Raw genomic sequence first — 52,502 nt, forward strand, 5'->3', positions numbered from 1 at the left:
CTCCAGTCCTCACCACACTCCTGATGACCCTTCACAAAACTGAAGGGGAATCTTCCGACGCTGCCTCTGCATTTATAACACTCTTCTTCAAATCAGGAAGAGCTTGAGTTGACTGTAATTCTAAAGGATGAATGGATGCTGATGGTGTTTCCTAGCAACAACTGGAAAGAAACCAAGATTAAATGATACAGTGCCATGAGTAGAAGCAAAAGATCCACTGAAACAGAGTCAGAAGTAACACAGGCTTAAGGATGGACCGTCAGACCAAAACTGGCAATTGCACGCCGCTCCCATTAGGATGCTGCACAGATGAGGCAACAGCAAGAGACAAGGCAGGCTAAAGGAGGCCTCGTGAAAATGACCCCGATCACAGTGCTCGAAACCCAGGTTTGGCGCGACAGCCTTAGCCAGAGAAAACCATTTCATCCATAGAAAACTGAAGGTCATACAAGGCTGTCAAATAAATCCCTTTGATCTGATTACAATGACATTTATTTCTATAAAGCCATGTAGTATTAAATAAGACACTAACAATCACATTTCAGAAGAATAAAAACATCTCTCTTCACTACTGTATTAGTAAATCTGACTGATTGTTAACCAAGTACCAGCTGAAGAATACTAGTATATCCTACTGCGTTTGTCAGACGTATTTTTACTGCCAATACAAGAAATGCAGCTTGAACTTCACTTGAGCAAAAAGAGGATTTGGGGGAAGGAGGAAGTCGTAGAATCAAAGAAGACATCCAGGAATCAGGGCAGCGCAGAGGAACCGGAAACCAGGGATTTAACGCACCTGGGACTCTATCTGCTCTGCTGACTTCTTTACTTCCCTGGGCTTTTCTCTGAGGCTACAACATGGCTGGTAACAACACTGGAGCAGTGTATAGTTCTGTGGTCCCAGGAGGAAAGAGCACTTTCCTTACTAGTTCCACTTAGGAAAAATCCCAGGGTCGGATGTGTTACCCCACGCTGGGCTGCGTGTCTTCTGGGCTGTTCACTAGGGTCGGGAAGAAGGTGCGAGCATGGGTCAGGCCTGGGTCACCTGCTCACGCCTGGTGTCGGGACAGGAGGTAGGATACACTGGTTAGCAGGGCTGGGATGGGAAGAAGTCCCACAAAGAAAGGGATGCTATTTTCCAAAAGAGAAAAACCTGGCACCGAGCAGAAAAGAACACATGTCCATCACATTTCTTGAATTGGTGAGGAGAGGGATTTTCATAACCCACTACTATCCTTAGCTTGTCTAAGTTGTCTTGGCAAAAGGCAAATCATTACAGAATCCACAGCTGTCTGGAATGTATTGTGGATTTGGTTTAACCTTGAAAAATTTCAATTAGCCACGGCAGGAAGTGGGATTTTAGTTGTTCATCTCTGAAAATATCAAATCCCATTTTCTCCATAAATAAAAAGATGATAAAGATAACATCTAATGTAATAGCTACATTCTGAACTCTGTTTCCAAATAGAATAGTTACATTTGTTAAAGACTTTTTAGTCAGTAAAATAATGCAAAATTGAATTTTTATTAACATTTAGAGGAATATTACACACAATAGTTTTTTAAAATTACTCATTCCTATACAGTGATCAGGTTTCCTGGTAGCTCAGCTGGTAAAGAATTCACCTGGATGCAGGAGACCCTGGCTCAATTCCTGGGTCAGGAAGTTCCCCTGGAGAAGGGATAGGCTATCCACTCCAGTATTCCTGCCTGGAGAATCCCTCTGGACAGAGGAGCCTGATGGGCTACAGTCCATAGGGTGACAAATATTGATATTTTAATATAAGATTTAGTTGAACTAGTTAATATTTACAATTCTATTTATTTAAAATAAGCAACAGTAAAAAGGCCTAACGTTGATTAAGAGTTCAAGAACTATAAATCAATAAATTATTACTATGTAAAATTTGTTAGGTTTTGCCTCTTTTGCCTATGGTTCTACCAAGATAATTAAGGTATGATGATAATAGTGCTAATGTTTAGCATATGTCAGATGCTTTACTTGAGAATTCTGTAAGGAAGTTTTGATTATCTCTACTACAGATGAGGAAACTGAGGTCCTGTAAGTTGTTAGCTACCCAAAGCTGAAGTAGTTGGCTAAAAGTCAACTCTAGAGTCAATTATGTCTCCAGTCTACCAGGCTGCTCCCCTGATTCAGCACAGCTGGAAAAAAGAACAAAACTGTGGGATATTTGTTAATAAACTAGGAGCGTAACAATTGAGTGGGCTTCCCAGGTGGCTCTGTGGGTAAAGAATCTGCCTATAATGCAGGAGACACAGGAGACAGGGGTTTGACTCCTGGATCGGGAAGATCCCCTGGAGGAGGGCATGGCAACCCACTCCAGGATTCTTGCCTGGAGAATCCCATGGAGAGGAGCCTGGTGGGCTACAGTCTGTAGGGTCACAAAGCGTCGGACATGACTGAAGCGATTGAGAACGCACATACACCAATTGTCTCAAACAATTATTGAATCATAAATTGCATAAATGTGTCTCATATTTGGGCAAAGAAGCTAATCTCTTAGATTTCAAAATATTCTCCCAAAACAAGAGAAGACACATTTGCAGTGTGCAAAATGAAACAGTTGCTAATTCTAAGTGAGTGAAGTGAAAATTATGTTGGACTTTATGTGAACCCATGGACTCTAGCCCGCCAGGCTCTTCAATCAATGGGATTTTCCAGGCAAGAATACTGGAGTGGGTTGCCATTTCCTTCTCCTGCTAATTCTAAGACCCTAAGAGAAATCTCAACATCAAATTTGATGTGAGAAACCACCGATCAACAAAAAACGAAGGCAAGAAAGTTGTCATCCAGTCAAAAATCAAGGAACAACTGTGCCCCGAAAGACCACAAGAGAAAATGTGAGAATAAGATCTTAGCTCTTCTTCACCAATGGGAAACTAGATAAGGGGGTTTTTAAGTTAGGGTGTGAGGACAGTTAGGGAGCTTGGGCAAGCACAGTTACATGACAAATATTAACGGCCATCTCAATTCTCAAACTGGAAAATTCAGGTCAGTTTGTATAGGGGAAGCTGTCTCCAAATGCAACAGCCTTGTTTGAGTTTCACTGGTAAAGCCTACCTAAGCAAGGGAAGTCATCTGAGCTCACAGAGAAGTACAGGATTCAGAACAAAGAGATGTTTGTCAATAGGGTACATACTTGTGGTTGCCAAGGTGAGGGGGTCGTGGGGAGGGAAGGATTGGGAGTTTGGAATAGATGCCAACCAGTATGTATAGGATGCATAAACAACAAGGTCCTACTGAATAGCACAGAGGACTATATTCAGTATCTTGTGATAAACCATAATGGGAAAGAAAATGAAAAAGAATATACATATATGTAAAACTGAATCACTTTGCCCTACAATAGCACTTGTTTTAAAGTCGCTAAGTCATGAATGATTCTTTTGCGACCCCATGGACTGTAGCCCTCCAGGATCCTCTGTCCATGGGATTTCCCAGACAAGAATACTAGAGTGGGTTGCCATTTCCTTCTCCAGGGAATCTTCCCGAGTGAGGGATCGAACTCATGTCTCCTGCATCGGCAGGTGGATTCTTTACCACTGAGCCACCTGGGACAAGCCTGCGGTAGAAATTAATACATTGTAAATCAACTATACTTCAATAAATTTAGAAAAAAGAAGAGATGTTTGTTAAAACATCCCTACATTTTTGGACAAAGTTCCAGCAGACTGGTAGTTTTCCCAGTGGACAAGGCAACTTTTCTCCACCGGGAATATTAATCACAATACAGTAAGAACTGGTCGGACACCACCAAGCTTGGAGTAGGATTTGCCATGACATCATTAATGCCAACCAGGAGTTATTCCTCCAGCTTTTGTTAACAGAATCTTAGTTTTGCTTACCCTTCATGTCTTTCAACAAGGCTGAGTCCTGGTCCAGCCCCTGGGGATGACCATTGATTAATAAACCAAATATGGGCATCTCATGAGCCTTGCCAGGTGACTAGTTTAGACATGGGCATGAGGTGCAATTCTGCTGAAAGTTTCTGGGAAGATTTTCATGCTTTCAAAAAGGGACATAAGACAGGGGCATCCCCCTTTCCTGACTCTAGATATTGTCCTCTGCGTGTGATGCCCAGAACTGCAGTAGCTATTTTATGAAAGGAGCCAGACTAAGAGAAAAAATCCCCATATTGAGGATGGCAGAGTGGAGAGATGGGAAAACCCAGAATCCTTGAGAATGTTATTGGGCCATTGAACTTAGAAACTACAAACTACTTAAGTTACTTAAATCTTAACTACAGATTCTTTATAGGTTTGTTATTAGTGTATTGAAGGCACTTTTGAATTGGTTTTCTTTCTAAGCCAAAGCTTCTTGAAGCTCTACCCCAGCCAGAGGCATCAAAATCCAATTTCAGGACATGACGGTCAGGCCAGCCTTCCAAGCCTCCTCTACTTGCTGCCCAACTTTGTGTGTGAGCTTTTAACATTCAAAAACTTGGCATCCCCATCCTCCTTTACCTCCCCTCTCTTTCTTTCCATCCCCTCAACCCCCCACCAGACCTTTACTTTAAACCTTAACCACCCTCAAGTCACACTGCACTTAACTGCAGGTAATGGAATTTTTAGGAGTCTCAACTCAGTCTATATTAAGCCCAATTGCAAAAAGGTGGAATAATCATATGGTGCTTGCCCAAGGATGGGGTAGTTTTTAAATGGTAGTAGGGTGACTGTCACTTTCTTTTATGCTGAGGATACAGTATATAACCCATTAGAATTGAGTTTTTAAATCATTTTTTAAAAATTGAGACAAAAGTCACTAGCACAAAATTCACCTTATAAACCATACTGAAATGTGTAATTCAATAGTTTTTAGTATATTTACAATATAGTGTACCCACTATCACTATCTCATTCTAGAATGCTATCTGATCCCATCATTCCTCCCCCCAAAAATGCCAGGCCTGTTAGCGCGCGTGTGCATGCTAAGTCTCTTCAGTCATGTCTGACTCTGTGAAACCCTATGGACTGTAGGCCGCCAGGCTCCTCTGCCCATGGGATTTTCCAGGCAAGAATACTGGTGTGGGTTGCCATTTCCTTCTCCAGGGTATCTTCCTGACCCGGGGATTGAACCCATGTCTCTGACGCCTCCTGCATTGGCAGGCAGGTTCTTTACCACTAGTGCCACCTGGGAAGCCCAGGCCTATCAGTGAAAGCGAAAGTCACTCAATCGTGTCCAACTCTTTGCGATCCCATAGACTATAGTGTCCATGGAATTCTCCAGGCCAGAATATTGGAGTGGGTAAGTTCTTCAGGGGATTGTTCCAACCCAGGAAGTGAACCAGGTCTCCCGCATTGCAAGCGGATTCTTTACCAGCTGAGCCACCAGGAAAGCCTATTAGTTGTAAACGTACGTCTTAATAGATTTTCACTGATTTTGTTTCTTGTAGTTTGTATTACAAAAATAATACGGTGGATTGTTTTTATTCACTTTTCCAATGCAAAATTATGTTTTACGACTTCCCTGGTGGTCCAGGGAAGAATCTGCCTGCCAATGCAGGGGACGTGAGTTTGATCCCTGGTCTCAGTGCAGGGGACGTGAGTTTGATCCCTGGTCTGGGAAGAACGCGCATGCTGTGGGGCAGCTGAGCCTGGGCGCCACAGCTGCTGAAGCCCGAGCGCCTACAGCCCATGCTCTGCGACGAGAGAAGCCGCTGCAGTGAGAAGCCCACACTGCAACTAGAGCAGCTCCCCACCTCCACCATCCCAGCAAGTGGAGAAAGCCTGCACACAGGAACGAGGACCAAGGCACCCAAAAAATGTGAAAAAACTGGAAAGAGGAAACTCTTAAAAAAATAGAATCACAATACCACTGTGATTTATGTCTTATTGTTGTTTGTGCTTTTTCAAACCATAGATGCCTCCCAGATTCTGATGGGCAAACCCATCTCTGCAGGCATCCTCTCTCGGCAAGCAGGAATATGCTGTTAGAGGGTACCTGTAAGATGTGTGTATTTTGTGTGCACGGCTCTAATATGGCCAACTGCTTCTTCCATGAGTGAGTTCTTGTTTTTTTCCACCTAGCTCAAGTTAGAGTTAATGGTTCTAGTGATTTAAATGAAACTCTTAACATTACAAATTTACTGATCCTATCTGCAAATAATTGCTTTTCATAAATGAAATAGTTTTTAATGATAACTTAATATTTAAATTTCAAATTAGGACACAGACTTTTTCTGTCCCATACTTTTCCATCCTCTTCCTATTGCTTTGAAAGGAGTATCATTTCTAATGAGGTGGTTGAAACTGGAGCCTATTATACAGAGGCAAAGTAAGTCAGAAAGAAAAACACCAACACAGTATATTAACCCATATATATGGAATTTAGAAAGATGGTAACAATAACCCTATATGCGAGACAGTGAAAGAGACACAGATGTAAAGAACAGACTTTTGGACTCTGTGGGAGAAGGCGAGGGTGGGATGATCTGAGAGAATAGCATTGAAACATGTATATTATCATATGTGAAACAGATCGCCAGTCCAGGTTCAATGCATGAGGCAGGGTGCTCAGGGCTGGTGCACTGGGATGACCCTGAGGTATGGGATGGGGAGGGAGGTGAGAGGGGGGTTCAGGATGGGGAACACATGTATACCCATGGCTGATTCACATGAATAGATGGTAAAAACCACCACAATATTGTGAAGTAATTAGCCTCCAATTTAAATAAATTTTTAAAAATCATCAAAAAAAGAAAAAAAGGAGTATCATAAATCCCTTAAAATGTGGGGGTTGATGTTTAACCTTATTTAGTTAGTTAGGTCGCTCAGTCATGTCCGACTCTTTGCGACCCTGTGGACTGTAGCCCACCAGGCTCCTCCATCCATGGGATTCTCTAGGCAAGAACACTGGAGTGGGTTGCCATTTCCTTCTCCAGGGGATCTTCCTGACCCAGGGATCGAACCCAGGTCTCCTACATTAAAGGCAGACGCTTCAACCTTTGAGCCACCAGGGTTTAGTGACATAAAAATGATGTCTATTTTTTTTTACCAATTTTATTGTGGCCCAGTTCTATTGTTTTCCTCTATTTCTTTCCAATGATCGTTGAGGAAGGCTTTCTTATCTCTCCTTGCTATTCTTTGGAACTCTGCATTCAAATGGGTATATCTTCCTTTTCTTTGCTTTTCACTTCCCTTCTTTTCACTGCTATTTGTAAGGCCTCCTCAGACAGCCATTTTGCTTTTTTGCATTTCTTTTTCTTGGGGATGGTCTTGATCCCTGTCTTCTGTACAATGTCAAGAACCTCCATTCATAGTTCATCAGGCACTCTGTCTATCAGATCTAGTCCCTTAAATCTAAGAGAAACCTGTATGCAGGTCAGGAAGCTACAGTTAGAACTGGACATCGAACAACAGACCAGTTCCAAATAAGAAAAGGAGTACGTCAAGGCTGTATGTTGTCACCCTGCTTATTTAACTTATATGCATAGTACATCATGAGAAATGCTGGGCTGGAGGAAGCACAAGCTGGAATCAAGATTGCCGGGAGAAATATCAATAACCTCAGATATGCAGATGACACAACCCTTATGGCAGAAAGTGAAGAACTAAAGAGCCTCTTGATGAAAGTGAAAGAGGAGAGTGAAAAAGTTGACTTAAGGCTCAACATTCAGAAAACGAAGATCATGGCATCTGGTCCCATCACTTCATGGCAAATAGATGGGGAAACAGTGGAAACAAGTGGCTGACTTTATTTTTCTGGGCTCCAAAATCACTGCAGATGGTGACTGCAGCCATGAAATTAAAAGATGCTTACTCCATGGAAGGAAAGTTATGACCAACCTAGACAGCATATTAAAAAGCAGAGACATTACTTTGCCAACTAAGGTCTGTCTAGTCAAGGCTATGGTTATTCCAGTGGTTATGCATGGATGCGAGAGTTGGACTAAAAAAAAGCTGAGCACTGAAGAATTGATGCTTTTGCACTGTGGTGTTGGAGAAGACTCTTGAGAGTCCCTTGGACTGCAAGGAGATCCAACCAGTCCATCCTAAAGGAGATCAGTCCTTTAGCGTGTTCACTGGAAGGACTGATGTTGAAGCTGAAACTCCAATATTTTGACCACCTGATGTGAAGAGCTGACTGATTTGAAAAGACCCTGATGCTGGGCAGGAGGAGAAGGGGACAACACAGGATGAGATGGTTGGATGGCATCACCGACTCAATGGACATGGGTTTGGGTGGACTCCGGGAGTTGGTAATGGACAGGGAGGCCTGGTATGCTGCGGTTCATGGGGTCACAGAGTCAGACACAACTGAGCGACTGAACTGAACTGAACTGACTGGCCCAAAGTTCCAGTTCAGGCTACATGCAGTCAGATCTGCAGACCCTTCTAACTGGAATCATCCAGTAGAGTCATAACATACATGAATTGTAAAGACCTGGATATATCCTCAAATGCACATGCAGATGCCTTATGGAATATGGGCATCCACTTTAACACAAACTTTAAGGTTTTAAAATAGAGGGGTTTTTGTGTGTGTGTGTGTGTGTCTCGTAATAAATCCTAAAAAACACCACAGGCCTTCAAATACCCATATTTATAAATCAAAAATTCATAATCAGAGCTATGCCTAATAAGAAAGATGATACAGACTAGTAACAAACATTATTACAGAGGAGAAGTGATGAAGTCATAAGAATGTTATATCCACGAGGACATTCAGTTCAGGCAAAGAAATCAGTGTATGTTCAGAAAACAAACAAATAAACAAAACCGGTGAAATTCATTGGTTTCACTAAAAAGGCTATGTGAATTCCACCTTCAGGCACAGTTGGAGTTGGGAGTGAAACACTCTTAATAAGCCTGGCCTTCTCTTGGCTCCACTTTCCCTTTCACTGCTCACTTTCAGGCTCCTTTCCGTGGCGCAGGGGCTCCCAGCCACGACTGGGATCTATCCTCCGAGCTCAAGTCTTAGGTGTGTGCGTGTGTGTCCAGTCATGTTCAACTCTGCAATCCCATGGACTGTAGCCCGCCAGGCTCCTCTACCCACGGAATTTTCCAGGCAAGAATTCTGGAGTGGGTTGCCATTTCCTTCGCCAGGGGATCTTCCCAACCCAGAGATCCGACCTGCGTCTCTTGCATCTCCTGCATCGGCAGGCGGGTTCTTTACCTGCTGAGCAGGGAAGCCTTATAGAATGAGGAATCCTATTTTCCAGTGTTTCCAACTAAAGCCTACTAGTTGAGTTTCACTGGTCTGTCTTTAGTCACCTATTCATTCCTGAACCAGTGACTGAGGCCAGTGAAACACAATACTCTGAGAATATTTAGAGAGTGGTTACAAACCCACTGACCCATATGGACTACAAGCAGGGGTATGATAGTCCTCAAGGTAAGTCAGGATTCTATGACAGAAGAAAGGAAAAGGGATGCTGGGCATCCCCAGCAACAGATGTCCATACATATGCTTCCCAGGAACTGGGTTAACTCCCTGACACGTCCTGGTGGATAACCCAGAACTAATGTGTGGCACAGCTCCAGGGGACACCACTCATAGTGTATTCACGTGGGTGAAAAGTGCAACACAGTAGCTATTGTGCCCAACCTTCGCTTTGGACAGGAGGGCTGAATCAACACCGGAGATGAACCTGGGAGACAATTTTTGTAAGGCCAGTTCTGTCCCAAAGAATCTGTTAGACAGTCTACCACCACATCCCTGCTTCGGTAATCCCATTCTTCCCCTGAGTCTTAAGACAGACGTTACCCTTCTGGAGCTGGTGCTAACAAATGTGCCCTGATTACAGGGCACTTATGAGGCAACTGCATTTCATTCTCGTGGGTACTTGGCACCAGCTGATGGACCATTTTGTATTTGAGAAGAATGTTGTAAGTAGCTTTCTTCTGTAGGAGCATGATTTAAAACAGGGATGCAGGCCTGGAGGTCTCTGCAAACCCTTGATATAATCACTCATCTTTTTGGAAACACAGCACAACATCCTGGCAATTAGCGTACTTTTTTCCTTCTTCTATAAAAACTGCTCAATGAAACATTTTCAGTTCTCTAACTAGTTGCATGCTTTAATGCTATCCCCCACAGATCCTTTCACTTCCTAAAATTTATTTAATTTCAGTTATCACACCTCTATCAAAAATATGAAATCTGATCAATACTATTTTACTTTAGGTGTTCAGTCAGTGCTGAATACACAATTTCCTGGAATAATTTTGTTCATCTTGTTTTTCAAAAAGGAACGATAAATACTACGAAGAAAATAAAACAAGCAAATTTATATAAATAGAATTCTTAAATAAGAGGAAGTTTCAAGAGAGTTCCTTTAGATTAGACAGACAGGGAGCATCTTGCTGTGGAAGTGATACTGGTTAAGTGAGACATCAGTGATACAAAAGAGGGTAGAACGCGAAGATGTTACTGTTCCAGGCCGAAGGAAGAGTAAGTGCAAAGGCCCCAACTCAAGAATGAATCCTGTTCTGAAAAGAGGCTGGTGTGACTGGCATATGGTGTGTTACAGAGGGAAAAACAAGGAAGATAAGGTCTGAGAAACAGGGGCACGTCAGGAACACAAGACACTGCTCCCAGAGACATTGGTTCATTGCCTCTTTTGGTGAAGTTGCCTCTATTTCTTGAGCACAAGCACTCTTCTGTGTATGACAAAGCAGAAGGCATTCTAAGCCCATGAACGTTAGTGCTGGCCAAGGTAGGACAGGATCCATACTCAGAATAACTGTCTGTTTCCATGGGAACAGATCACAGCTCCACCTACAATGGCAGCGGTCCAATGAAATGAACTTGTCACCAGGTGGCTGCTGGACTTTATGCTGGGTTCCCTCAGAGACTGGCACTAGGTCAAGGATTTGTGCTCAGGAGGTGATCCTGGTAAGTACTTAGCTGCTTTGCTCTAATCTTAAATTCTAGGTCCCATCCTCAAGGTTGATTGGTAAAATCCTTCCTAAAACCTTTACACCCGTTGTCAACATTGCTTTTTTCAGGACTCTGACCATATAGCCAGTGATCGTTTTAGAGCCTGGCTCAGGTCATGTTTTCTTCAAGTCAAAGTATATGGTAAAAGGCATTGCTTGGAACTTCCCTGGTGGTCCACTGGCTAAGACTCTGCACTCCTAATGCAGGGGGGCCCCAAGTTCGAGCCCTGGTCAGGGAACTAGATCCTACATGCCACAACGAAAGATCCTGCATGCTGCAGCTAAGACCCAGCACAACCAAATATATATAAAGGCATTGTTGTATGGCAGAAACCAACACAACATTTTAAAACAATTATCCTACAACAAAAAATAATAATATAAAAAAAGGCATTGCTTGAAGTCCCGTCTGCTGGGATTTGCCCTCCATGGTCCTTCAAGATCACTGTGAATAGGGGCTGCAGTATGCTGCAGTATACAGCAGTATACTTCCACCTGGTAATACATATTTTTCAACAATATCTATAAGCCAGGCTTGACTTTTTCCATTCTCAATTAATTGGCCAACAACTCTCCACCAGGGCCAAGGGACAGGCTGATAGGGGCACTGAGTGGGAACAGGGTACTTAAAGGCACAGAGTGGGGAGAAATCTGCTTACACAGAGTGCCTTCATGGTCTGCTCTGATCCCATCTGCTTTGGGAATGCTACTGGAAATAGCTAACTTTTTGAGTAGGTGAATTACACAGCACCTGGGGTCACAGGCTCTCCACCATACCAGCAGCAAACGGGAGCCGTATCACAAAAGGAAAATAGTCATTTTTCTGAAGGGGATGTGCCCTTGTTCCAAAATCCTGTGGGCTTCCATTGTGACTCTCCCAGAGGCTTGTTTCTGACTTTAGTAAAGCATTTCAATCTCTCAGATACTTTGAGAGGGCCGAGCAGCAGAGCTGCTTGGTCTACAGCCTGGGTGGGCCACCGAGAGAGGCTGCTTTTGCACTGCCAACTTTTCAGGTCACTTGGGAAATAAATACGTGCAAAACATCTGTATGCTATATGCTGTCTCTAAAATCCAGAGTCCTTCTTAATTGCAGAACAGGCAAGGTGCAGCAGCTTGCCCTTTAACACTGAAGACGGCTATCTCAACATGCACTAGACCACTGAATCCCTGAGAAAATCACTAAGGAACCAAGTCCCTCCATTTGTATAATACTCAGGTTCCATCCCTGGCATATGTTGTGTCTTATCAGGGCATTTAGGTATCTGATATGTCATGCTCTGCAGCAACACAGTGGGCTAATGTGACATCCTACAGTTTGATGAGGCATTAAATGTCCTCATGTAGCAACTGGCTAGAACTGACATCCATTCTGTCCCTGCCAGGTAAAAGCAAACAATTGCTGATGGAGTCTACCAACCAAAATGGGTAAAAATACAGTAGTTAGACCAACAGTTACATATCAAATGCCAGAGGCTGCACTAAGTTGCTCCAATGAAGAGACCATTGGATAGTATCTACAATTCAAATCACCTCAAGGTTAAGTGTGATTATTATAGACTGCTGTCACCCTCCAAGGCCTTTCTCACTGGTCAAATGGAAGTACACTGTATATTTGGGGATGACAGGTATGTCCACATTTGTACCTTTCTTCCCACCAATGGTTGCATCTAACTCTGTCATTACCCCAAAGACATACTGCTTTTTCACTTATTATTTTGGTAAGGATGGAATGCTCCAATGTCCTTCCCTTGGCCTTTTGCCACAAGTATATTTACTCTTGAAGGCAGGGATCCAATGCTGGGCTTCTGCAAAGGGTGTCCAACCATCTATACTTAAGAACTGAAGAAATAAAGCATGGGGTAGAGGAAAGGGAGGAGGAGTTCAGCTTTTCCCATGGGCTTATAGTGAAATGGTGCCACTCATAGCCTCTATTTTTATCAGTGGGCCATGGTGTTCTCAATCTTCCCAAAGTTGGTGCTAATTTGGAACAAGTGTCCACTGAAACACTGATATTTCTTTTTTCTAAGTATACATATCTATTAATATAGCACAGCCCTTGAGGGTGTAGCCCTGTGAATTAACTCAGCTGTGAAATCGAGAGAGAAGCTGTGATCTAGCTTGAGTCAAGTGTCTATTATCCAGACCTATAAAGTTGGCTTCAAGAAAAACTATTAAGAACTAAGGTAGCTGCCTATTGCTTTCATTCCTAGAAGCACTAAGCTAAAAATCAACAGAGATCGCTGCAGATCAGACCATTTCCTAGTTACCATCTCTGTCCACCTTCCCCCTCCTTATGAGAACCACGCCCACTTTCCTTCTAACAGGTGAACCTCCAGCAAGAACAGCCAGGACAGAACTTCTAATTTTTCACAAGTTTCGCTTTTCAGTCTGTTCCCAACTGCACTAGAAAGCCATGCTTTAGGCACCGACAGAAACGTCAGTGAAGTGGTGCACAGAGCATACAAAGCCTCAGTCTAGCACAGGCTAGCTCTTAGCGCTTGGTGCTGCTCTACTTTGGTCAGTCAACAAACTGCAGACAGCTGCCCCCAATAACATGCTGACTATCATACCTCCTGAGAGCACCACATTCAACCTGATCCAGCTAAGTAGGGAATACTCAGCAGCGAAGCTATGGGAAAACCTTAATTTCTTATGATTGAGAAAGTTTCAGAACTCCGTTTCTTCACAACTAGCTTGGTGTGTTTTCCCCTTCAGCTCAGTATTCCAGAACCTTGGCTGCAAAGAAAGGTGAGCCTTTAACAAACACTGATGCCTATATCCCACCCTCAGAGGTGCTAGTTTAATAGCTTAGGCCAATAGAGCTTTAAAAATGCTTCAGGTGTCTCTAATTTGCAGCCAAAAGATATTCTAATTCCTTCCGGCTACCTCTGTACCAAAAGTTAGGACCCCACTCTATCCCTTAATTTTCACATAAGAAACCTGAGGAATTGGCTAAGTCATGTAATTGCCCTGAGTTTCACTCAACACCTTGAGTGGAGATTTGGGGATTAAAGTTCATTCTCTCCCTTAAGTTATCCAGTGTCCTTGAAAGCAACCACCTGACTCCATAACCTTTTTCCATCACTAAATTGTTCCATCTCTGTTCTGCTAAACTACTCTATGGTAGCTGCTAACTGGTATGACTGCAGTTGTGACAACCAAAAAAGTCCCCAGACTTTGCCAAATGTCCCCTGGGGGACAAAGGTGTCCCCTGTTGAGAACCGCTGGTCTATTGCTCGGGCTGTAAGTGCTCAAAAAATACTATACTACTGTTGCTATTACTATTACCTTCTTGAAGTGTTGGGAATTTTTTGCCATGTGCATTTATTACTTTTATAATAAAAAAATTATCTTTTGATTGAGATTAAAAGTATCAGAGAGGGAATAATTAGTCTTTATCCAGGGGGAAAACTGATAAGGTGAAATATAATGGCCTTGAGTGCCATATGCTTTCTAAACACATACAACAATCATTATCTACTTTAATATTTAGCATCTATTGGAGGTAAGCACTTTAATCCTCCCCCTCCCTCATTTTACAGAGGAAACTTGGTCATGGACCTTAATAATATTTTTAGGAATATATAAATCACGTATCCATGTGTGATTGCATTGGATGCAAGTTGGTCTACAAGGGGTAAACAGCAATATCCTAACACTCTGTAACCATAATTTTTTAATATTTAGGCAAATCATAGTTCTAGGCCTGCAAATGATTTTAAGAGATAATCAAAAAGCTGTTTTTTTTTTAATAGAGAAAAAAACTGAGGCCCAAGAAAATGTCTTATCCAGAAGGAACTTAATTAAATAACAGCTAGGTAGTGGCAGAGCCCCAGGCCAAAATTCTTTCTATTCATCGCTTTGTTACAAACTAGTATAATATTAAACTTCCTTCATTTTTTCCCCTTTTCTTCTCTCCATTTTTGCCTCACATTGGAAATATGGTTCAGTTCAGTTCAGTTGCTCAGTCGTGTCTGACTCTTTGCAACCCCATGAATTGCAGCATGCCAGGCCTTCCTGTCCATCACCAACTCCTGGAGTTCACTCAAACTCACGTCCATCTAGTCGGTGATGCCAGCCAGCCATCTCATCCTGTCATCCCCTTCTCCTCCTGCCCCCAATCCCTCCCAGCATCAGAGTCTTTTCCAGTTAGTCAACTCTTCGCATGAGGTGGCCAAAGTATTGGAGTTTCAGCTTTAGCATCAGTTCTTCCAAAGAACACCCAGGTCTTATCTTCTTTAGAATGAGCTGGTTGGATCTCCTTGCAGTCCAAGGGACTCTCAGGAGTCTTCTCCAACACCACAGTTCAAAAGCATCAATTCTTCGGTGCTCAGCTTTCCTCACAGTGCAACTCTCACATCCATACACATGACCACTGGAAAAACCATAGCCTTGACTAGATGGACCTTTGTTGGCAAAGTAATGTCTCTGCTTTTTAACATGCTGTCTAGTTGGGTCATAGCTTTCCTTCCAAGGAGTAAGCATCTTTTATTTTCATGGCTGCAGTCACTATCTGCAGTGATTTTGGAGCCCCCCAAAATAAAGTCTGACACTGTTTTCACTGTTTCCCGATCTATTTCCCATGAAGTGATGGGACCAGATGCCATGATCTTAGTTTTCTGAATGTTGAGCTTTAAGCCAGCTTTACTTTTGCTAATTTAAAAAATGATATATTTTGTTGTAAAACATTGAAACTTAGTGTATGAAGTGAAAAAGGAAAGCTTCCATGTCTCATAGTTTTACCCCATTTTAATAGTATAATATATATATTTCAAGATTCCTCGGTACATGTGTAAACATTCATTTTTTAAAATTATGCATGTTGTTTGTAAACTGAAATAATTTTACATAAAAATCATGAGTCATTTTTCCCATAGTAAGTTGAAGGTATCTACAGCATTCTTTTCTGTTTGAACACTTGTTTTGTGTTTTCTTATTTTACAGATTTTCATACCATTCTTTTTAATAGCAACACTGTATTCCACTGTATGGAAGAACCTTTATTTTCTTGAATAGTTCACTGTTGGTACACACATTGCCTTCAGCTTTTTGCTGTTAGAGACAATGCTGCAGTGAACTTGATTGTAACAATGGCCACATTCGCTTGTTAAAGTATTCTAAGAGTAAATTCCTGTAAGTGGAATTGCTGAGTCTGAGTATGCACATTTAAAATTTTGCTAAGTATAGATTATGAAATTGTTAAAGCCCAGCTCTATCATGGCATCATTTTGCCTACTGGCTTAAAATTCATTACAGGGATGAATTCAGTATTCCCTTTGTGGGGGTGAGGGCAGTGAGGAAGAGATGAAAGAAATTAATGTTTATTATGCACTTACGTGCTGGATACTAAACTAGGTGTGTGTGTGTGAGACATTTAATTTTCATAACAATGTTAAGATGTGGGTATAATCATCCACTTTTAATAGATAAAGAAACTGAGGCTCATAACTTGCCTAACAGCCTCTGATAATAAATGACAGTCTCGTATAGCACAGGGAACTCTGCTTAACACTCTGTAATGGCTTAGAGGGGAAAAGAGTCTTAAAAGAGTAGAGAGAGAGAGAGATATAAAACAGATTCACTTCGCTCTACACCTGAAACACATCATTGTAAATCAACTATACCCCAGCAAAAAGTAAAAGAAAAAAAAAGTGACAGTGTTCATTAAAATACAGGCCTTTGCCTCACAGTTTTGTAAGTTGTGGTTGGGCTGTCAGCTGTTTCATAGAAATTTGTTAAAACATGCAGCCATGCTATTTTGATAACATGAGCTGTTCTACTTACCTAACCATCATATATAATGTTTGCTTATTATATAATAACCACCAATTTCCTAAAGAATCTCTGATGGTAATTTTAAAATATTTATATGGAAACCTGTAGCTCAGGTGTGGTTGCTGTGAATACGTTTCTCTTGCCCCAGTTTCAGGAGGAGCACTTTTCTCTCCTGAATACCCAGAATGACTGGGAACATATTCCCCTTCCCTCTCTTATACCTGCTTGACAGGGGACCTGGGGGGGAAGCAAGGGTTCTGCACTGTGGAAAAGGCCTGAGCTCCACCCACAGAGTGAGTTCATTGCCCTAGAGGGGTTTTCCTGAGGTGGCCTCTAGGTTTTTGATAAACCTTGCCATGTACTTCTTGAGTTTACCTTCAGTAGTACACCCGGGTCTCTATAGTTCTCTAACTTTTCTCTTACATAAGAGCATATAAAAGTCTTTTCTTAATAAAAAGATTACTTTGATACTATGCAATTACGCTGTTTTAGAAAGCTGGTCTTTATCTCCTCACATCTCTCTAAACTACACGTTGATTTTTCCATCCAGGCCGACACCGATGGGTTATATATACTACTGAAATGAATGGCAAAAACACATTCTGGGATGTGGATGGAAGCATGGTGCCCCCTGAATGGTAGGCTGCATTAACATTTTATTTTATTTAAGTTGGCAGTATTAGACAAATATTTGTCTAATTTATATTCCTAAGTTAATCGCTGGTGTTCTGAAAGCATCGGTCCCGATTGTGATGGCCATATGACTGAATCCTTCAGGGGCTTATGGATTCTGGTGACTAAGGACAAGAGCTTGATAAGCTGATCACTGCAGCTGCTAGCTTCCCATCCAGAATATGAAGAGAGGTGGTGGTGCCTTTCATCTTACCCATCATCAGTGTGGATGGTGACTGCAGCCATGAAATTAAAAGACGCTTGCTCCTTGGAAGAAAAACTATGACAAACCTAGATAGCATATTCAAAAGCAGAGACATCACTTTGCCTACAAAGGTCCATACAGTCAAAGCTATGGTTTTTCCAGAAGTCATGTACGGATGTGACAGCTGGACCATAAAGAAGGCTAAGCACAGAAGAACTGATACTTATGAATTCTGGTGTTGGATTTCTCTACTCCCTTGGACTGCAAGGACATTAAGCCAGTCAATCCTAAGGGAAATAAACCCTGAATATTCACTGGAAAGACCGATGCTGAAGTTGAAGCTCCAATACTTTAGCCACCTGATGTGAAGTGCTGATTCATTAGAAAAGACCCTGATGATGGAAAAGATTAAAGGCAGGAGGAGAAGGGGACGACAGAGAATGAGATGGTTGGATGGCATCACCAAGTCAACTGACGTAAGTTTGAGCAAACTCTGGAAGACGATGAAGGACAGGGGAGCCTGGTGTGCTGTAGTCCATGGGGTTGCAAAGAGTCGGACACAACTGAGCAACTGAACGACAATATAACCAGTTCCAAAGATTCCTTATTTCCCTCAAGATCTTTTGCCTACAATCCATTCTTTGGAACCAATCTGGATATGAGTTAAAGCTCTTTTATTTGCAAGCAAAAAGAGAAAAATGTCAGTGACCTTACTTGGCTTAAGGAAATAAAAATATATTGGAATGGATCCTGGGGTAGTTTACAGATTCAAACAGACTATGAAAGAACCAAAACTCAGGAAATAGGAAACTTCTTATAACCTTCTTACAGGCCACCATAAAAGTCAACCAACTTTGATGTCTCTTAGTCTCTCCATTCACCTTTCAAACTCCCATGAGAAGATCTGTTTGGCTCAACTCAGTGTTAGGTCTCCCCTGTCAATCAGCTATGGCAGCAAGGCAGGGCCACAAAGCACAGACACAGCCACACAGGAGATGGGGGACTGTACACCACACAGCTGCCCCAGCAGAAGGCTACTTCCAATTACCACTGTTTGTAAGCTTCTATTTTGCAGGTGATAAATAACAAAGTTAAGGGCAAAAAAGCACAAAAGACACTGCTTAATCAAATAACTTTAATCAAGTTAACAGTAAGCACTACAATTATAGGAAAAGCCCCATATTTTACATGTAAATTGCTTTTCGTTGTCTTTACTTGAAAGGTGTCGAAGGTGGGACCCACTCCTGAATCTTCTTTCTAGTGGTGGAATAAGGTACGTACTGTTGTGGAGTGCCACTCAGATTGAATTTATGGTTTGTCCAAATGAATTTACGAGCAGTAGGTGGTTTTACTGTTGGAGGATCATCAGTCATACAGTGAAGCCAACGATGCCTTAAAGAGAGAGAGAGAAAAAAAAAAGACAGTTATGAAGAGGCAGCCTAGTGTAGGAGGAGGAGATTAAGAGAGCAGTTCTCGAGTTATTATGTTGCTTGAGCTCAAATCTCAGCTCTATCACTAACTAGCTGAACCTTCCTATGCCTTGGTTGCTTCATCTGAATATTCTTACTAAGAAAAGTATAAGGATTAAATAAAATACCTAGAAAAATTCCTGTGCATGGTAGGTACTCAACAAATGTTAGCTACTGCTTTTATGATTATTATGTCATCAAATCTAGGACCCCATCAATTTTAAGATACACCATTATTTTATGTATCACTAAGAAAGAAAAGAAGATGCTGCTAATTAAATTGTGGCACTATTGATTATAACATGTATCTTAATTTTATATATAAAAACGTAGTTTAGAACTGATGACATACAGCATTATTCTATTAGATGCTAGAGGCTGCCTCCGCAGTTTCAGTATGCTCAGGATGCTCTGGTTCATGAAGCTCTAGTTTGAAACCCTTCAGGCTCCTGTTGAAGAAGAGGGTCTCTGCATGCATCTTAAGTCAAAGCTTAAGTCTGAGCACTAGAGGACATACAGTTTGTTATAATAAAATTGTTCAACTACAGCCCAAAGTTCAGGAGTGTTTCAGCTTCAAGTGTTTGTAAAAAGATACTTGGGGGGAGGTGCCAGAAATCTGGCCTAAAGAAGGAAGCCGGGAGTTTCCTTGGAGTACAGAAAACTCTCTAATAACAGAAAAGAAAGAAACTAAGTCCAAGGGACAAACAGTAGAACTGAGCAGAAAACCAAGCTGAATTTATATGGGAAAGGAAGGGGAGAGAGAATTCATAACAAGACTCGAGCTCATAAGACAAAGATGACTCTATAAGAAAAGGGAATGAGGTGACAGGCACAGAATTGCAGCTCCTAGGGAAAAAAAGGGCTGGGGTGGGGTGAGGGGATTATCCAGCTAGAGAGGAAAGGGCAAGTCAAGGAAGTTTCAGTAAAATAACTGACTAAAGCTAATGAGAAAAATGCATGATGCTATGTAAGTTTAAGAATATTTGCTAACAGTAATTGACAGATACAGCTAGGTAATTGTCTAAGATCAATAAAATATTATTACAGTTGCTGTATGTGTGTCTAAAGATAATTATATCATGACCAGCTAACACAATGAAGAATGAGGAAGTCTGAATCCACCAGGCTGCTTTCTCTCTTACATCCTCCAAAGGAAAATGGGGATTAGTGAAAGTAACCTGGACCAATAAACCATGACTATTATGAGACACCGGTGGTGAGACAGGCTCCACTAGCCACCTGAAGGAGGGATTAGCTGTGAAAACCAGAGCTCTTACTTACCAAGGGGTTTTATGTAAGTTAAGGCACAGCAGAAATATTTAACTTTCGCCTTTTGAGTCAGCCTAACTACAAAAAAGTGTGTTCAAAAAAACGTTAGTTGCTCCGTCATGTGACTTTCTGCAGCCAGGCTTCTCTGTCCATGGAATTCTCCAGGGGAATCTTCCCAGTCCAGGGACTGTAAACCAGATCTGCTGAACCGCAGGCAGATTCTTTACTGTCTGAGCCATTTTTATTCAAATAATTGTCATCAACACTCCTGAAAGTTAAAATGATATTTAAAGAAGCAGAGTCCAAAGCTTTTATACGCCTATTCAGTAACTTAACTGAGAGCTCACAGAGAGACAGAAAATGCTAAAATGAGGTAGAAAACTAAAAGAGGAGGGAATCCTCTGGTGGTCCAACGGTTAGGACTCAGCAGTTTCACTGCCAAGGGCCCAGGTTCAACCCCTGGTCAGGGAACTAAGATACCACAGACTGCACTGTGAGGCCAAAAAAAGGGAAAGAAAACTAAAAGAAACTTTAACCGCCAACAGGTAAAATCTGAAAATGTTCATCTAGTAAGACTATTGACTGGAGTCAGAGAATGAGTAAACAATAATTTATTCTCATTATGTTAGAATAAGAAGCTACAAGAACTAAGAAAATGTTTATAATCTGCTAGCCTAATATACAGAGAAGGCAATGGCACCCCACTCCAGTACTCCTGCCTGGAAAATCCCATGGACAGAGTAGCCTGGTGGGCTACAGTTCATGGGGTCGCTAAGAGTCAGACACGACTGAGCGACTTCACTTTCACTTTTCACTTTCATGCATTGGAGAAGGAAATGGCAACCCACTCCAGTGTCCTTGCCTGGAGAATCCCAGGGATGGAGGAGCCTGGCGGGCTGCCGTCTATGGGGTCGCACAGAGTCGGACACGACTGAAGTGATTTAGCAGCAGCCTAATATAACCCTTCTGTTATAACTATATTATTAAATAAAGCCTAAAGAAACGATATCTTTTAGATTTTCACACCGAAGAGTTTGTGCAAACAGGTTTTCATTTGGGTCATTTTTATTCCAATTAATTAAAGGCACCAATGGACTAAGAGTACTGCCTAAAAAACTGTGTTGAGCTGGTATCAGACCCACTTCAATTTTATATCACTGTTATTACCTTACAGGACAAAACATAAACTTAAACTTGATAAAGTCAGTAAGACTATAAATAAGGAGACTGGCAGAAAGGCAAAAAGTTATAAATACAAAAGAGATAAATATTTGTAATGAAAACAGATTACACTTTGGGAAAAACTTAGTACTCAAATATATTCAAGTATGTAAAAATTAATAACAAAGACACTAAACCATAACTGCAACACAACTCAAGTGGAAATAAATCCCACAGGTGGTTGATCCAATTTTCAGTTGTTGATGAGGAAAACAGAAAGACTGGAACACAAAAAGAAGTGTAGAAAGGAACAGGAAAAGACGACCTTTTCTTTCTTTGAAAACATACTACTTCACTTAAGTTTGAGGTTGTTAGCCACTGTAAGTACAAAATGGGGGGATTTATTTCTGAAGAAAGAATAAAACAGCCTAATAGGAAATTTAAGAAATAAAAATATACACCATATAAAACAGATTGTAAGATGGTAAACAATCTTTAAGATGGATATTAATAACAAAGATAAAAAGTTTAATTTTCCTTTTCCGAAATAAAACATTAACAAGTAACAGCAACAAAAATATAGGCAGTTTTGAATCTTTTCCTTGGATAAAAAGCATTATTAACTTTGGGAATCAAGGCTGGAGTCTGTGTTCATGTTTCAGATATTTTTACCTAACATCACTGAGCCTAGAAACAACAAAGATTTTTCAACTTTTCAGAAAACAGACCAAGAAAAACCACACACACCCCTCCAGATTGTTTTTTGAGGTAAGAATATTCATTATACTAAAACTATTATTACTCCATCTCACTTTAGTTTATGAAACATTCTCATGCATATCACTCCATCACTTAAATTAATACTAAGTATTCTGTATTTTTAAATTGAGGAAACGAGTTGAAACCACCCCAAGGCCCCACAGCATGTATGTCACACAGCTGAGGCCTGAACAATTTCCCAGCAGCTGAAAAGAACATCTTGATCAGAGCTTAAATACAAGCAACAGATGAAAACTGGCCGGGATGATGATAGCACTTAAGTATCTGTCAAAATCCTGAGATCCGTCCAACCATAGGATAAGGTTGATACATTTAACAAAATAAAAACCAAAGACAATTCATTACAAGATAGCCAACTCAAACTTCTTTAGCTCAGTAATTACTGTTTTTAATTCAATGCAATCTGAATCAAAATCTCAATAGGGTTTGACAATTATAATCCTAAGGATCAGCTGCAAGCCTATCTTAAGAACACTTTGAAAACACAACAATCAGGAAGGCTGGCAATACCAGACTTTAAAGTCACAGATATTAAAACAATATAAAAATTGGTACAAAAACTTTGTACTAAGAATTTGGTACAAAAGTACAAAAATAGAACAAAATCCCCTAGACTTAAGGATATATAAGGTAAGGCTGGCATATCAAATTATTGGGGAAAGTAAATTTTTCTCAATAAATTATGCTATGACAATTTTGTTGAGAAAAAAGTTCAAGAATATTTATATTCATAAGATGTATTGATACTAACAGAATATGAAGGCCCATTTCTGAGCTTAACATCAAAGTCCAAAAGCCATAAAGAAAAAAAACGGTAATTTTACTACATAAAAATTGAAGTATGTTTATGTCCTAAAACTCTGAAAAATAAAAGAAACGGGGAAATGTACAGAAAAGGAGTTCATCTATCACTACAAAACAGAAAAAGTTAAACATCCGATAGCAAAACAGATAAATGATGTCACTACAAAACAGAAAAAGTTAAACATCCGATAGCAAAACAGATAAATGATGTTAAGAGATGAGTCATAAAAAGAAAAAAGATAAACAACAAAAAAGTTTAACCAAGGGAATAAAAATTAAAACGAGATACAACTTTTTACTTGCTAAGCTGGTAAAGATTTAAAAATAAAATAGAATCTAGTATTGGTGAAGTTACAGAGAAATCAAACTCACATACTGTGAATGTCTTTACCCCGAGAATGTCAATTGAGGGAAATTTGGCAACAGGTACCAAACACTTGCAAAACACGTACACTTCCGGGCTCAGCAATTTTACTTGTAGGAATGTGCCCTAGAAACTAGGTTGTGTGGATAAACGCTTACATACAAGGATACTGACCAAAGTTTTACTTATAACAGTGAAAACACAGAAAGAACAAAACCAAGAATAATATAGGGAATACTTTAACTCAGGGCATATCCATATGACGGAAGATTAATGCCTTAGTAAATATTATGTTAACAGAGAATGCTCACCAAATGTTAAGCCTAAAAAGCAGGTTATTTACTTAATTTACTGAACAATACTAGATAGCATTTGTAAGTGTAAGTCATGGCACTGTTCTAAACAATTTATAAATATTAACTCATTTAATTCTTAAAAGAACTCTATGAGACAGATGTTATTAACCTGATTTAATAAATCAGGAAACCAGAGCACCAAGAGTTTAAAAATAACTTGCCCGTGATGGTGAAGCCAGGATTCAAACACAGGCTACCACTTTATAAAAAATCCACTTACATTAAAAACAAAAACAACGGATATATATGCATAGGAAAAGGGGAAATGAGAAGAATATATATCAAAATATCAACAGTAGTTTGTCTCTGTGTGGTAGGATAATAGGTTACTTTTATTTGCTTCGTTATTTTCTGAATTTTCTGTAACAGACATGTACTACTTTGTAAGACAAAAGAAAGCTATTAAAAATTAAAATCCGAATTCAAAACAACTAGAGATTCAAAACAACTAGCAGGGTTTCAAATCCTCCTTGAAGTCATCTGTCATTTATTTGAGACTATAAGTAGGTTTTTATAGGGCTTCCCTGGTGGCTCAGAGGTTAAAGCGTCTGCCTGCAACGTGGAAGACCTGGGATCGAACCCTGGGTCGGGAAGATCCCCTGGAGAAGGAAATGGCAACCCACTCCAGTATTCTTGCCTGGTAGGCTACAGACCACAGGGTCGCAAAGAGTCGGACACGACTGAGCGACTTCACTTTCACTTTTCATAAGTAGGTTCTTCTACTTCTAACTCCATTTCATCCCACTTTATGCCATCACTTAAAAAAAAAAAAAAGTCACTCTCTTTTAAGTACTGAATGTTTTAGTAGCAGACAGTTTCTCTCAGTCTACCTTAATGGAAATTTTTCCTATGTCACTTCCACAGCACAATGTCTTTCACTATAGTTACATAGAAAAGGTTCAAATTGTTTTTCTAATTTAGAAACCTCAGAAATTTCTACATATGACTATGTGTGGCACATTTTAGACTTTGATAACCTGTGAACATCAAATAGATTCTGTCTGGAAACTGCAGAGTAGTTCTTTGTTCACCAAACTACCCAGTTTATTTCCACAATCAGGTATGAAATTTTCCAACAACACATCTTTGTGAAATGTTACATTGAATAGTGAATAAAATGTGTTATTTATTATAAAGCAATATTTTGTAACACCTATATATCTACGTAAACATGCAGTTTATAGTTTCTTAAAACACAGCCACCTAATACTCATTTTCTGCAACAGAAAATAAACATTAGGAAGGAACTACTTTGAAAATAACCTGCAACCCACTGTACTGAGTAACACTAATTTCAATTCAGAGTATTTTATACAACACTATCTGAAGAAGGACAGACTGGGCAGGTATATCAAGAGGAAGACAATATTCTCTGGCATTGAGAGATGGCAATTTATTTAGGAAAATAATATTCTAAAAGACTAAGATACGATTCAGTGGGACAAGATATTAAAAAGGACAGGCTGAAGTTAGAGTGGAACTCAGAGGTAAATATATTACAGCTTCAAATTCATACAAAAGCTATTAAAAAAAAGTGCAGATATACCATTTTTGGATCAGCTAGCAGAAGCAAATAAAATTAGTGTATCCAAAAAGCAAAATAACAGTTGTTTCAAGTAAAACAGTATGTCCACATTCATCTAACAGAAGTTTACCGAGCAACTACTATGTGTGAGACACTGATTTAGGCATCAGCAACACAACAGTGAACAAGATTCTTACCAAGAAGCATGGCAGCTGGAGAAACGAGCCATGGGAGAAGGACGGGGCTCTTTCAGCTAGGGCAGTCACTGGGACAGACACATGAACTACCTGCGGGCATGAGCCGTGCAATCTGGGGAAACACCTAGTGCAAAGTAACTGAGGTAGGAGTGTGGTCACTCCGTGAGGGAAAGCCAGAAGGCCAACGTGGTTACTAAGCCAAGAGTCAGCAGGGTGGTGAACTGGGCAGGGCACACAGACCTGGAAGGGCCAGGATGGCATATGGCCTTGCAGACCGAGTGAAGTGAAAGTCGCTCAGCCATGTCCGATTCTTTGCAATCCCACGGACTATGCAGTGCCTTGAATTCTCCAGGCCAGAATACTGGGATGGGTAGCTTTTCCCTTCTCCATGGGATCTCCCCAACCCCGGGATCGAACCCAGGTTTCTCGCACTGCAGGTGGATGCTTTACCAGCTGAGCCACAAGGGAACCCCAAGAATACTGGAGTGGGTAGCCTATCCCTTCTCCAGCAGATCTTCCCAACCCAGGAATCGAACCAGGGTCTTCTGCATTGCAGGTTGATTCTTTACCAACTGAGCTATCAAGGAAGCCCTGCAGACCAATGGAGAGTTCTGAGCAGAGTACTGATATAATCTGAGTTAACATTTTAAAATAGCCACTCTAATCACTTAATCATCTTCCCAAGTGGCACACTGGTAAATAATCTGCCTGCCAATGCAGGACATTCGAAGACACAGGTTTGATCCCTGGGTCAGGAATATGCCCTGGAGTAGGAAATGGCAATGCACTCCAGTATTCTTGCCTGGAAAATTCCATGGACAGAGAAGCCTGGCTGGCTATATAGTCCATAAGGTCACAAAGAGTCAGACACGACTGAGCAACTGCACGTGCGTGTGTGTGCACAAACACACACTAGATCACTCAGTATGTTGGGAATACTGGTATATTGTAAGAATGTAAGCCAACCAGTTAAGTGGTTGCAGAAGTCCAGGCAAGACATTACTGTGTTTTGGACTGGGACTTCCCTGGTGGCTCAGACGGCAAAGTGTCTGTTTACAATGCGGGAGACCCGGATTCGATCCCTGGGTTGGGAAGATCCCCTGGAGAAGGAAAGGGTAATCCACTCCAGGACTATTGCCTGGAAAATCCCATGGACAGAGGAGCCTGGCAGGCTACAGCCCATGGGGTAGCAAAGAGTCAGACACGACTGAGTGACTTCACTTCACTTCAACAGCCATAGACGCAGTGATTAGGCATGGGATATATTCAGAAAATAAAGCAGAAAGAACATGCTGATAAAATAGTTACTAGAGAAAGAGTTTAAAAGGACCCTTAAATTTTTGGCTTGAATAAACAGGAGTCATTTAAGGGCTTAGGAACATTTTGCTTGATAGATTCATTAATCTACCTACACTGGGCATCTGAAGATATTTTAAAAAATCAAATATATTACATTTATAAATGTGCCCTAAAATGCTTAAAGGGATGTAATTAACTAACATCGCAAGTGAAGATAACTCCTTGCTGCTGCTGCTAAATTGCTTCAGTTGTGTCTGACTCTGTGCGACCCCACAGACGGCAGCCCACCAGGGCTCCCCCGTCCCTGGGATTCTCTAGGCAAGAACACTGGAGTGGGTTGCCATTTCCTTTCCCAGCGCTAACTCCTTAGGAGAATGTAATTCTTTCCATTAGCGTTTATTAACCATTCATCAAAGAACAAGAGAATATAATTGCTTTTTATTTTTATGCACAAATATTCAAGTTACTAATCTTGCTATCCTATTCATAAACAAATCCTCAAAGCTTAAGAGCAACTACATTTTAAAGTTTGCAGCTATAGTTAATAGAATATTCATTTTAAACCCAAATTGCCATTAGTCCTGTCTATATTCAAAGCCCCTCTACACTAAAACACTCAAATTGACAAGCAGCATATTAAGTGAAAACATTTGTGCTATATTAAGTGAGGGGAGGGGGAAGAAAAACAAAATATTGTATATAACAAATATATTTGTATCCACACATTTATCTATATACAGTTATTAATATTTATAATCACAAATCTTCTAAAGAAGACGCAACCAATAAACTACAACCTGTTCTCCACATTGTGGTCATTTGACACCATTCCTTCTCGACTCAAAAGCCAACAAACTGGTATCTGTTCAATCAGTGAACAAAATCTTAACAGTGCTTATTTCTTGGCTAAGGAATTAGTTTATTTTTGTTTGTCCTTCTATGGATTTTCCAAGTTTTCTATAACAACTATACATCTTTACAATCATGATTATAAGGATTCTTTTCAATAACAAGGAAAATTGCTTATATTATAGACTGGAAAAAAACCAGTAAGTAAAACTGAACAATTAGGAACACAACTAACATAAACATTTATTTTAAAAGACTAAAGGAAATATGGCAAATGCTGACAGTGGTTGCTTCTTAGGGGTGTATGTGGATTATCCCTGCCCACCTAACAGATTTTTAAAAATTTTTCTGATCTCTTCACATTTTTTCAAGAACAGATTCCATTTAGATTCAATGAAATTCATACTGCCAAATGCACGTGGACACTTCTCTGTCCTTATATTACTTAACCTCTCAGCAAAAATCAACACAGTTAGACTTCCTACGATTGTTGAAATGCTAATCTCTCTTGTCTTCCTTACTCTGCTGCTGCTGCTAAGTCGCTTCAGTTGGGTCCGACTCTGTGTGACCCCATAGATGGCAGCCCACCAGGCTCCCCCGTCCCTGGGATTCTCAAGGCAAGAACACCGGAGTGGGCTGCCATTTCTTTATTCAATGCATGAAAGTGAAAAGTGAAAGTGAAGTCGCTCAGTCGTGTCTAACTCTTAGCGACCCCATGGACTGCAGCCCACCAGGCTCCTCCGTCCATGGGATTTTCCAGGCAAGAGCACTGGAGTGGGTGCCATTGCCTTCTCCGCCTTACTTTGCTGCTGCCGCCGCTGCTAAGTCACTTCAGTCGTGTCCAACTCTGTGCGACCCCACCAGGCTTCCCCATTCCTGGGACTCTGCAGGCAAGAACACTGGAGTGGGTTGCCATTGCCTTCTCCATCCTTACTTTGCTAGTAACTACTTATTCTTTACTGGCTTGACCTCTGTCCTAAGCTACAGATTCATCTATCCTGCTGTTTACTTAACATAATTGTTCAGTTGGATTTCTGGCATGTTATCTCAAATTTCCTACATCCAAAAAGGAGGCTTCTGATTCCTACTCTCCATCCTCACAGGCTACTCTTCTCCAAGTCTTCCCATCCTAATGAAAGGTACCACCACCCACCCAGTCTCTCAAGCCCCAAGTAATCACCTCCAGGTAATCCTCCCCACCTGCTACCTCACTTCTCTACAAAGGCTTCTAGAACATCTTCTGTCAAGTGAAAAAAAAAAAAGCTGACTAAAATGATGTTGTGTGTATGTTAAGTTGCTTCAGTCATGTCCGACTCTTTGCAACCCTATGGACTGTGTCAGGTATCCTAAATAAATTAACCCTACAGGAGAAAAACCATTGTCAACGTCACCATGGCACTAAAAAAATCTTCAAGGAAAAATTATTTTCTGTAAAAAAAAAAAAAAAAAAGCGAAAACTTCTGAACATAAGCTATAATTTCTTTTAAAAAGTACTGATGTATTACTTGAGTAATTTAACCATTAATTTTAATAAGAAAAATTAATATATGAGGAGGAGAGACCAGTGCACTACATGGAAGAAGGAAGGACATGTTACTTTAAAATGAACAGAAGGTGCCACCAAGTGGGAAAAAAGTATATCCACAGTAAAGAAAAATCCAGGCAAGCCATGATTTTTCCTTTTTTAACTTGGCTCAAAGGATTTCAGAGTTCAAATATTTCAAACCACACACAAACAAAACTTTGTTTCTCCTGATGTAAATGAAAACAGCAATTTTATACTATTATGCAAAAAAACTGCCCGAATTTTCTTTCCATTGGTATTCAACATTTTATCGTGTCAAATTTCATGTAGATACTGATTATTTAATTGGTTTACTACCATAAAAATGAAAATAATTATTATTGTGCATTATTGTATAGATGGTGGCAATTAGCTAACTTAAAGATAAAATTAAGGGTACTCCAAAACAGTATAAGACAGTATTTGTAATCCACTGAAATAAAGACTGAGTATTCTATTCAGTCAAGTTAAAGGAGAAATTAAAATCTAATCGTTGACCCCATAAATGAATCAAGGACTTCCCTGGTGGCTCAGACAGTAAAAGCATCTGCCTACAATGCGGGAGACCCAGGTTTGATCCCTGGGTCGGAAAGATCCCCTGGGAGAAGGAAATGGCAACCCACTCCAGTACTCTTGCCTGGAAAATCCCATGGACGGACTGGGGAGCCTGGTAGGCTACTGTCCATGGGGTGGCAAAGAGTCAGACTGAGCGACTTCACTTTCACTTTAAATGAATAAAACAGGTAAGAAAAGGAAGGTACTGTAACAAAGAAAAGTAACAGTAAGTTACAATACAGTATTAGCCTACCAGCCAGTACTCATTAATTGACTATAAACTCCAGGACAGGCTCTTATATATTTTCATCTGTATAAATGTAGAAACCCATGAGTACCTGAAACATAGTGGGGTACTCAATAAATATTCATTCACTCAATGGCATGAACTGTTCATAAGCTGGGTGCTGTGCTGGGCTCTAGGCAATAATTTTTTTCTTTAATTTTCAAGGTTTGAGTGGCTCCACTGTCCATCCAAGATGTTTGCACCACCATGGATACCTTTTGTTTATCTACTGCTAGACCTTACCGACTGCTGACACATTCAAAGAAAATGAAAGCTTTGAGACAAGACTGACAAAATGAACTCATTTTCCCACACAATTTCTCATGTTACCACAAGGATGGGGAGCATTAAGTGAGCCACAGGTTCATTAAAAATATGCCCTGGTTCTACCCAAAACACTGAAAGTATGCCTCTGAAGGGAAATCCTTCCCCAGGTGAGACTATGTAACTACTCAACGGACTCAGAGACTGTCAGAGGCCACAGTGGGCCCCTGAGAACTCAGAAGGGCCGGGCACAGGGACCACAGCCTGAGGAGCACAGGGACACATCAGGTGTCGCTCCCACCGGGAGTCTCTGCAGTAGTTCGTCCAGGGCACATGGCTCACCCAGACATCTCTAGATGTCACAGCACAGGCTCAAGGGAGATGAGAACCACACGAGGCAGGTGCTGGAGCTGCCCTGACTTTAAAGCTTCATGTCCACAAAAGCTAACATCTCTGCTAACAACTACACAGGCACAGCTTCAGGACTGCCGTTCCCAGCAGGGACATACCAGCTCTAAGAGCAACAAGACAGGGGAGCCCAAACATAGCTAACTCATCAGGCATTAGTAAGTCCTCTCAATCTTGCAGTTTGCCAATCAAGGATCAGTTTTATCCAGCAATATGACTGATACAATCTAACCTGGTTTCCAGGGTAACAGAGCTAGATATTTAACCGAAGATCAGAGTCTCTCAACCCTTTTACCCATAATTTATGAAAACTGCATACTATGATAGGTAAAATCACACTTGAAGTCCTATCTCCAGCACCAACTTCTATTCTGACCTTCACACTAATGTTTTCAACTATCTACCCACCACACTCACTTGGCTGTCTAACAGACAACTCAGATGGAACTCTTGATTACGCCTTCCAATTCTGCTTCTCCCATCCTGCCTGCTTCTCCTCTTCCCAGATAATATACCACTAGTAGTTCAGGCCAAAATCTTGAAGCTACCCTTTTCTCTCAAAATCCAATCTATCCGCAAATCCAGTTTAGTCCATCTTACTTCAAAATGCGTCTCTGTGGTGGGCAGCCTCTAAGATGACCTCCAATGACCACATCCTCCTGGTGAACACACCTCTCCTTGAGTGTGGGCTAGCCCGACGGATCAACTCTAAACAACAGAATACAGCATCAGTGTGGGGTGTCACTTCTGAGATTAGGTTTAAAAAGACTGAGGCTTCCAACTACGGTGCTCCCTTTCATTTGCTCCTGATTGTAACTCTGGGAAAACCAGCTGCCGCCGCTCTGTCCACAGTCACGTGAATGAATTTGACAGTGGATCCTTCCAAATGTAAACCTCAATATGACTGCAGCCTCACATGGCAAAGAGATGGGGAAACAATGGAAACAGTAACAGACTTTATTTTCTTGGGCTCCAAAATCACTGTGGACGGTGACTGCAGTCATGAAATTAAAAGACGCTTGCTCCTTGGAAGAAAAGCTATGACAAACCTAGATAGCGTATTAAAAAGTAGAGACATTACTTTGTCGACAAAGGTCCATATAGTCAAAGCTATGGTTTTTCCAGTAGTCATGTATGGATGTGAGAGTTGGACTATAAAGAAAGCTAAGTGACAAAGAATTGATGCTTTCGAACTGTGGTGTTGGAGAAGACTCTTGAGAGTCCCTTGGACTGAAAGGAGAGCCAACCAGACCATCCTAAAGAAAATCAACCCTGAATATTCGTTAGAAGGACTGATGCTGAAATTCCAATACTTTGGCCACCTGATGCTGACTCATTAGAAATGACCCCGATGTTGCGAAAGATTGAAGGCAGGAGGAGAAGGGGACAACAGAGGATGAGATGGGTGGATGCCATCACTGACTCAATGGACATGAGTCTGAGCAAACTCTGAGAGAGGGCGAAGGACAGGGAAGCCTGGCGTGCTGCAGTCCATGGGTCGCAAATGGTCGGACACCACTGAACAAATGAACAACAACAGCAAACACGCGCTGTCTTCTGTGTGGCCTTGTGAGAGATTCTTAGCCAGAGACATCCAGCTAAGCTGCACTCAAACTCTTACCCACAGAAACTGTAAGATAATGTTTATTGTTTTAAACTAAAGTTGAAAAATCTGTTACACAGGAGTAGACAACGGTGTGTGCGTGCTCAGCTGTGCCTGATCTGTGACCCCAGGGACTATACAGCCCACCAGGCTCCTCTGTCCATCCTCTGGGATAACCCTGGCAAGAATACTGAGAGGGGTTGCTGTTTCCTCCTCCAGGGGACCTTCCTGGCCCAGGGAATGAACCCGCGTCTACTGTGGGTCCTGCATTGGCAGGCAGATTCTTCACCTCTGTGCCACCAGGAAAGCCCCCAAGAGCCATCAGCTGGGGCTAAGCAAAGTAAGCATCTGTCTGCTTGGCACAGTGGGTGGAGAGGAGGAGTGTGGTGGCAGAGCCTGCACGGGGACAAGAAGGCATCCACGTGGGCAGGTAGGGGGAGGTGCCAAGCTTATGTGGGGTGCTGGAAGCAAAGGGGGGTAAGAAGGGCGTTCAGAGGTGGGGAGTGGGAAGGAAGCAATGAGAACTTCAATACACAGAGTGGAATTCATCAAATAAGTAATTCTATTTAAAAAAAGAAGAAGAAACAGAAATATGGAAAGAGAAAATCTAGAATATAACCTGAGGTGTTGGGCTGGATTCAGTGGCATTGCTGTGGATGCATGGTTTTCAATATGTAGACTAAAAAAGACAGAGATATAGATGTATACACATATACACACAGTTGTTAGAGCCAACTAAGCTTGTCCACTGAGAAGGCCTGGGAGCAGTGATGTCCCAACAGCAGTGAGCATACCTTGCACTTAGATACTATTATAGTTTCTAAATACTACACTGAAAAATAGCAAGAAAACAACAGAAACACAGGGCTCCTCAAAGAAATGGCTGTTTTCATGGGTGGGGTGGGGAAAACATAAGATGAACGTGGAAAAAGTGTTGTCAGAAAGAATGCGCTCCAAGAATGCTGGAGATGTTTTAAAAGGTCCACAAAAGCAGACTGAATGGACTCCTACTGGTCAAATGTGTTCAATTTGAGCAATAAAAGAACAAATTATATTAACAGATTATGCTGCTGCTGCATTGCTTCAGCTGTGTCTGACTCTTTGCAACACTATGAACTGCAGCCCACACTGTGGACAGAGGCCCCTCTGCCCGCGGGGATTCTCCAGGCAAGAATCCTGGAGCAGGTTGCCGTGCCCTCCTCCAGGGGACCTTCCCCATGCAGGGACGGAACCTGTATCTCTTATGTCTCCTGCGTGGGCAGGCACATTCCTTACCACTGGTGCCACCTGGGCAGCCCATTAATGGCCTATAACCCACTGATTAAAGTAACAGTTCATACTGCTATGAATAAATGGAAGTTTCTTGAGTAACTGGATAGTTATATAACTTCAAAGTTTCTCCCCACAAAATGCTAACTGTAAAGGGAAAATGAGTAACTTTAGAATGCAGAAATACGGGGAAATCAGAAGCCATTTAATAAAATGCAAGAAGAAGAACCTGACATTGCTTCCGTGACATTCCTGCCACAGACGCATAGCTCGCATCGTCTATGAGGAAACACACTGAGGGGCACTCGACAACACAGCTGGCCTGCAATCTTCTAAGTGTCAAAATCATAAGAATCAAGGGAAAACTGATGAACCAATCCAGTGTGCAAGAGACTAGAGAGAAATGAGGTTTACAGGAAAGGCATGCCCAGACCCTCTCGCTACAAAGGACACTGTTGGGAACACTGATGAAACCCTAAACCGCAGTGGTGTACCACTTAATTTCTTACCTTTGATGTTGCATCGTAGCCATGCATGTAGGAGAACGTGCTTGTCTGTAGGAGTTCTATACTAAAGTTAATTCTGTCGGAATACGACATAATTTTGGAAACTTACTTTGAAATGATTCAAGTACTTGGAATTTTTCAGAAAATTTGGGATTGTTCCCAATTTTTAAAAAATTGTAAAACAGGACTTCCCTGGTGGCACAGTGGATAGAACCTGCCTGCCAGCGCAGGGGACACTGTTTCGGTCCCTGGTCCAGGAAGATCCCACATGCCAGGGAGCAGCCAAGCCCGTGTGCCACAACTACTGCGCTCATGCTCTAGAGCCCGCAAGCTGTAACTACTGAAGCCTGCGTGCCCGAGAGCCTGTGCTCCGCAACACAAGAAGCCACTGAATGAGAAGCCCGCATACTGCAGTGAAGAGCAGCCCCCACACACTGCAACTAGAGAAAGCCCACGCACAGCAAAGAAGACCCCTCCCAGCCAAAACTAAATAAAGAAATAAAATTTAAAACCTGTAAAACAGATCACACTCTTTATCTTACCTTCCAGTGGCTTTCTAAGAACTTTAAAAAAACAGCCAAAGGATTTACCCATGACGTACAAGATCCGCATGTATGTAGCTACTGTAGGCCCTAGCTAGCTAGTCTCCTGACATCTTCCCCTCACTCATTCCATTCCAGCCCAACTGGCCACTTTGCTGTTCTTTTGAATACAAGCAATACATCTCAGATACAACGGGCCTTTGCACCTGTGGTTTCTGCTGTCTGGAACTCTTCATTCCTCCCCCACCTCAATCCCCTCCCCTTTTCAACTGTCACTTCTTCAAGAAGCCTTCCCTAACCCCTGTATCAAACAGCCACCTCCCCCACGAGAGAAGGTCCTCACTATGAATATCATCTCCCTTGTATTAACTGTTTCCTAAAATACGTAACATGCTTTTTTTCTGCTTCCTCTCATGAGAGCAAGGGCTTTGTTTCACTCACTTGTTGTATTCTCAGAGCCCACAACTGTTCTTGGCACCCGTTAGGTACGCCATAGGTTTTCTGTTTTTCCACCATAAGTATTTGAATGAATCAAGATGACAGACTGTAGTTCATTACTCTACACATAATACCTGGCTCTCTAATGAAAGAAACATCAACCCAACTTCAGATTTACTCATGGGTCAAATCAAAGGTAAGATTAGAGTTCTACAACGTGCTGCACTCACTCAGAAAAGGGGTTTCTGAGAAACAAACAGCTGAGCTAATCCAAACCGCTTTCTCCAACGAAGACTCATCATAAGCCTTTAAGCTTCCTTTACAAACAAGGGTCATCAAAGGTGCTCAGAACTTAGGGGGCTCCACTCCACAAAGAAACCCAGCTTTGTATTCTCAACTGCCCTCAGGCGGCACCCTAGCAGGTGATGTTATCTTCTACAGCTTTTCAGCTTCTTTTTTATGTGATCTCAGATCTTACATATAAAGGACTGGCTTGGCTGAATAGTACTTATCATTTCAGATTTTTAACTATTTAATGGTTTAAGATGTGTTTCATCCCACATAACTTAAATCAATCCCCTCCCCCAACCCCTAATCTAGACAGGTACTCTAAAGAAGATGGCCATCCGTCTGAACAACAGCCCACAGACCTTCTACACACTCTCAGGACCAACCCCTCCCCAAAACAATCAACCAAATAAATGAAAACCGCAGGATACCTCGTCACCTAAAGCCAACACTCCACTTTGAGATCGTGGTCTCAAAGAATGCCCCTTTAGAGAAGGCAGATAGCTCCAGACCTAAAATTACAGCTAATCACATTTTAAGAGACCATAGATTATTATTTCCCATTAAAAAGAGCACCAAAATCCAGCCTCAAGTAACATCAGTGCTGCTTTCTCATGTTAAGAGCCAATGAGTTTTATTAAAGACACACTCCAATACCATAGTCTTCAAACTACATCACTGACAGGAGTAAATGGTCCTAAGGAGTCCAAACAGTGGGCCACAAGTTGAGAACTGTATGTACGTGAAACCTTATAGACATATTTTCCCTAGCTCACATAATATTTAAAAAGACAAAAAAACTACTCTGTCTAGTCAAGTAGACTGTTCAATTTAAATAAGATATTAGATTAGTTCACTTCCTTAGTCACATTAGCCACATTTCAAGGCACTCTGGGCTACATGCGGCTGGTGGTTTTGTTGTAGTTCAGTTGCCAAGTCGTGTTGGACTCTTTGTGACCCCATGGACTGTAGCCCGCCAGGCTCGTCTGTCCATGGGACTTTCCAAGCAAGAACACTGGAGTGGGTTGCCATGCGCTTCTCCAGAGGATCTTTCCAACCCAGGGGTCGGACTTGCGTCTCTTGCGCTGGCAGGGGGAGTCTTCATCACTCACTGAGCCGCCAGGGAAGCCCCACTGGGGAGCGTAGCTACAGACGTTTCCATCATTACGGGAACTTCTACTGGACAGTGCTATATCTAAACTGACAGGCATCTTTAGAATAAACATTCAAAAACAAAGAGACAGAAAACAAATCTCATAAAGAAGTGCAGATTTGCACTTTCTCTTGAAAACTCCTATCTGGAAACCCATGGCTGGATCCCCGCCTGGTGGAGCTGGAGAGGGAGCAGCACGCTGCCCTCACTGATGGAGCGCGTGCGTTCAGCTCCCTGTAACGCCCAGAACCCCTGGCACTTCAGCCATTCACTCAGTGCCTAAATTCCTACTTGAGCCTTTAGAATGAAAGTGAATACTATGAGATTATCTCAGTTTCTACTCAGTAGAGCCCCAAAACTATTTCTGATGATCAAGTTCAACTAAAAGATCACAATTAACCTGATACTTTATTTTCAGGTGTGGTTTTTTTTGGTAAAATTTTCTAGACCAGGATCTTCTAGAAAGGCTCTCTAGAGTATATCAACCAGCAATCTACGAAATAAACACTTTTTTGAACTATTTTAATTAAAATTTTGGTAATTCAAGGATTTGAAATTGCATTAAAAAATAGATATATTAAAAAATCATAGTTTTTAGAGACCTAAGGAATTTGAGGGAATCTCATTTAACAGATGAGAAATCCAAGCTCCAGAGAGGTTAAGGAATGTGCTTTAAGTTGAACTGCTGAATAAGAGCAGAGCCAGAGCGCTTTCAGCCTTTCTCTTCACTACGGCTAAGTGATACTACAGCCCCGTTTTTCCTCAAAGACAGCCACGCATTATGTCACCCAACATATAATACGATTCGTGACACCTCTCCATCAAGAGAGAGTCTACACCTCTCCTGTTAAACATGAACAGAGCTTTCTAACTGCCTCGGCCAAGGGGATGCAGACTCAGTACTGGATGAGTCCAACACTAACTCAGATAATATGGCTTCTGCCTGGCGCTCCCTCTCAGAGCATTTGCCTGAGGAGACTCAGGCTACCTGAGGGTATTCCAACCCAACACTCAGCCATGCCCCCTGCTAAAAGCCAGCATCAATTGCTAGACGGAGAGAGAACATATCTGCAGACTGTTGTCAGAGCTGTTCCAGGTCTTTGCTCAAACCCTCCAACCCCACCTTCGGCCAGGTTGTCCTTGCTTAAAACCAGCCAAACAAGCCACTACCTCCACCCACACCTTTAGTAAAAGTGAACATAAATTTTTAAGTTAAAGGGTCCAGAGATAAGAAAGGAAGCTACAAGCAAAAACTCAGATGGAACCAGATGAGACCAACCAGTGACTCTGACCTCCAACTATAATAACCCTGAGTCGTCTTATACATTGATTTCTATGATATTAGCATATTAAATGGCACCCCTACCAACACTGATGACCAGACATTAATAACAAAAAAAGGATAAAAAGGGAGTGGCACCCCACTCCCTGAGGATGGGGGGAGCCCTACCTTTCCTGGCAGACTAACGCATATGCCCCCCATCATTAGCCTCACTCCTCCTCCCTTTGTCTTCACTTTTTAAAATAAAATCCCTCTTGCCACTGATTGAGTAAGCTGGAGGAGGAGAAAGACATGTGCTCATCTACTCCTGCGAGAACACCAAGATTCCAACTAGCTGCTGAATAAACAGGAACCTACCAAAAAAAGATACCCCACACCCAAGGACAAAGGAGAAGCCACAACAAGATGGTAGGAGGGGTGCAATCGAGTTTAAAATCAAACCTCATACCAGCCCAAGATGCTTGGAGAATACACAAAAAAAACCCTTGTGTGCACCAGGACCCCAGGGAAAGGAGCAGAGACGGAGCCAGACCTGCCTGTGTTTTGAGAGTCTCCTTCCTGGAGAGGCATGGGGTCTCAGGAAGCATTATGACAAAGAAAGCCAGTAGAGGTAATGAAATTCCAGCTGAGCTACCTCAACTCCTAAAAGATGATGCTGTGAAAGTGTTGCACTCAGTAACATGCCAGCAAATTTGGAAAACTCAGCAGTGGCCACAGGACTGGAAAAGGTCAGTTTTCATTCCAATCTCAAAGAAGTGCAATGCCAAAGAATGTTCAAACTGCTGTACAACTGCACTCATTTCACATGCTAGCAAAGTAACGCTCAAAATCCTTCAAGCTAGGCTTCAACAGTATGTGAACCAAGAACTTCCAGAGGTACAAGCTGGATTTAGAAAAGGCAGATGAACCAGAGATCAAATTGCCAACATCTGCTGGATCAGAGAAAAAGCAAGGGAATTCCCAAAAAACACCTACTTCTGTTCCATTGACTATTCTAAAGACTTCGACTGTGTGGATCACAATGAACTGTGGAAAACTCTTAAAGAGATAGGAATACCAGACCACCTGACCTGCCTCCTGAGAAACCTGTATGCAGGTCAAGAAGCAACAGTTAGAATGAGACATGGAACAATGGACTGGTTCAAAATTGAAAAGGAGTACGTCAAGGCTGTATATCGTCACCCTGCTTATTTAACTTCTATGCAGAGTACATCATGAGAAACGCTGGGCTGGATGAAGCACAAGCTGGAATCAAGATTCCTGGGAGAAATATCAATAACCTCAGATATGCAGGTGACACCACCCTAACAGCAGAAAGCAAAGAGGATCTAAAGTGCCTCTTGATGAAGGTGAAAGACGAGAGTGGAAAAGCTGGCTTAAAACTCAACATTCAAAACCTAAAATCATGGCATCCAGTACCATCACTTCCTGGCAAATAGATGGTGAAACAATGGGAACAGTGACAATTTTCTTGGGCTCCAAAATCACTGCAGATGGTGACTGCAGCCATGAAATTAAAAGACACTTGCTCCCTGGAAGAAAAGCTATGACGAACCTAGACAGCATATTAAACAGCAGAGACATCACTTTTCTGACAAAGGTCCATCTAGTCAAAGCTATGGTTTCTCCAGTAGTCATGTACGGATGTGTGAGGTGGACCATAAGGAAGAATGAGCACTGAAGAACTGATGCTTTTTAACTGTGGTGCTGGAGAAAACTCTCGAGAGTCCCCTGGACTGCAAGGGGATCAAACCAGTCAATCCTTTCCTGAATATTCATTGGAAGGACTGACGCTGAAGCTGAAGCTCCAATCCTCTGGCCACCTGATGCAAAGAGCCAACTTACTGGAAAAGATCCTGATGCTGGGAAAGACTGAGGGCAGGAGAAGGGGGCAACAGTGGATGAGATGGTTGGATGGGATCACTAACTCAACAGACATGAGTCTGAGCAAGAGTTTGGGGAGAGCGTAAAGGACGCAAAGCCTGGCATGCTGCAGTCCACGGGGTCGCAAAGAGTCAGACACGACCAAGCAGCTGAACAAAAACTATTGCCACCTAGGCAAGAAGTTGATCTGTGAACATAGTTCTTGCTTCTCCACTCTTTGGCCAGTGAATAAAGCTTGTGCTGAGTCAATCTCAATCAGGGTCTATGGGATGTAATCAGTAACAAGATGATACCAGCATCAGCCCTCTGAGTCTTCTCCTTGAAGCCTAGGACATCCTGGAGCAGAGATAAGCCATCCCTGCTCTGTCTTATCTGAACTCCTGACCCCAAAAAACTCCAAGATAAATACTTATTGTTTTAAGCTACTAAGTTCTAGCATAACTAGTCACATGGCCATCACAATTGGGACCGATGCTTTCAGAACACCAGTGATTAACTTAGGAATATAAATTAGACAAATATTTGTCTAATACTGCCAACTTAAATAAAATAAAATGTTAATGCAGCCTACCATTCAGGGGGCACCATGCTTCCATCCACATCCCAGAATGTGTTTTTGCCATTCATTTCAGTAGTATATATAACCCATCGGTGTCGGCCTGGATGGAAAAATCAACGTGTAGTTTAGAGAGATGTGAGGAGATAAAGACCAGCTTTCTAAAACAGCGTAATTGCATAGTATCAAAGTAATCTTTTTATTAAGAAAAGACTTTTATATGCTCTTATGTAAGAGAAAAGTTAGAGAACTATAGAGACCCGGGTGTACTACTGAAGGTAAACTCAAGAAGTACATGGCAAGGTTTATCAAAAACCTAGAGGCCACCTCAGGAAAACCCCTCTAGGGCAATGAACTCACTCTGTGGGTGGAGCTCAGGCCTTTTCCACAGTGCAGAACCCTTGCTTCCCCCCCAGGTCCCCTGTCAAGCAGGTATAAGAGAGGGAAGGGGAATATGTTCCCAGTCATTCTGGGTATTCAGGAGAGAAAAGTGCTCCTCCTGAAACTGGGGCAAGAGAAACGTATTCACAGCAACTACACCTGAGCTACAGGTTTCCATATAAATATTTTAAAATTACCATCAGAGATTCTTTAGGAAATTGGTGGTTATTATATAATAAGCAAACATTATATATGATGGTTAGGTAAGTAGAACAGCTCATGTTATCAAAATAGCATGGCTGCATGTTTTAACAAATTTCTATGAAACAGCTGACAGCCCAACCACAACTTACAAAACTGTGAGGCAAAGGCCTGTATTTTAATGAACACTGTCACTTTTTTTTTCTTTTACTTTTTACTGGGGTATAGTTGATTTACAATGATGTGTTTCAGGTGTAGAGCGAAGTGAATCTGTTTTATATCTCTCTCTCTCTCTACTCTTTTAAGACTCTTTTCCCCTCTAAGCCATTACAGAGTGTTAAGCAGAGTTCCCTGTGCTATACGAGACTGTCATTTATTATCAGAGGCTGTTAGGCAAGTTATGAGCCTCAGTTTCTTTATCTATTAAAAGTGGATGATTATACCCACATCTTAACATTGTTATGAAAATTAAATGTCTCACACACATACACCTAGTTTAGTATCCAGCACGTAAGTGCATAATAAACATTAATTTCTTTCATCTCTTCCTCACTGCCCTCACCCCCACAAAGGGAATACTGAATTCATCCCTGTAATGAATTTTAAGCCAATAGGCAAAATGATGCCATGATAGAGCTGGGCTTTAACAATTTCATAATCTATACTTAGCAAAATTTTAAATGTGCATACTCAGACTCAGCAATTCCACTTACAGGAATTTACTCTTAGAATACTTTAACAAGCGAATGTGGCCATTGTTACAATCAAGTTCACTGCAGCATTGTCTCTAACAGCAAAAAGCTGAAGGCAATGTGTGTACCAACAGTGAACTATTCAAGAAAATAAAGGTTCTTCCATACAGTGGAATACAGTGTTGCTATTAAAAAGAATGGTATGAAAATCTGTAAAATAAGAAAACACAAAACAAGTGTTCAAACAGAAAAGAATGCTGTAGATACCTTCAACTTACTATGGGAAAAATGACTCATGATTTTTATGTAAAATTATTTCAGTTTACAAACAACATGCATAATTTTAAAAAATGAATGTTTACACATGTACCGAGGAATCTTGAAATATATATATTATACTATTAAAATGGGGTAAAACTATGAGACATGGAAGCTTTCCTTTTTCACTTCATACACTAAGTTTCAATGTTTTACAACAAAATATATCATTTTTTAAATTAGCAAAAGTAAAGCTGGCTTAAAGCTCAACATTCAGAAAACTAAGATCATGGCATCTGGTCCCATCACTTCATGGGAAATAGATCGGGAAACAGTGAAAACAGTGTCAGACTTTATTTTTGGGGGCTTCAAAATCACTGCAGATGGTGACTGCAGCCATGAAAATAAAAGATGCTTACTCCTTGGAAGGAAAGCTATGACCCAACTAGACAGCATGTTAAAAAGCAGAGACATTACTTTGCCAACAAAGGTCCATCTAGTCAAGGCTATGGTTTTTCCAGTGGTCATGTGTATGGATGTGAGAGTTGCACTGTGAGGAAAGCTGAGCACCGAAGAATTGATGCTTTTGAACTGTGGTGTTGGAGAAGACTCCTGAGAGTCCCTTGGACTGCAAGGAGATCCAACCAGCTCATTCTAAAGAAGATAAGACCTGGGTGTTCTTTGGAAGAACTGATGCTAAAGCTGAAACTCCAATCCTTGACTAATTGGAAAAGACTCTGATGCTGGGAGGGATTGGGGGCAGGAGGAGAAGGGGATGACAGAGGATGAGATGGCTGGCTGGCATCACCGACTAGATGGACGTGAGTTTGAGTGAACTCCAGGAGTTGGTGATGGACAGGAAGGCCTGGCATGCTGCAATTCATGGGGTTGCAAAGAGTCAGACACGACTGAGCAACTGAACTGAACTGAACCATATTTCCAATGTGAGGCAAAAATGGAGAGAAGAAAAGGGGAAAAAATGAAGGAAGTTTAATATTATACTAGTTTGTAACAAAGCGATGAATAGAAAGAATTTTGGCCTGAGGCTCTGCCACTACCTAGCTGTTATTTAATTAAGTTCCTTCTGGATAAGACATTTTCTTGGGCCTCAGTTTTTTTCTCTATTAAAAAAAAAACAGCTTTTTGATTATCTCTTAAAATCATTTGCAGGCCTAGAACTATGATTTGCCTAAATATTAAAAAATTATGGTTACAGAGTGTTAGGATATTGCTGTTTACCCCTTGTAGACCAACTTGCATCCAATGCAATCACACATGGATACGTGATTTATATATTCCTAAAAATATTATTAAGGTCCATAACCAAGTTTCCTCTGTAAAATGAGGGAGGGGGAGGATTAAAGTGCTTACCTCCAGTAGATGCTAAATATTAAAGTAGATAATGATTGTTGTATGTGTTTAGAAAGCATATGGCACTCAAGGCCATTATATTTCACCTTATCAGTTTTCCCCCTGGATAAAGACTAATTATTCCCTCTCTGATACTTTTAATCTCAATCAAAAGATAATTTTTTTATTATAAAAGTAATAAATGCACATGGCAAAAAATTCCCAACACTTCAAGAAGGTAATAGTAATAGCAACAGTAGTATAGTATTTTTTGAGCACTTACAGCCCGAGCAATAGACCAGCGGTTCTCAACAGGGGACACTTTTGTCCCCCAGGGGACATTTGGCAAAGTCTGGGGACATTTTTGGTTGTCACAACTGCAGAAGGAAAGTGTTTCTGGCACTTGGTGGGTCGATGCCAAGGATGCTAAGCATTCCATAATGCACAGACCAGCCCCTCACAACAGAGAAGGATCTGACCCACAGTGTTAATCTTGTTGAGGCAGATAAATTCTACATTTGGATAAGCTCCTCCCATTCACTTTTTATCTATTTTTTATACAAGTTTATGAGGCAAATGGAGAAGGAAATGGCAACCCACTCCGGTGTTCTTGCCTGGAGAATCTCAGGGACGGGGGAGCCTGGTGGGCTGCTGTCTATGGGGTCGCACAGAGTCGGACACGACTGAAGCAACTTAGCAGCAGCAGCAGCAGCATGAGGCAAGTATTATTATGATGATGCTACTTTATAACATGAGGAAGCTGGGGCTGAGAGACATTAATTAAGTAAACTTCAGAGTTACAAAGTTTTAACATGGAGGAACAAAATGTTGAAACCTTACCATCTGATAATACTTCTAAGTTTCTTGTATTTCCTTCCAGCATTTGGAATATGAACACAAAAAGTTTAATTTTCTTCCTGTGAGGCAACAAATTGTTCTGCATCTGGAGTTTCTTGTGTTACACACATCTTTGACATCTTTCTATATAAAATGTACTGGTTTATATCATTTTTAATAACAACAAAGTATTATAAAAAAATGCAATTCATCAGTATCCAATTGATGGAAAATTAATGTTGCTTTTAGAATTTACTAGTAAAACAGTGCTGCTATGGTTGTTTTTGGTTTGCAAGAATATTTAAGGTGGATTCCTAGAAGTTGAATTGCTGGGACAAAAGATATGTGTAATGTAAATTTTAAGAAAATTTACTGACTGTCCTCCAAAAGGACTGTACTGACGTATATACTTTAAAATATATATATATATTTATTTATCTGGCTACACCAGGTCTCAGCTATGGCACATGCGATCTTCAATCTTCCTTGTGGCATGCAGGATCTTTAGCTGTGGCGTGTAAACTCTTAGTTAGGGCATGTGGGATCTAGTTCCCTGACCAGGGATTGAACTTGGGCCCCCTGCACTGGGAGCATGCAGTCCCAGCCATTAGACCACCAGGGAAGTCCTAATGTATATACTCTTACGCCATTTCCCCACTAAGTATTTATCAGATTGGCAAATGCTTCAAAATTCAACAGGTAAAAAAAGATAACACTGTTTTTTGAGCTGCATTTCTGTAATTACAAGTGAGGATGAGAGGGATAAATTAGGAATTTAGATTTTAAATATACACACTGCTGCTGCTGCCGCTAAGTCGCTTCAGTCGTGTCCAACTCCGTGCGACCCCACAGACGGCAGCCCACCAGGCTCCTCTGTCCCTGGGATTCTCCAGGCAAGAACACTGGAGTGGGTTGCCATTTCCTTCTCCAATGAATGAAAGTGAAAAGTGAAAGTGAAGTTGCTCAGTCGTGCCCGGCTCTCAGCGACCCCATGGACAGCAGCCCGCCAGGCTCCTCCGTCCATGGGACTTTCCAGGCAAGAGCACTGGAGTGGGGTGCCATTGCCTTCTCCTAATATACACACTACTATACATAAAATAGATAATCAAAAAGGACCTACTATATAGCACAGGGAACTATACTTAATACATTGTAATAACCTATAATTGAAGAGAATGTAAAAAAAGAATATGTGTATTTATACACCTATACATGAATCCTTTTGCTGTATACCTGAAACACTGTAAATCAACTATATTTCAATAAAAATTGAAAAATAAAAAAATCATGTATTCTTTTAATAAAAAGTAAGAATGAACATCTTTTCATGCCTTTGTTGGTGACTTAATTTTCTTTTCCTATGTTTTTCTTTTTTCTATTGAGTTCTTCATCCTTTTACAAGTACCTTGTAAAAACACATTATGGAAAAAGTAAAATCAAATCCCAATCTCACTCCCATTACTTATACCCCAAAATACTGCACTTACCAAAAAACTGCTTGTTGTCTTCATAGTATTTATTTCCGTATTTGTCTTCTCCCACTAATGTGCCAACCCTCACATCATTTGCCCTGGGAATGTCCAAAAGAAAACAGACATTTTGGAAAGATTGTTTATTTACAACACATAGGTAAAAAGAGAGAGTATTAACTTTCACAAACATAGGCAGCTGTGCCAAGGAGAAAAACGAGATGCTGGATATGGTCACTGATTGTATACTTCCAGCACAAGAGAAGAGAAACTGAGCCAACTGATGTGCCTTAAATACACTAAATATATAGACCCAATACCTTCAAATTACAAGACTACTTTAAAAAATCTATTATCCCTAGGTCTGAGGCACTGAAGTTAGCAAAAAACTTCGGAAACCTGGAAATTAAAGTGTTTCATCTTAAAATGATTCGAACACCTGGCTCTTTCATTAGGCTCTAGGTCTCCAACTCCGTTTCCCCGGACGATGCTGCTCGTCCAATTCACCGAGTTGAAGGACTAGTCGGGGAAAATTGTAATCACTTCATTTTAACTCCTTACAGTACACGGAAGGAAAGGGAAGGCCAGGGAAGGAGGAAAAAAAAAACCCCAAAGTTTCCCAAGGTCACACAGTGTGAGCTTTTGGCAGGCTCATTCCTCTCCAGGAAGCAGAGCAGGGGTGCAGCCCATACATGCCCGCACCGCTATGTCTCAGCTCTGTCTCTACAGCCCGCTTTGATCCCGTCTCCGGGAGACCCCGGGACAGACTTCCGCCGGGGGAAGCCAGGCTGACTTGGCCGGTTGTCCTTGAGAAGAGTTGGATTCTCCAAGGTGACCCAAGCCCGAACCCCTTTCCAAGAAACCAGCCAGGGTAAGTCCAGTCCCAGAAGCCAAAAGCATGGCTGGCCGCCTACCTGAACAAAACTCGTAGATAGCCGCGGAGGCCACCGTGGCCGCTGACCTGCTGCAGCCCGCGTTTCAGGACCTGCAGCAACTCCATCTTGTCCTGCAGGCCCCGCCTCCCAGGCGCGCCGCGGAAAACCCACCGGCGGAACCAGCCACTCAGCGGCAGGGAGCCGACGACAGAAAGTTCCCAAGCACGCGCGGCAGGCGGAATTGGTTTTGCGCATGCGCGGATCTGGAGCTCCCCCTTGTGGCCCCCTCCCGTTTTCCAGAGAAGATGAGCTTGATTGTTGTCCCTCCAGGGCTGCGTTTTCAGAGATGCCATTTACAAGACAGGACAAGTGGAAAAGTCACCTATACTAGGGTTTCCCAGGTGAAGTTTTCTCCTTTGGGGACCTCAGTTTCCTCATCTAAAGTGATTGCTTCAGACGACTCCAAAAATCCTTTCTAGAGTCAAGATTCTTTAGAAACAAGTTACCAGTAAGGAATTCAGAATTAAGCACAAAATGATTATTGCACATTTGAAAGTAAGTACATTTGATACTACTGTTGTGTAGGTAGGCCATTGAGGAGGAGGAATAGAAAAGTACAAGATTATCTACTTTCAAGGGCTTAATGATTCAATTTCAAGTTTTGAAATAAAAACTATTTTCTAATTTAAATTAGATGCATATTTAATTTTTTAAATAATCAGTTCAGTTCAGTCGCCCAGTCGTGTCCAACTCTGAGACCCCATGAACTGCAGCACGCCAAGCTTCCCTGTCTATCACCAGCTCCTGGAGCTTGCTCAAACTCAGGTCCGTTGAGTCTGTGATGCCATCGAACCATCTCATCCTCTGTCATCCCTTTTGCCTGCCTTCACTCTTTCCCAGCATCAGGGTCTTTTCCAGTGAGTCAGTTCTTCACATCAGGTGGCCAAAGGATTGGAGCTTCAGCTTCAGCATCAGTCCTTGCAATGAATATTCATGACTGATTTCCTTTAAGAATGACTGGTTTGATCTCCTTGCTGTCCAAGGGACTCTTCAGGAGTCTTCTCCAGCACCACAGTTTAAAAGCATCAATTCTTTGGTGCTCAGCTTTCTTTATAGTCCAACTCGCACATCCATACATGACTACTGGAAAAACCATACTGGAAAAACTAGACGGACCTTTGTCGGCAAAGTAATGTCTCTACTTTTTCATATGCTGTCTACGTTTGTCATGGCTTTCCTTCCAAGGAGCAAGCATCTTTTAATTTCGTGGCTGCAGTCACCATCTGCAGTGATTTTGGAGCCCAAGAAAACAAAGTCTGTCACTGTCTCCATTGTTTCCCCATCTATCCGCCATGAAGTGATGGGACCAGATGCCATGATCTTCGTTTTTTGAATGTTGACTTTTAAGCCAACTTTTTCACTCTCCTCTTTCACTTTCATCCAGAAGCTCTTCAATTCCTCTTCACTTTCTGCCATAAGGGTGGCATTTCTGCCACTTTTGAATAATAAAAGGCATTAAATGAACATGATTTTTTCTAGCACCTAACTTTATGACTTTCAATATGCTTTAAAACATATGCTCCTTGATCTGTCAGTATGAAACAGGCCTCTGATTCCCAGCTATTTGAGATGAGAAACTTGGCACATGGTCACTTTCTTCATCGCTTCTCATCTTTTGTGCTTCCAGATGCCAGTTTACCATATCATTTCTTTAAAAAGGCCAAGGCTTATAAGATTTACACTCTAATCCATAACTGCAAGTCTTCATATTGTCTAAAGAGTTTTAAAAATTGAGACACATTATTTCCTGAGAGGACTGAGTAATAAGATTGGACGCAGACATGTAACATCACACTACTAAATCTTCAACCCCAGAAGAGAAACCTCCAAATGTTAGGATCAAATTTTCTTTTCTTAGACTCAATTGCTCAAAATTATGTCACACAAGAATTTATATTATGCTGAAGTGTGACTTTCATGGGCTTTCCATAGGCTTTTTTTTGTTTTTAAAAAAATCCATGTCTTATTCCACAATATAAAAATTATTCTAAAAGCATAACCATAGTATTACTATCTCACCTGAAAAAGTTAATAACTGCTTAATATAAAATATCTGCTGAGGAAGGTTCAAATGTCCACAATCAATAATTTTTTTAGTTTGTCCAAATACGTTCTGATTTTCCAACTGATTTTAATATATGATTCCCCCATTTCCCACCCCTTGTTTTTGGTCCTTCTGGTTTATTTGACAAAGAAACTGGTAATTTCTCCTGTAGAGTTTTCCACTGTCTGGATTTTGTTGATTGTGTCCTGTGTTCTTCTCCCTGTGTTTCTGTATGTTAGTATTAAATCTAGGCACCTAACGAGATTTGTGTTCATTTTTTTTATCTTTCCATTCAGGAGCATATATGGTGTCTGTTTGCCTTATTTTTTGTGATTTTAGCTGTCACTGCTAGGCATTATCTGAATAATTTCATTCCTTGATTAGCCACAAATCTCCTATAAAGAGAAAAGTGTGTGTGTGTGCTCAGTCGTGTCCAACTCTTTGCAGCCCCACTGACCTTGTGTGCCAGGCTTTTCTGCCCATTCATTTTTCCAGGCAAGAATACTGGAGTGGGGTGCCATTCCCTCCTCCAGGGGATCTTTCTGACCCAGGGATCGAACCTGGGTCTCCTGCATCTCCTGCACTAGCAGGCAGATTCTTTACCACTACCACCACCCTGGGAAGTCCTATTAAGAGAAAACTTCCTCTCAACTATTTGGTTCCTGAAATACTGTTCATATAGGAAAGATGCTTGATTCTCTCCCTTATGGAACAGTTTTCAAAAGTACAATTTGGTTTCCTAGCATCCTGTGTATGTGTAGGGGGAGAGGCAAAAAAACCCCATGAAATTTACCATAAAATTTACCATCTTGTTTTAAAGTGTATAATACAGTAACATTAACTATATATATATATATATATATATATATATATATATATATATATATATAGTTGTGCAGCAAATCTCTAGAACTTTTGTATCTTGCAAAACTGAAACTCTCAACACACAGAACAACACTCCCCTTTCTCTCTGTACTAGGCTGTGCTGTGCTTTGCTAAGTCGCTTCAGTTTTATCTGACTCTTTGCGACCCTATGGACCGCAGCACGCCAGCCTCCTCTGTCTGTGGGATTCTCCAGGCAAGCACACTGGAGTGGGTTGCCATGCCCTCCTCCAGAAGATCTTTCCCACCCAGGAAACACCCAGGGATAGATCGAACCTGCATCTCTTACATTTCCTGCATTGGCAGGTAGGTTCTTTACCACTCCTTGATAGCTCAATTGGTGAAGAATCAGCCTGCAATGCAGGAGACCTCAGTTCAATTCCTGGGTCGGGAAGAGCCGCTGGAGAAGGGATAGACTACCCACTCCAGTATTCTTGGGCTTCCCTGGTGGCTTGGCTGGTAAAGAATCCTCCCTCAATGCAGGAAACCTGGGTTCAATCCCTGGGTTGGGAAGATTCCCTGGAGAAAGGCTACCCACTCCAGTATTTTAGCCTGGAGAATTCCATGGAGTTATGTATAGTCCATAGGGTCACAGAGTTGGACACAACTGAGCGACTTTCACTTTCTTTACCACTAGCACCACCTGGGAAGCTCCTATTGGATCTCCTATTAGGTCACCAGGGCCCAATAACCACTATTCTACTGAGTATGACTACTTTAGATACCTGCTATAAATGAAATCATGCAGGCCTTGTCTTGGCTCAGACAGTAAAGAATCTGCCTGGGTCAGGAAGATCCCCTGGAGAATGGTATGACAACTCACTCCAGTATTCCTGCCTGGAGAATTCCATGGACACAGGAACCTGGTGGGCTACAGTCCCTGGGGTCGCGAAGAGTCAGACACGACTTTCACTTTTATCTTACTTAGCATACTATCCTTAAGTTTCATCCACGTTGTAGGATGAAATCCATGTGACAGGATTTCGTTTTGTAAGGCTAATACTCTACTGTATGTATGTATCACTTTTTCTCTATCCATTCATCGTTCAGTGGGTGTTTTTGGTTGCTTTCATCTCTTAGCTATCATGCAGTAAACAAGGGAGTGTATACCTCTCTTCCAGATCTGTTCTCAATTCCCTGAGATATAAGTCTGTGTGTGTGTATTAAAGGGATGTGTTAAAGGCATAAGCTTTCACCATGGATTAAGATTTCATTTTTTCCTAGTGTTGTTTCTGCTTATTTTAAAATGTTTGCTCCCCATTGCTGTTCCAGTTTCTTGCTTTTTTGCAGGGGTTGGGGTGGGAAAGAAAAGTTTATTGCAAGGCCAACCAAACAGAATGGGTGGTTCGTACTCTAAATCCCCAAACTCCCCAGTGGTTCTCAGGGAAAAGTTTTTGTAGGTAAAATCTGGGTTGAAGGCTGCAGGGTATGTGACTTTCTTCTGATTGGCTGGTGGTGAGGCAACAGGGCAGTGCAGGAATCTTTTGCTCAGCCTGCAGTTGCTATCTTCCACCTGGGTGAAGGCCTCAGATTTGTAAAATTGCCAGGCCTGCTATGAAACCAGGTAAACCATCTAAACGACTTGGTTCTTCAGTCTCTCCCTTATTTGCACGAAGCAAAATGGAATCGAAAAGGTGGTAGGTGTTCTGATTCAACCAGTACCCTTTTGGACATCTACCATGTGCTGCGGTTGTAGGCACTTCTGAGTCCCCAGCACTGCTGGCTCAGTGACCTCCCTGTTTTTTAAATGTTTTACTGAACCACTGCCATGCCCATTCACTTATGTACAGTCTACAGCTGCTTTTGAACAATAGCAGAGTAGTTGATTCAGACACGGTAAGGTCCTCAAAGTAAAAAACACTGATGCTCTGGCCCTTTACCGAAAAGTGTGCAAAACTCTGATGTAAATTAATAATGTTTTCCCCAGAGAGTTTTGATTCTGCCAGGACAGGGAGGGGTCATGACCTGGGACAACTTTAGCCTGCTTTGAGAACTCATGCCATATTTCTTGCAAGTCCAGCAACAGATCAAAGGCTTTCAGAGTCATCTATTCCACAATACTGTTAGAAGCAGTAATACACTCTCTTCTTTGATTATGCTGTTCTCAGTTCAAGATGGTATGGATCTTTTTCATTTAACAGGTCAATCATTCAACCTGAGAAACACATGTCCTTCTGTGGAACTTTTCTTGTATCAAATAATTTTCTTACCTTGTCTTTTGTTTGCTCTTAAGTCCTTACTATTAAAATGTTAGACATCCTGTTCTATCTTTTCTCATTTTCTATTTCTCTGTCTCTTGGTTATAGAGTTGACCCTTAAAATCATGGGTTTGAACTGTGTGGGTCTATTTACATGCAGACTTTAAAAATACATACACGCTGCAGTACTACAGGATCTGCAGGTGGTTGGTGCCCCTAACACCCATGTTATCCAAGGATGAATTGTACGTTTAAGGTTGCTGAAACCTTGAAACCTTTCCTCAACAACTTTATCTTGGAACCCTTCTAATGAATTGTTTTGGCTAATGAATCAGTTTAAATTTCCAGGGGCAGTTTCTTCCTTTAAATTTTCCTTTTCAAAGCATCCTATTTTCGTTTAATGAATACACCTACTTTCTTTCAAAATATTAATTATATTTGAAGGTGGGGTCCTTTTCCGACTGCATTGTTATCCGCCCCCACCATCAGATTACAGCTGATCATCTTATGTATTAGAAAATTTCCTCAAATATCTGATGATCCTGGCTCTATGTTCATATTTAACAGTAGACGTTAGAGAGCTGAATGGAAACCCCATGTATACATATATGACTTGGAAATATTGGGATTCACTGAAGAGTGATAAAATGGTAGGCAGTCTTATTATCAGGGACAACCAAAAGTTGAGTGTCTAGAGATCTTTTTTCCAGACAAATTAGTTTTTCCCAAAGAAAAAAAATCCTGACATAGAAGTCTATACCCAGTGGTCAGCATTCTGGGAATATGCTTGGGAGCCCATATTCAACGCAGATTTTCACTTAATCCATATCTTCAAGATTATACCTAATCCAAGCCTTCTGTTATCCCTGGTATCCTATAAATCCTGTGATCTTCTGGTTTAGTGTCTCAAAATTATTAATCTCTGGCTTCTTGCTTGAAAAGGCTGAAGGACAGAAAGCGGTCACTGGGGACTTCCTTGGTGGTCCAGCAGTTAAGATTCCAAGTTTCCAGTGCAGGGGGCATGGCTTTG

At 41.4% G+C, this 52,502-nt stretch overlaps 1 protein-coding gene across 2 annotated transcripts; it reads right to left on the reverse strand.

Annotated features, from left to right (window-relative positions):
- Window positions 18,673-46,473, reverse strand: NDUFA12 (NADH:ubiquinone oxidoreductase subunit A12). Of its 2 annotated transcripts, XM_005679827.3 has the most exons (4): window positions 46,328-46,463; window positions 45,432-45,514; window positions 40,241-40,328; window positions 18,673-18,946 (listed from the first exon to the last, which is right to left on the reverse strand). In XM_005679827.3, the coding sequence occupies exons 1-4, from the start codon at window positions 46,411-46,413 to the stop codon at window positions 18,766-18,768; spliced, it is 438 nt and encodes a 145-aa protein (XP_005679884.1). In that variant the 5' UTR covers window positions 46,414-46,463; the 3' UTR covers window positions 18,673-18,765. The 2 variants fall into 2 exon arrangements, with proteins under 2 accessions (XP_005679884.1, XP_005679883.1); XM_005679826.3 differs by lacking the exon at window positions 40,241-40,328 and having other exon boundaries at window positions 46,328-46,473.

The sequence above is a fragment of the Capra hircus genome, chromosome 5 (genome assembly GCF_001704415.2).
Source record: "Capra hircus breed San Clemente chromosome 5, ASM170441v1, whole genome shotgun sequence".
NCBI classification, from domain to species: Eukaryota; Metazoa; Chordata; class Mammalia; order Artiodactyla; family Bovidae; genus Capra; species Capra hircus.

Coding starts and splice junctions, on each gene's coding strand:
- NDUFA12 (XM_005679827.3), bottom strand. CDS start 46,413: ATGGAGTTGCTGCAGGTCCTGAAACGCGGGCTGCAGCAGGTCAGCGGC. Junction 45,515..46,327: donor TATCTACGAGTTTTGTTCAG/GTAGGCGGCCAG, acceptor GGACATTCCCAG/GGCAAATGATGTGAGGGTTG. Junction 18,947..40,240: donor AGCATGGTGCCCCCTGAATG/GTAGGCTGCATT, acceptor TCTCTCTTTAAG/GCATCGTTGGCTTCACTGTA.